The 72,089-nt window shown below is 40.4% G+C and overlaps 3 protein-coding genes across 6 annotated transcripts in view; 2 read left to right on the forward strand and 1 right to left on the reverse strand.

The window, feature by feature from the left end:
* Positions 1–23,199: 23,199 nt before the first annotated feature.
* sgsm3 (small G protein signaling modulator 3) lies at positions 23,200–42,093 on the forward strand. The gene is made up of 20 exons (XM_062036824.1): positions 23,200–23,412; positions 28,027–28,117; positions 28,193–28,278; positions 28,376–28,439; positions 30,317–30,528; positions 30,643–30,750; positions 31,933–32,076; positions 32,167–32,362; positions 32,441–32,586; positions 33,465–33,698; positions 33,763–33,945; positions 35,785–35,940; positions 36,026–36,080; positions 36,142–36,344; positions 36,412–36,482; positions 36,560–36,608; positions 39,444–39,529; positions 39,623–39,745; positions 41,142–41,202; positions 41,318–42,093. The coding sequence occupies exons 2-20, from the start codon at positions 28,111–28,113 to the stop codon at positions 41,399–41,401; spliced, it is 2,268 nt and encodes a 755-aa protein (XP_061892808.1). The 5' UTR covers positions 23,200–23,412; positions 28,027–28,110; the 3' UTR covers positions 41,402–42,093.
* Positions 42,094–42,205: 112 nt separating this feature from the next.
* On the reverse strand, positions 42,206–54,979 carry gtpbp1 (GTP binding protein 1). Of its 4 annotated transcripts, none has more exons than XM_062036826.1 (14): positions 54,429–54,979; positions 52,447–52,558; positions 52,182–52,362; positions 51,883–52,066; positions 49,237–49,401; positions 49,043–49,166; positions 46,647–46,761; positions 46,423–46,567; positions 46,166–46,348; positions 43,954–44,089; positions 43,695–43,873; positions 43,437–43,550; positions 43,216–43,266; positions 42,206–43,055 (listed from the first exon to the last, which is right to left on the reverse strand). In XM_062036826.1, exons 1-14 carry the CDS (start codon positions 54,624–54,626, stop codon positions 42,945–42,947), a joined length of 1,998 nt encoding a protein of 665 aa, XP_061892810.1. In that variant the 5' UTR covers positions 54,627–54,979; the 3' UTR covers positions 42,206–42,944. The 4 variants fall into 4 exon arrangements, with proteins under 4 accessions (XP_061892810.1, XP_061892809.1, XP_061892812.1 ...); XM_062036825.1 differs by having other exon boundaries at positions 43,437–43,598; positions 54,429–54,972; XM_062036828.1 differs by lacking the exon at positions 43,216–43,266 and having other exon boundaries at positions 54,429–54,972.
* An 11,007-nt stretch (positions 54,980–65,986) lies between these two features.
* lgals2a (lectin, galactoside-binding, soluble, 2a) overlaps positions 65,987–72,089 on the forward strand; it is a 7,926-nt gene continuing 1,823 nt past the window's right edge. Inside the window, exons 1-3 of the mRNA XM_062036829.1 lie at positions 65,987–66,126; positions 70,678–70,757; positions 70,847–71,018. Of these exons, the coding sequence (XP_061892813.1) occupies positions 66,121–66,126; positions 70,678–70,757; positions 70,847–71,018 (258 nt within the window). The 5' untranslated portion in view covers positions 65,987–66,120. The remainder of the gene's footprint in view (positions 66,127–70,677; positions 70,758–70,846; positions 71,019–72,089) is intronic.

Consider the following 72,089-nt stretch of genomic DNA (forward strand, 5'->3'; position numbering starts at 1 on the left):
ACCCACCCAAAAAACTAAATCGGACATGATTTTTGCCCCCTTTTCCTCCCTTCTATCATTAAAAATAAAATAATATCTTAGGAAAACACATTGGCATAACGGCAGCTGTGCAGCAAATTGAGGCTCAAAGTCTGTATCTATTTGTGGTTAAGCTTGAGGAGAAGGAGAAAGGTAAAATGATAACATGCATCGGAGAGCACCACAAAGAAAGGTGTAGGCCAGTTCATGGTACAAGGGCTGCATGCAGGTCAAGATAGCCCATTTCCAAGAATGCTATAGTGGCTGGACAGGCACTGGACATGTCCTGAACTCAGTGTCAGACGTGGCTGCCGAATACTTGGATGAAGTGAAGCAGCTGACAGATCTCATGCTGCCCCATCTGAAGACTGTCCTGGCCAGGCAGAGGATGGATGAGGAGACCTTCCCGATGGACCCTGTCAGTGAACAGGCTAGTAACATTGATGGCACCCCTGTGCACAACATTGGGATGGAGAGACAATGTGGCAAGGTGGACTACAAACTGAAGAAGTTGGGCACACTGAACGCAGTCAATAGGTCAATAATTTTACAGAAGAGCCAGGAGCTTCAGAGGTTTCAAGGCAGCAGCACAAGCAAAAAGGGAGGTTGAACTCAACTGGAGTAAATTCATGAAGGCAAAATTCGAGAGTAGGGCAGATGAGAAACAAGAGATGGCTCAAAGAAAGGAGAGTAAGAGACTAGACATGCTGGACACACTGAAATCTTTTGATGGCCCCTTCACGATAGTGGGGAAGTTGAAAAGTTCCTTGTGGATGAAAGTCTGCACAAGAATGCAAAGCTGCAGAGAATGAAGCTTGAGGTTCAGTTTGCCAGAGAAAGCACCAAGCTTCTGCCTAAAGTCAATCCTATCTTCACAATCCAGGTGACACTTCCCAGAAATGGCAAAAGTGCAATTCTCCAAGTCATAATGGATACTTAGAATTTTATGGTGGTGGTAAGTATTCATGAAAACAGGTAGCCTAACATTAGTGAATGGGTGAATTCTGGAAATAACCTAAAAATCTTACACAGTGCACCTTTAAGCAAGGGGTTTCTTTCGTGCTTTCAATTTTGCAAAATCATCCACCACATCATTGAAGTCCAACTCTCTTGTCAGCTCACTCTCAATTGCCATTAGAGATAACGCATTTAATCTTTTCTGAGTCATTCTTGTGCGCAGCTCATTTTTTACTCTTGACAAAAGAGAGAATGAGCGTTCTCCCTCACAGTTACTGACCGGTAGAGTGAGAAAAATCTGTAGCGCAATGTATGTATTAGGAAACGTAGGCTGTAGTCCAAAATGTATTATTGTTTTGAGCAGTCCTGAAGGGGTCCTCTCCTCATCAGTGTTGTTGAGCTGTATAAAAGATTTGAACTGTATAAGCTCCTGTCCAAGACTTTCATTGAGGTCAGATGGGTATGATTCAGTGAGAATCTTGGCCTTGTGAAGGACTGAAGCATTGGACTCTGTATCCAAAGAGAAAAGGACACTGAACAAATTGTTCAGATGTTTGTAGGCCTCCAGACGGTGATTAAGGCTTGAACTCAGTTGATCAATAGAGGCAATAAATGTCTCTATTTGAAACAGTTGCCTTCCCTCAAGCACAACATCTGGGGATGCTGATTCATCAGCAAACTTTTTACGTTTCCTCGTCCGTTCAGCCCTGTAAGATGGGGTGCCACCCAACATGTTTAAGGCTTTCTGCTCAAAATGATCAAATAGATCTCTTTGGGAGAGAACAAAGGTGCGCAGAGATTCCAGCAATCTAACTGCTGTACCAAGGTCCATGTCTGCTTTTTGAAGTTGCAGACTTGTGGCCTGAAATCTGGACAGAACAGTGTCCCAAAAGCCTGCCATGAAGGCCATCTCAAGTGAATCCAGCTTCCGCACTAGACTGTCAGCTTCAGTTCGTGTGTCTCGTTTCTCTGTGTCATCAGTGGAAATAACCTGTAGTGCTGCTTTTATTTTACTGTAGTTCTGCCACAGTGCTTTGGTAGATTCTGCACGGCAACTCCAACGCGTGTTGGATAAAGCTTTAAGTGTGAGATCTATGTTGGAATTGCCAAATACCCTGTCCCATCGGTGTGTGGATGCAGTTGTGAAGTTGTAAATAGACTGAATCAAGTCAAAATACTTAGAGACTTCATTTCCACATCTGTCAATGCTGTTGACTCCCACCAAATTCAAAGAGTGAGCTGCACATGGAATATAGTGTATTAATGGGTTGCTTTTCTTTAAGTGAGCCTGCAACCCATTATACCTCCCTGACATGTTGCTGGCATTATCATAAGCCTGCCCCCTGCAATTTGACAGCTCTAACCCTAGATTTTCCAACACAGACATGACACAGTTAGCCAAACTTTCACCTGTATGGCTAGTAATGGGCTCAAAACCCACAAAGCGTTCAACAACACTGCCCTCTTTGCTAACAAAACGGAATATGAATGTCAATTGGTCCACATGAGATAAATCTGGGGTTGAATCCACAATGATAGAGTAGTATTTGCTTGCTTGCAGTTCATCTGCTATAGCCTGTTTGGTTTTTGCACCCATCAATTCAATGAATTCCTCACAAATGGTGGAGGACAGATATGAGGTATTACCTCGACCCATCTGCCCAAACTTTCTGATGTGATCCTTTAGAAAGGGATCAAATTCAGCCAGGACCTCCAGAATACCAAGGTAGTTCCCATTGAGAGGAGACCCTAACGATTCATTTTTACCCCTAAATGCAAGGCCCCTTTCTGCAAGGAATTTAATGACTGCAACAACTCTTTGTAACACCTGCCTCCAATAGCTGCTCTCTGCCTGAAACTGTTTGAACAGGTCTGCATCAACTGTGGCACCTTTGGCGCGGTTCAAGACTGCTTGCATGCAGGTTATGTGCTCAGCACTTCGCTCATGTTCACCAAATCTTTCTGAGTGTTTCCAATCACAATAGCCTGTCACAAAAGAATGCGTTTTTGGGGAAAACAGTTTGCATGCAAAGCAGTAAACATTACCAGTAGAGGGAGAGTACATCAGCCACTCTCTTTGTACTCGTTGTCCATTGGGCAAGTGTGAAGTAAAATGTTCATTGTTTAGGCATCGGGTTTTGCCTCCTAGCCCACTGTTCCTCACAGAAGCTGGATAATGGCTGTGACGGTTGTGAAATGATTTTGCACCTCTTTGAATAAGAACTTCCTTCATTGACTCAGTGAGGGTCTCAGCCCATTTAGCGGGATCACTAGGTAGAGTTGTCACTGTAGATGGTGTTGAAGAAAGATTCAGCTCATTTTCTATGCTGTCCAGAGGTGCAGTGACCTCACATTCATCCGAGCAACTGGCTACTGCTGAATTGGTTGAATCATAAGCATCAGAAGCATTTGGTTCAGTGTCTACACTTGTAGTGGTCTCAGGATCTTGGGAGCTACATGCTAGCTCAGGTGCATTGCTAACCTTAGCTGAATTTGCAGTAGCATTTATAGAATTGCTTTCAGCAGATGTCTTTGTACTGAAGAAGCTGGAGATATTTGGAACACTCTCAAGTAAAACTGATTCCTTTTTTTTCTTTTCTTGCTGAATTTTTTTTCTAGCTCCTCCACTTAAACGTTTATGATCCATATTTCCCTTCTTTCTTTGCACATTGGCTCTTTGCCTATCACAACAGATAAACCAACTATGTGTGTGTGTGTGTGTGTGTGTGTGTGTGTGTGTGTGTGTGTGTGTGTGTGTGTGTGTGTGTGAGTTTGTTTGTGTGTTTATGATCGGTGCTGCTTCCTTCAAGTGTGTGAGGTGATTTAGAAAACTAGCAACCCAGCATCAACACTCCAAAGCAGAGAATAACAGCTTACTAGCATAGACAATTGAGAGCAGAGAATCAACTGATTCGTCTGATAGACAGCAGGAGAGCAGAGTGGTCAGTGATGATCGAATCAAGAAAATGTCTAAATGGCAAGGGAACAGACTGATTTGTACTGAGGAGAAAGAGAGAGAGAGCCAATTACAGTGAAATATATTCCAAAAGAGCCAAGTGACTAGCTGAAGGCAGGGACAAATGCCTTGGAGTGACCAACAAGAGTGCAAAGTACCAAATGGCAAAATGTGGGAAGACCAACAGGAAGATCTGCTTTTACCACTTATCTTCACAACCAAAAAGTCGCTAAATGATGTTTTTAGTCGCTAGCCAGGTATGGCCAAAAGACGCGAAATCTAGCGGCAAAGTCGGTCAATCACACAGTGAAACAAATAATTTTAAAAAGATAGTAATCGTACAATGTCTTGTACTTTTGTCTTCTTTCTTAATATTTCTCAAAGGACACCAAAATGTCGCTATCTGCAGGCAGCTTGCTAGCTATGATGGCAGCAACAATGTACCTTAGAGTGACTGACCAACAAGAGCTCAAAGTACCTAATGGCAAAATGTGGAGAGACAGACACAATAAATTGCATTAAGATGAAGAGAACTGTTGCTATTATTAATCTTAACATCAACCAGAAAGTCGCTAAATGTCACCAGCCAGGTATGGCCAAAAGTCGCTTAATTGGCCACACACAGTAACAGAGAAATTAACAAAAAAAAGATCATAAAGATAATAGTTGTACAACTGTGTGTACTTTTGTCTTCTTTCTAAATATTTTCCCAAAGGACACCAAAATGTTGCTATCTGCAGGCGGGAGCGTGCCTATGTTCCCCGGGTCCTATGTTCCCCGGGTCCTATGTTCCCCGGTTGTTCCTGGGTCTTTGTATGCGACCGGGGAACTTAGGACCCTTTTTCTAAAAAAGGGTCCTATGTTCCCTGCATTGTATCTGGCGAAATTGCGAAATTGTGCCCTGACCAAAACCATCCCTAAACCTAACCTGTCACAGGGCGTTGTGGAGCACTTTTTTTTGGCGAAATTGTGCCCTGACCAAAACTATCCCTAAACCTAACCTGTCACAGGGCGTTGTGGAGCACTTTTTTGGCGAAATTGTGCCCTGACCAAAACCATCCCTAAACCTAACCTGTCACAGGGCGTGCGGCAGCAGATAGAGCAACTCAAACGCGAACTTCCTTCCTTCGACAACTTAAACGCGTCTCTGTCATGCGTGTCTGCGTGCGTCTTACTTAGTCGCGCATTGGAAGCAGCGGGGAACATAGAACCCTTTTCTGGAAAAAGTGTTGTACGTTCCCCGCAGCGGGGAACATAGAACCCTTTTTTTTAAAAAGGGTCCTTAGTTCCCCGGTAGAGGGGAACATAGGACCCGGGTAACATAGGGACGGGGAACATAGGGATGACCCGCTGCGGGCAGCTTGCTAGCTATGATGGCAGCAACGATGTCTGCCAGACAGGAGAGAGTGGTCAGTGACGATCGAATCGAGAAAATGACAAAATGGGTCAAAGACCAAAAAGTTATTAACTGACAGCAGTGACAAATGTCAGACTGTAAACTTTCTCGAAAGAAAAGGACAAAATGGGAAGATGCTGATAATAACAGCAAAATGGAAAATATAAGAATTTCCAAGTAATGCTCAACTCAAGTGTGTGTGTGTGTGTGTGTGCGCGCGTTAAACTTCTTGTTGAATGATTTCAAATTATCTCTGAGTCTGAACTGAGGGAAAGGAAACCAAATTTTGAGCAGTCTCTCACGAGTTCAAAATACCAAATGAGGAGATTCTAAAAGAACAGACCGGTTTATGAAAGACTTGATGGGGGAGGGGCACAGCTAAGAATACTTGAGTGAGATTCTGTGATCCAAATTCGAGATAGAGCTTTTTGATAATGATAATTTGTCAGAGTAAGGTTGTGTAATCAAAATTTGAGAATGAGCTTTGTCAATCAATCAAGAATATTTGCATTAAGTTCTGTGATCAAAATTCAGAAACAACCTTTAATAATTGATAAAGAATATGTGAGTGAGGTTGTGTGATCCATCCAATTTGAGAATTAGCTTTGATAATAATGATTGAGAGCCTCTGGCCCTCTGTGGATCATGGCCGCGGGGCCAATTTTGCCTGGCCCCTTGGGGCCTCTGTGGGTCGTGGCCGCGGGGCCAAGTTGGCCTGGCCCCTTGGGGCCTCTGACCCTCTATGGATCGGGGCCAAGTTGGCCTGACCCCTCGGGGCCTCTGGCCCTCTATGGATCATGGCCGCGGGGCCAAGTTGGCCTGACCCCTTAGGACCTCAGGCCCTCTGTGGGTCGCGGCCGCGGGGCCAAGTTGACCTGGCCCCTTGGGGCCTCTTACCCTCTATGGATCGTGGCCGCGGGGCCAAGTTGACCTGGCCCCTTGGGGCCTCTGGCCTTCTGTGGCTCGCGGCCGCGGGGCCAAGTTGGCCTGGCCCTTTGGGGCCTCTGGCCTTCTGTGGGTCGTGGCCGCGGGGCCAAGTTGGCCTGGCCCCTTGGGGCCTCTGACCGTCTATGGATCGTGGCCGCGGGGCCAAGTTGACCTGGCCCCCTGGGGCCTCTGACCCTCTATGGATCGTGGCCGCGGGGCCAAGTTGGCCTGGCCCCTTGGGGCCTCTGACCGTCTATGGATCATGGCCGCGGGGCCATGTTGGCCTGGCCCCTTGGGGCCTCTGGCCCTCTGTGGGTCGCGGCCGCGGGGCCAAGTTGACCTGGCCCCTTGGGGCCTCTTACCCTCTATGGATCATGGCCGCGGGGCCAAGTTGGCCTGGCCCCTTGGGGCTTAAGATTATTATTTTTGCAAAAGTAGTTTTGCTTGGGTCGCGGCCGCGGGGCCAAGTTGGCCTGGCCCCTTGGGGCCTCTGGCCCCCTGGGCCTGGGCCCGGTAGGCCCGGTCATTAATCCACCTATGGCAATGCATAGTCATTACCTTTTGATTCATCCACAAGAGGGTGACAACTTCGCTTCAACTCATTCTGAGAACTTAATATCGGCAAAGACACGTTGTGGGCCAGTCTTCTTGTTCAACTTGTGACGTCTTGCGGGCCGCACTAGAGACTTTGGTGGGCCGCACTTAGCCCGCGCGCCGTAGTTGGGACACCCCTGGTCTATCCAATTAAACAACTTTTATAAGTGTTATATTGATGGCAACACATAATGTAAGTGGCTAATTACTATATTAGCCTACTATCAAAATGACTATGTGTCGCAGGCTGACACAAATCTTTGTTGACAGAAATGTTGAAATGTAATATGTATTCTACACATTTTTGCAACATTGGAAAACATTAGTAACATTTCTCAGAGGGTGAGATAACTCCTGGAAATGATTGTCTTAGAATGGCCAAAAGTATAGATGTGTGTGTCCATGTTAAAGGAAATGGCGGGCTGTCTTCTTCTAATGGATTTAATACAATCGTTGCAAACTGGGTAACATTTGCTGTGGTCTGGAACAACATGGCACACAAACAACTATCAGAAATGCAGCCAATATTACATACAGATAATGTGTCATGAGACATGGAAAAATAAATTAAATACACAGAGGACATAAGTAAAGGAAATTAAAAGAGTTCAATAATACCTACAAATGAGGCATAATAATGCCATATGTACATACAGCTAACCTAAATAGCATGTTAGCATCGATTTAACTTGCAGTCATGCAGTGACCAAATATGCTTGATTAGCACTCCAACAAGTCAATAACATTAACAAAGCTCACCTTTGTGCATTCACGCACAGTATAAAACGTTTGGTGGACAAAATGACACAAAGAAGGAGTGGCGTAAAACACATCTTTCTGTGGCAGCGTCGGAGAAAGTTGTGCATGTAAACAAACTGTTGAGTCACAGTCCACACAGCGGTGAGTTCAAGGGCCACTGAAATTAGTAGGACAAAACGGCGCTCGCCAAATGCGCTCATCAGTGAAGCATGAACACAAACATTAAACAGTGGACTCTCTAACAATTAGGAAGGTTTGTGTCATGTTTGTCCTTCTACAGAAACCATAATAAAACAAAAAACATGTTTTTCACCCCATTTTTTTCCATTTCCATTCATTTTTTAAAAAGCTTCATGGAGCCACCAGAGTGCCGCTAAAGAGCCGTATGTGGCTCTAGACCCGCGGGTTGCTGACCCCGATCTACTGATTAGTCAAAAACACATTAATATTATGAGAAATGATTGCCAGATTTATTTTCAGGAGCAGACCATACATAAAGAGAACTTGTTAGTGAAACTTCAGTCATCTGGACGCTATGTGTCCTTTGATGCTAATAAGACAAACTGAACTAAATGCACACTTGCGATGTGAGTGGGAATGGTTGTCAAAATTTGCCCTGCAATTGGCTGGCGGCCAGTTCAGGGTGTATCTGTCAGTCGTGTTGACAGATTGCTTTGTTTCTACATACAAACGCTCCAGTGTAGAGTAATGCATACATAGTATATCCTGCTGCTATGTGATTGAGTTAAAGAGTATCCCATGTTTTACTTACATACTGTAAATACAATACCCAAAACCAGTGAAGTTGGCACGTTGTGTAATTCGTAAATAAAAACAGAATACAAGGATTTGCAAATCCTTTTCAACTTATATTCAATTGAATAGACTGCAAAGACAAAATATTTAATTTTCCAACTGAGACACGTTTTTTTTTTTTTTTTTGCAAATAATCATTATCTTAGAATTTAATGGCAGCAACACATTGCAAAAAAGTTGGCACAGGGGCATTTTTACCACTGTGTTACATGGCCTTTCCTTTTAACAACACTCGGTAAACAGTTGGGAACTGAGGAAAACAATTTTTGAAGCTTTTCAGGTAGAATTATTTCTCATTCTTGCTTGATGTCAATAGTCCGGGGTCTCCGTTGTGGTATTTTATGCTTCATAATGCGCCACACATTTTCAATGGGAGACAGGTCTGGACTACAGGCAGGCCAGTCTAGTACCCACATTCTTTTACTATGAAGCCACACTGTTGTAACACGTGGCTTGGCATTGTCTTTCTGAAATAAGCAGGGGAGTCCATGGTAACGTTGCTTGGATGGCAACATATGTTGCTCCAAAACCTGTATGTACCTTTCAGCATTAATGGCGCCTTCACAGATGTGCAAGTTACCCATGCCTTGGGGACGAATACACCCCCATACCATCAAAGATGCTGGCTTTTCAACTTTGCGCCAATAACAATCCGGATGGTTCTTTTCCTCTTTGTTCCGGAGGACACGACAGCCACAGTTTCCAAAAACAATTTGAAATGTGGACTCGTCAGACCACAGAACACTTTTCCACTTCGCATCAGTCCATCTTAGATGAGCTCGGGCCCAGCGAAACCGGTGGCGTTTCTGGGTGTTGTTGATAAATGGCTTTCGCTTTGCATTGTAGAGTTTTAACTTACAGATGTAGCGATAAACTGTAGTTACTGACAGTGGTTTTCTGAATTGTTCCTGAGCCCATGTGGTGATATCCTTTACACACTGATGTCGCTTTTTGATGCAGTACCGCCTGAGGAATAGAAGGTCCGTAATATCAAAGCTTACGTGCAGTGATTTCTCCAGATTCTCTGAACCTTTTGATGATATTACAGACCGTAGATGGTGAAATCCCTAAATTCCTTGCAATAGCTCGTTGAGAAATGTTGTTCTTAAACTGTTGGACAATTTCCTCACGCATTTGTTCATAAAGTGGTGACCCTCGCCCCATCCTTGTTTGTAAATGACTGAGCATTTCATGGAAGCTGCTTTTATACCCAATCATGGCACCCACCTGTTCCCAATTAGCCTGTTCACCTGTGGGATGTTCCAAATAAGTGTTTGATGAGCATTCCTCAACTTTCTCAGTCTTTTTTGCGACTTGTGCCAGCTTTTTTGAAACATTTTGCAGGCATCAAATTCCACATGAGCTAATAGTTGCAAAAAATTACAAAGTTTTCCAGTTAGAACATTAAGTATCTTGTCTTTGCAGTCTATTCAATTGCATATAAGTTGAAAAGGATTTGCAAATCATTGTATTCTGTTTTTATTTGCAATTTACACAACGTGCCAACTTCACTGGTTTTGGGGTTTGTATATATTTAGTAATCTTATTCTAGGAAATTCAGTTCAGAGTTTATTATCAATAGGGATGGGCACCGAAACCCATTTCCATAATAGTACCGGTGCCAACGTAAACGGTAGTAACCACACCGAAAAAAAACTTAGCTATGGGTGTGTCATTTTCGGTGCTAAATGAATGCAGACTCAGCCACCTGCCTTATTGTAAAAAAGAAAAAACGTCTTATAAAAAATGTAAAGTCCTGACAGAAGCACACAGACGCTCTGTTTAAAACTTTGATGTGAACCTCCTGAACACGCCGATACAGCATCCCTCACAACACCAATGTTGCTGCAGAGCTTCGCCAGCAGCCATAACAACAACAGCCTGACAGGACACCCTCAGTATGTGGGTTCGTTATCATTTATTTTATATATCATATTTTGTGGACTATACGCCGCTACTTTTTATCCCAAGCTTTTAAAGGCCTACTGAAACCCACTACTACCAACCACAAAGTCTGATAGTTTATACATCAATGATGAAATCTTATCATTGCCACACATGCCAATACGGCCGGGTTAACTTATAAAGTGCAATTTTAAAATTCCCGCCACACTTCCGGTTGAAAAACTCCTTTGGATATGATTTATGCGCGTGACGTCAGAAAATCCACGGAAGTGGTTGGACCCCATCGGACCCGATAGAAAAGCCTCTTGTTTTCTTCGACAAAATTCCACAGTATTCTGGACATCTGTGTTGGTGAATCTTTTGCAATTTGTTTAATGAACAATGGAGGCTGCAAAGAAGAACGTTGTAGGTGGGATCGGTCGGTGTCTTAGCGGCTAAGTACAATACTTACAGCAACACAACAAGGACTACTTACTTAGAAGACGCCTAGCCGATGCTTGCCGCCAAACCCACGGATGAAGTCCTTCGTCGCGCCGTTGATCGCTGGAACGCAGGTGAGCACGGCTGTTGATGGGAAGATGAGGGCTGGCTGGCATAGGTGGAGCGCTAATGTTTTATCATAGTTCTGTGAGGTCCGGTTGCTAAGTTGCTAAATTAGCCTTAGCGTCGTTAGCAACAGCATTGTTAAGCCTTACCAGGCTGAGAATTTTTAACCGTGTAGTTACATGTACATGGTTTTATAGTATTGTTGGTCTTCTGTCTATCCTTCCAGTCAGGGGTTTATTTATTTTGTTTCTATCTTCATTTGAGAACGATGCTCTCATGTTAGCTCAGTAGCTAAGTGTGTCACCGATGTATTGTCTTGGAGATAAAAGTCACTTTAAATGTCCATTTCGCGTGCTCGACTCTCATTTTCAAGAGGATATAGTATCCGAGGTGGTTTAAAATACAAATCCGTGATACACAATAGAAAAAGGAGAAGAGTACATAGTTCTGTGAGGTCCGGTTGCTAAGTTGCTAAATTAGCCTTAGCGTCGTTAGCAACAGCATTGTTAAGCCTTACCAGGCTGAGATTTTTTAACCGTGTAGTTACATGTTCATGGTTTTATAGTATTGTTGGTCTTCTGTCTATCCTTCCAGTCAGGGGTTTATTTATTTTGTTTCTATCTTCATTTGAGAACGATGCTATCACGTTAGCTCAGTAGCTAAGTGTGTCACCGATGTATTGTCTTGGAGATAAAAGTCACTTTAAATGTCCATTTCGCGTGCTTGACTCTCATTTTCAAGAGGATATAGTATCCGAGGTGGTTTAAAATACAAATCCGTGATTCACAATAGAAAAAGGAGAGTGTGGAATCCAATGAGCCAGCTTGTACCTAAGTTACGGTCAGAGCGAAAAAAGATACGTCCATCACTGCCTCTCAAGTCCTTCACTGTAACGTTCCTCATCTACGAATCTTTCATCCTCGCTCAAATTAATGGGGTAATCGTCACTTTCTCGGTCCGAATCTCTCTCGCTCCATTGTAAACAATGGGGAATTGTGAGGAATACTAGCTCCTGTGACGTCACGCTACTTCCGGTACAGGCAAGGCTTTTTTTTATCAGCGAGCAAAAGTTGCGAACTTTATCGTCGATTTTCTCTACTAAATCCTTTCAGCAAAAATATGGCAATATCGCGAAATGATCAAGTATGACATATAGAATGGATCTGCTATTCCCGTTTAAATAAAAAAAAATCATTTCAGTAGGCCTTTAACCTTGCGGTTTATACAAAGGAGCGCCTAATCTATGGATTTTCTTCACTAACAGATAAATTATGGAATGGATTAAGCAAAAAAATCAAACAATGTACTAAAATTATCCACTTTAAGAAAGTGTTCAAACTCAATGTTTTTACAAAATACAAGTAAGAAGAATCCTGGAAAACATCTTAAACCTTATTAAAAACAAAGAAAATCATATTCATCTCATAAAGGATGAAAAAATACAATAATTTCTGTTTTGTTTGATCAGTCGTTTTACTGCCGTCTTACAGTGTGCGTTTGGAAACAAACGTAAATGAACATGAACAAAACCTTTCAATGTAAACATACACACATCTGTGGCTTGTAGTCCGGAATTCTAAAATTTAGTGGGTGTGGTTTGTAGTCCGGAAGATATGGTAATTGAAATACCTAAAATAGTATGTTCAACTTCAATGTCCCAAAATACTATACAATTAAAAAGGCATTGACATTTTGTGCATGTTTTTTGTTTTTCAAGTACCAGCTCAGGCACCATTTAAAGGGGAACTGGGCAGCACGGTGCATATGCCTCACAATACGAAGGTCCTGAGTGGTCCTGAGTTAAATCCCGGGCTCGGGATCTTTCTGTGTGGAGTTTGCATGTTCTCCCCGTGACTGCGTGGGTTCCCTCCGGGTACTCCGGCTTCCTCCCACCTCCAAAGACATGCACCTGGGGATAGGTTGATTGGTAACACTAAATTGGCCCTAGTGTGTGAATGTGAGTGTGAATGTTGTCTGTCTATCTGTGTTGGCCCTGTGATGAGGTGGCGACTTGTCCAGGGTGTACCCCCCCGCCATCCGCCCGAATGCAGCTGAGATAGGCTCCAACACCCCCCGCGACCCCTAAAGGGACAAGCGGTAGAAAATGGATGGATGGATGCTCTTTTTCTTTAAATGCATTGTGGGTCAAGAACACACACGTCTTTCTATTTTGTGTGTGTTCTAAATAGTGAAAACCTGTTAGCAAGTAGCAGCTAACAATACAGGTAATCGGGATTGACCTATTTCACCTATAAAGCTCTCCTTATAAGATGTCCAAAAACCCGATAACATGTAATATTTACAGTATTTTGGTCATTTTAAACATTAGTTCTTACAAAAAAATAGTTTGCTATAGCTTGGTTGATATGCAGATCACAGCATGTAAATAGAACATTGTTGTTGTTTTTTTTTGGAGGTTCATCCATCCATTTTCTCTCTTGGGGTTGCAAGAGTGCTGGAGCCTATCCCAGCTGCACTCGGATGGAAGGCGGGGTACACCCTGGACAAGTCGCCACCTCATCTCAGGGCCTTTTTAGGGCGTTTTGTAGGCAAAATAGATGACACCCCAATACCTGCATTGTTAGCCGCTTCTTGGTAACAGTTTTTGACTATTTAGAGGGCACAGAAAAGAAAAATATGTTTTTTTTGTCTCACATTTGGACTTTGAATAATGAGCAAAATCCCCCCCCCAAAAAGTGCAGTTCTGCTTTAAGGGGATTTGGTGTTAGTTATGGTTCAATTGCGAACAAAAAGCCATCCATTTTCCTTATGTAGAGCATCTGCTGGGAAACATTGCGGGGTTCATAAAGGAAACAATCCACTCACGGTGGCGTTTTCAATTTTATGTGCCAAAAAAAAAAGAGATGACATTTTGCATCAGATAATATGGATGAACTCTAATATTGTAATAGATGGAAAGCCTTTCTTTTGGAAAAATATGTTTGAAAGGGGAATCATTTTTGTCAATGACATTATCAATGAGAATGGTAAGATTATGGAGTATGATGAATTTAGAACTATGTATGGCGATGCTTATTCAAGCTTCTCATTTAATCAACTAACTGGAGTAATTGGGAAAACATGGAAACAAGTAATTAATTATGGAACTACTAAATTATTAGTTTGTAAAGCTCCAATAAGAAATTATATTTGGCAAAAAGGAACTAAAATAAATAGAAAAATATATAATTGTTATATAATAAAGAAATCTCTGAAGGCTGCCCCATATAACATATGGAAAATGGGAGGACATTTTTGACTGCCCGTTGCCGTGGGATACAATATTCAAATTATCCTACAAAACTACTATCGATCTGCAAAATCGTTATTTTCAAATTAAAATAATTTATAACTTCTTACCCACGGGAAAAATGTTAAAACTATGGAATATGACAGAGTCAGTTGATTGCCGTTTTTGTTGTCAGGAGTCTGAATCTGCCCTGCATTTGTTTTGGTATTGTCATATTGTGTCTTCGTTTTGGGTGGAAGTTGAAAAAATGTGTTTAAGGATTGGTTTGTTTATGAAGCTTGATGTGGTTTCTGTTACTTTAGGAGAGTTCATTGACAGTCATGATTTAATCAATTTAATTGTAGTACTCAGTAAAAGGGTTATTTTTAAGACCAAAAATAGATATTCACTTAGTATTGCTTACTTTAAAACATTTATTCAGCATTTTTTTACTTCAGAAAGTTATGGTTGAAACAGATTATGATGCCAAAAAACATAAACATTAGAGATGTCCGATATTATCGGCCGATAAATGCTTTAAAATGTAATATCTGAAATTATTGGAATCAGGTTTTTTTTTTATCGGTATCGTTTTTTGTTTTTTTATTAAATCAACATAAAAAAACACAAGATACACTTACAATTAGTGCACCAACCCAACAAACCTCCCTCCCCCATTTACACTCATTCACACAAAAGGGTTGTTTCTTTCTGTTTTTAATATTCTGGTTCCTACATTATATATCAATATATATCAATACAATCTGCAAGGGATACAGTCCGTAAGCACACATGATTGTGCGTGCTGCTGGTCCACTAATAGTACTAACCTTTAACAGTTAATTTTACTCATGTTCATTAATTACTAGTTTCTATGTAACTGTTTTTATTGTGTTTTACTTTCTTTTTTATTCAAGAAAATGTTTTTAATTTATTTATCTTATTTTATTATTATTTTTAAAAAGGACCTTATCTTCACCATACCTGGTTGTCCAAATTAGGCATAATGATGTGTTAATTCCACGACTGTATATATCGGTATCGGTTGATATCGGTATCGGTAATTAAGAGTTGGACAATATCAGACTATCGGATATCGGCAAAAAGCCATTATCTGACATCCCTAATAAAAATAGATGGGAAGTTCTCAAATGCTTATTTTGAAAATGTAATTTTGTTTATAGATTATAAGCAATCTGTTGTTGTGTTCCCTAATTTGAGTGTACATAAATGAAGGTGTGTGTTGCTGAGCCCGACCTGGACATAATCTGGACTGGACCTTGTTTTAAGAACCCTTTAAACAATCTAATTGCATTGACAACCTAGTCTGGTGAAGATAATGTCCTTTATTTAAAAAAACAACAACAATATCCATCTTGAATTATCAACCCTTTTCTCTCACTCGATTTCGCATTCATTAATTCCAGGAACTTGTACTTATCAAATAATTGAAAACGCTAAAATAGTCCTGACATTTTTTTTTTTCATCTGGCAATTAACTTCCCGCTAAATAAGCCTTGAAGAAAATGAAAACAAGAGGAAGACAAAGTGTGTAAATGACATGTGCGCTCCGTTAAGTATGGTAACCTTCTTCTCTATGATGAAACAAATTAATGGCAATTACCTTTCATTAACACACACTTGTTGGGCGACTTAAGAGTTGATAAACCCTTAATTCAGGTTAGGTATTAGTGAGGGAGATATCGCATGAGAGAGCAAGGTGCTAAAATGCAAATAACATGTCCCCCGCCCCCACACACATACCCAAGAGAAACCAATTGCCATCGCAAAGCTCCCGCCTTCCAGCAATGCCCTTTACCTTCCATTCCCTCTCATCACAGGAGAGCACCATCGAGACTGGAGGAACATCTGCGTGAAAGCCCCATGATCCAACCCAGGAGACCAGGCCCGGCTTGGCCTATCTTGACTTTCTGCCTTTGAATAATGCAAATGATCGTCGAAGGAAGCGCCTGCATCATTGAGGTCACATTAACCCGTGGGCCCGATGCAGTTGTGACATGACAGGACATACAGCATTCTACGGCTTAGACATGTTCATGAAAATGAAGCCTTAATGAGGACACAAGAGATTCATGCATTTTGAACAGCACACACACACACTTTTACATACAGCCTATATACAGTCGTGGTCAAAAGTTTACATACACTTGTAAAGAACATAATGTCATGGCTGTCTTGAGTTTCCAATAATTTCTACAACTCTTTTTTTTTTTTTTGATAGAGTGATTGGAGCACATGCTTGTTGGTCCTGGTTTGTCCTGGGCATGATGTTAAAGAGCATCCGGCAGTGGAGGCTCCTCTATGGGGTCTTGGGGCACTAGGAGGTTAAACCTTTTACTACTGTTACCCCAGGTGGCCCTTGTCAAAGGCCTAGTACCTGACTGCCCCCTAGCCAGGGATACGGTGAATACCTCAACGGCGGAGCAGGCGGAAGACGGTAGATTTAAAGGCCTACTGAAATGAGATTTTCTTATAGCAGATCCATTCTATGTGTCATACTTGATCATTTCGCGATATTGCCATATTTTTGCTGAAAGGATTTAGTAAAGAACATCGACGATAAAGTTCGCAACTTTTGGTCGCTGATAAAAAAGCCTTGCCTGTACCAGAAGTAGCGTGACGTCACAGGTTGTGGAGCTCCTCACATCTGCACATTGTTTACAATCATGGCCACCAGCAGCGAGAGCGATTTGGACCGAGAAAGCGACGATTACCCCATTAAAATTTGAGCGAGGATGAAAGATTCGTGGATGAGGAAAGTGAGAGTGAAGGATTAGAGGGCAGTGGAAGCGATTCAGATAGGGAAGGTGCTGTGAGAGGCGGGTGGGACCTGATATTCAGCTGGGAATGACTAAAACAGTAAATAAACACAAGACATATATATACTCTATTAGCCACAACACAACCAGGCTTATATTTAATATGCCACAAATTAATCCGCATAACAAACACCTCCCCCCTCCCGTCCATATAACCCGCCAATGCAAATCAAACACCCGCACAACACACTCAATCCCACAGCCCAAAGTACCTTTCACCTCCGCAAAGTTCATACAGCACATATATTTCCCCAAAGTTATGTACGTGACATGCACATAGCGGCACGCACGTACGGGCAAGCGATTAAATGTTTGGAAGCCGCAGCTGCGTACTCAAGGTAGCGCGTATCCAACTCAAAGTCCTCCTGGTAAGAGTTTCTGTTGTCCCAGTTCTTGTGTTGCTGCAGCCGGTTGCTAATACACCGCTTCCCACCTACAGCTTTCTTCTTTGCTGTCTTCATTGTTCATTAAACAAATTGCAAAAGATTCACCAACACAGATGTCCAGAATACTGTGGAATTTTTCGATGAAAACAGACGACTTAATAGCTGGCCACAATGGTGTCCCAAAATGTCCGCTACAATCCGTGACGTCACGCGCAAACGTCATCATACCGAGACGTTTTCAGCAGGATATTTCGCGGGAAATTTAAAATTGCACTTTACTAATCTAACCCGGCCGTATTGGCATGTGTTGCAATGTTAAGATTTCATCATTGATATATAAACTATCAGACTGCGTGGTCGGTAGTAGTGGGTTTCAGTAGGCCTTTAAGGACTACCACAACGGCTGCGATGGCGGAAGAAGGCTGCAGCCGAAAAGGGTCCGCAGTCGTCTTGGACTCCATGCCACTGGATTTTCATCTGACCACATAACTTTACTCCAGAAGGTCTTATCTTCGTCCATGTGATGTCAGATGAAACTGTACATAATGCTTCTAGGCCCACGTCCTCCTCGTGTAATGCAACAGCACTATCTTCTGTCTCCTCCTAAAACTGCACCTTTGCAACACATTCTGACTTCACGTTTCTCCTAAACCTGCTGCTCCGTATTTGCATTGATTCTTCTCATTAACAACAACCCTCGCACACAAACAGGATCTTGCACATCCTCCCATGTTTTTCTTTCACACCAGTCTATCCCCCCATCCTCCCTGACGTCATACCAAATGCAGTGTGTCAGCCTCTTTTTCTTTTTTACCCCTTCAGTGCACGTCATTGTCTTAAAAAAAAGGACAGTAGCAGCCAGACAGATGACTAATAATGAAAAGAGAGACACAAACTATGAGCCACACCCACACACTGTGACATGCGGGATGGATGGTCTATCGGCGCTCTCTGCAAGCCCATGGGCAAGGTCGGCCTTAAGCTGCAGCGGTTTTATTGATGTGACTCACCGTGGCATGGTGCAGTGAAATGAGTGTTAAAGAAAACGGTGAAGGGTTCAAATAGCCGAAGCGTCATAGTGGAAGAGTGGCTAGTGCTGAGGTGGAAGCAGAACGGGGGTAAGAGAGATATGTAGTCGTGGTCAAAAGTTTACATACACTTGTAAAGAACATAATGTCATGGCTGTCTTGAGTTTCCAATAATTTCTACAACTCTTATTTTTTTGGGATAGAGTGATTGGAGCACATACTTGTTTGTCACAAAAAACATTCATGAAGTTTGGTTCTTTTATGAATGTATTATGGATCTACTGAAAATGTGACCAAATTTGCTAGGTCAAAAGTATACATACAGCAATGTTAATATTTGGTTACATGTCCCTTGGCAAGTTACACTGCAATAAGGTGCTTTTGGTAGCCATCCACAAGCTTCTGGTTGAATTTTTGACCACTCCTCTTGACAAAATTGGTGCAGTTCAGCTAAACATGGACATCACATGGACAAAGATAAGACCTTCTGGAGGAAAGTTATGTGGTCAGATGAAACAAAAATTTAGCTGTTTGGCCACAATACCCAGCAATATGTTTGGAGGAGAAAAGGTGAGGCCTTTAATCCCAGGAACACCAAGCCTTATTATGCTCTGGGCCTGTTTTGCTGCCAATGGAACTGGTGCTTTACAGAGAGTAAATGGGACAATGAAAAAGGAGGATTACCTCCAAATTTTTCAGGACAACTTAAAATCATCAGCCCGGAGGTTGGGTCTTCGGCGCAGTTGGGTGTTCCAACAGGACAATGACCCCAAACACACGTCAGTCAACCACGCAGTCTGATAGTTTATATATCAATGATGAAATCTTAACATTGCAACACATGCCAATACGGCCGGGTTAACTTATAAAGTGCAATTTCAAATTTCCCGCTAAACTTCCGGTTCAAAACGTCTATGTATGATGACGTATGTGCGTGACGTCAATCGTTGAAACGGAAGTATTCGGACGCCATTGAATCCAATACAAAAAGCTTTGTTTTCATCTCAAAATTCCACAGTATTCTGGACATCTGTGTTGGTGAAACTTTTGCAATTTGTTTAATGAACAATGAAGACTGCAAAGAAGAAAGTTGTAGGTGGGATCGGTGTATTAGCGGCTGGCTGCAGCAACACAAACAGGAGGACTTTGAGGTGGATAGCAGACGCGCTATCCGACGATAGCCGCCGACCGCATCGGTGATTGGGTGAAGTCCTTTGTCCTTCCGTCGATCGCTGGAACGCAGGTGAGCACTGGTGTTGATGAGCAGATGAGGGCTGGCTGGCGTAAGTGGATAGCTAATGTTTTTAGCATAGCTCTGTGAGGTCCCGTTGCTAAGTTAGCTTCAATGGCGTCGTTAGCAACAGCATTGTTAACCTTCGCCAGGCTGGAAAGCATTAACCGTGTATTTACAGGTCAATGGTTTAATAGTATTGTTGATTTTCTGTCTATCCTTCCAGTCAGAGGCTTATTTCTTTTGTTTGTATATGCAGTTAAGCCCGATGCTATCACTTTAGCTCCGTAGCTAAAGTTTTCGCCGATGTATTGTCATGGAGATAAAAGTCACTGTGAATGTCCATTTCGTGTTCTCGACTCTCATTTTCAAGAGGATATAGTATCCGAGGTGGTTTAAAATACAAATCCGTGATCCACAATAGAAAAAGGAAAGAGTGTGGAATCCAATGAGCCAGCTTGTACCTAAGTTACGGTCAGAGCGAAAAAAGATGCGTCCTGCACTGCACTCTAGTCCTTCACTCTTACGTTCCTCATCCACGAATCTTTCATCCTGGCTCAAAATATTTGGGTAATCGTCGCTTTCTCGGCCTGAATCGCTCTCGCTGCATTGAAAACAATGGGGAAATGTGAGGAGCCTTTCAACCTTTGACGTCACGCTACTTCCGGTACAAGCAAGGCTTTTTTTAATCAGCGACTAAAAGTTGGGAACTTTATCGTCGATGTTCTCTACTAAATCCTTTCAGCAAAAATATGGCAATATCGCGATATGATCAAGTATGACACATAGAATGGATCTGCTATCCCGTTTAAATAAAAAAAATGTCATTTCAGTAGGCCTTTAAGGTTTTAGAATGGCCTTCCCAAAGTCCTGACGTGTGGACAATGCTGAAAAAACAAGTCCATGTCAGAAAACCAACAAATTTAGCTGAACTGCACCAATTTTGTCAAGAGGAGTGGTCAAAAATTCAACCCGAAGCTTGCCAGAAGCTTGTGGATGGCTACCAAAAGCGCCTTATTGCAGTAAAAAACTTGCCAAGGGACACGTAACCAAATATTTAACATTGCTCTTTTTGACCCCGCAGATTTGGTCACATTTTCAGTAGACCCATAATAAATTCATAAAAGAACCAAACTTCGTGACTGTTTTTGTGACAAACAAGTATGTGCTCCAATCACTCTATCACAAAAAAATAACAGTTTTAGAAATTATTGGAATCTCAAGACAGCCATGATATTTTGTTCTTTACAAGTGTATGTAAACTTTTGACCACGACTGTACATAGGTTCACCAGTAAAGTCATATATTAGTCATACACCAACATCACGCAAACAAAAGCTGTATCAACAAGTCTGTATCAAAAAGGCCACTTTTGACTGACTCAGCACTAATTTGTTGATATATGCACTAAATATAATGCAGCGGTGCAAACATTCACTTCTGGGATACGAATGTTTATACACCTTACATAGCAACATTAGAGGGGCAAAATATGATGCTTTGCAGTTCTACAGCACTGCAAACTTAAGTTAAAAGTTAAAGTTAAAGTACCAATGATTGTCACACACACACTAGGTGTGGTGAAATTTGTCCTCTGCATTTGACCCATCCCCTTGATCACCCCCTGGGAGGTGGGCAGCAGCGTAGCCGTGCCTGGGAATCATTTTTGGTGATTTAACCCCCAATTCCAACCCTTGATGCTGAGTGCCAAGCAGAGAGGTAATGGGTCCCATTTTTATAGTCTTTGGTATGACCCGGCTGGGGTTTGAACTCACAACCTACCGATCTCAGGGCGGACACTCTAACCACAAGGCCACTGAGTAGGTGGCCACAAGCACAATAATTAAATGCAGGGCTGGCTTTAGTATTGAGAAGTTTAGCATAAAGTGAGTTTTAATAATCATACAAACTGTTATTACACCTGTCATTATTCACTTAAATATGTCAAGTTTCCCTTTAGTTCATAATGAGGTAGGGATCAAATGTAGGATTATTATCAGTCAATAATATAATAATCATAATATAACCTTATTATTTTAGTAATTAAACAATTTTTTATTTTAAGGTTCCTTGAACGCATCACAATTATGTTCAATGAAAAGTGAAACTTAGACGGCGTGACACAGTTGGGAGAGTGGCCGTGCCAGCAACCTGAGGGTTCCTGGTTCAATCCCCAGCGTATACTATCCTAGTCATGTCCGTTGTGTCCTTGAACAAGACACTTCACCGTTGCTCCTGATGGGTCGTGGTCAGCACCTTGCATGGCAGCTCCCGCCATCAGTGTGTGAATGTGTGTGTGAATGAGTGAATGTGGAAATAGTGTCAAAGTGCTTTGAGTACCTTAAAGGTAGAAAAGTGATATACAAGTATAACCCATTTACCATTATCATTTAACTTTGCCTGAATCTGCCACATTTGGTGTATTATTTATTTACCTTTCTTCTACTCCCTTATCCAGGTTACCAAATGTTGGAGCTGTGTGTGAATGCATAAATGTGAGCTTTGATGATGTTATGATGTCTGTGTTGAGTGAACAGTGAAGTGTTCCATGCTGGGTTTGCTGCTAGAGAAATGAAGGGGGTGTAGTGTTACACATTCCTAATGTGATTCAAACAACCTTATAGTTCAACTTTGACAACAACATTTATTTTACCTATATCTATTCTAATTATCGTTGTATGTGGTTCTGTGTGCTGGAGGTGTGTGGTTTGGAGTTTTAACTTAACATGACACATCAAGTCTTGTCTGTCAATGGTTAAATAATAATTTCGCCACACCTAGTGTGTGTGTGTGTGACAATCATTGGTACTTTACCATCCATCCATCCATTTTCTACCGCTTACTCCCTTTTTGGGTCGAGGGGGGCGCTGGAGCCTATCTCTGCTACAATCGGGCGGAAGGCAGGGTACACCCTGGACAAGTCGCCACCTCATCACAGGGCCAACACAGATAGACAGACAACATTCACACTCACATTCACACACTAGGGCCAATTTAGTGTTGCCAATCAACCTATCCCCAGGTGCATGTTTTTGGCGGTGGGAGGAACCGGAGTACCCGGAGGAAACCCACGCAGTCACGGGGAGAACATGCAAACTCCACACAGAAAGATCCCGAGCCTGGGATTGAACCCAAGACTACTCAGGACCTTACTAATCAAATTGACTCATTTTCCCCATGAACTTTGGCGTCATCTAGTGGCAGAACTGTGGTTCAACAGTAGTCCCCAAAGAAAAAATACTTTGAAAAAAAATACGGCACATAAACAAAACATAAATAACCGCTGGACATTTAATCAGAAAACATAAACAACTGCTGTATATTTAATGTAAATGTTACCATCAACTGATTTTGTAACGCATATGACAAATTATAGTGTATCTTGTTCACACTCCAGCCAGCATAAAGTGTTTGCAGGATTATTATAAATACAATTAAATGCATTTGTATAGTCATTATATATTGTTGCATGTGTTCCTGATTATGTATTTTTCGGTAAATGTTAATACAATGAACGCGTAAGAAAATATGAATGAATGACTGGATTGCCGTGCAACGTCATCAATTGCTACGCGGAAGGATATTGTCGAGCACGGGCATGTAGTTCCGGCATCCGGGACTATTTCTCCCACTGGAGAAGGGAGGGAAAAGGTGCAAGGATACAGCGGCGCTAAACGTCGCTAGCAGGTGCAATATAAGCATAAGGAATTGTCCAACGTTGGGACGTGTCATGGCTCAGCATTTGGTGTTTTCGTCCGTTTGATCACCGTGGCCACGCCTGTTGCCAACCATAAGCTTTGTGTTTCTACTTGACGAATGTCACGGTAAGTTGAGCTAGCGGACTATAGCACGCACTAAGACATATGCTAATGCTAGCTTGCTAACAGCTGACAGACGAGTGAACACATTGCATAGGTTCCTGGCATGTATCACATTTTTTATAAATATAATGTTACCTCCATGTGTTACCGTGTTAGTATTTGTCTAATATGTTGACAGGAGTAAGTAAAAAAAAAAGAAAAAAAAAAGTAACGCTATATTTAGTTCGACTGTTCTGACGTCATCCGGGACGTATTCGTAACACGTCATCAAATGACGCTCTCGTCACGTGATATATTGAGCCCATATGATGTTAGTAATGTCAAGCGTTTCTGCAGTGTTCTTTGCAAAAAGAATGGCAATCTAACAGAGGTGAGTTTGTGTGCAAACATCCGTGCGACATCCTGTCTTGACGTCACGGAATAGCCATCCATTTCCCATGCCGCCGGGTGCGTACGTGCGCTTAAAAACCTTGAAAATGCTTGGATTTTAATGTTGTGTTTTCAAGGTTTAAAAAAATGCTTGAATTTTGGCTGAAGTGTTTGTAAATGCTTGGAAATGTTCATCATATTTCTCGGCAGTCTGACTCAATAGGCTAATTATAAAATGAGGGGAAAAATAAAAATAAGTTTCCTTTAAAAATGAAAGCTACACGCTTGATCTGTTAGCTTTGCACGAGCCCTTACATTAGGTTGTTGTCATGCTAGATACTGCTCTGTGTCGCCCCCAAGAGGACAGTGAATACCATGAATTGATTAACGTGGAGGCCCTGCGATGAGATGGTGACTTGTCAATGGTGTACACCGCCTTCCGCCCGAATGCAGCTGAGATAGGCTCCGGTGCCCCCGCGATCCCAAAAGGGACAAGCGGTAGAAAATGTATGGATGGATGATTAACGTGGAACCCGACTTAAACAAGTTGAAAAACTTATTTGGCTGTTACCATTTAGTGGTCAATTGTACGGAATATGTACTGTACTGTGCAATCTACTAATAAAGTCTCAATCAATTAATCAAAGTGGTGCATCGGTCCATCATGCCGGGAGGTTGTCGTTTTAATGAACATGATGTATGCATGAATTAGGATACAAACAAACAAGTAAACAATAATAATTAATGTTATTTCTTGTAAGGAATGATGATACAAACAAACAAGTAAAGAACGTTTGCAAACACCAATGACATTGAATAGTCTACAGAAACACTGCTTCATTTTCTATGCCCCATTCAGTTAATGATAACTGCTGGTTAAATGTTAGGCTTAGGTTTTAGCAGATTTTCCTACAGACAGCATTTCGTGACCTCAAACAACAAGGCTATGGATTGATTCACACTGGTTTTCGCCTTTTGAAGGGTACTGGAAAAACCGGAAAAATTGATCTTGAAAGTCCTTAAAAAGTGCTTGAATTTGGCCATGGAAAAGGTGTACGAAGCCTGATCAGAGAACATGCAAACCCCACACATGTTTTGACTGTGATTGGAACGCCGATCTGTTGTCGTATATTCTGCGAATATGCATTTCCCCGTGCACAAGGAAGTGCAAGGTGTTTTCATATAAGTGCATGTCTTTGTGAGGGAAAACATCAGGCCTGTTAATCATTATTCAGCTCAAGCTACCCATTCGTTGTTGTGTAGGTGGGAGCCCATGCAGCATGAGTCACCAGTGATGTGATTACTGTGAGGACAGAGAGGCAGCAAGGAACTCTGGTCCCCAATGGAAAAAAAAAAATCACATTGCCCCACCGCCCACTCTTGTCATGTTTTATTTCCATTATCTTAGGATTGTCCAAACTTTCGGTTCCAGTGTGTGCATTCTCAAGTGAAGGCACGATAAAAGTCAGTGCGTATGTAGCAGAATGCTTGTCTTTAGCAGACACTTTTTCCAGGAACAAGAAAGGTGAGGGCTGCTTAACAATGGCGCAAGACTTCCTTTTACATGCACAGCTAAATCACTGTTTGGCTTCTGTGTTTTCCTGTGTCATACTTAGACCCCGTTTACACTACGCCGGATATGGTTATCCAGGGTAAATCTCACCTAGCCTTATCCGTGTCCACACACAACTAGGGCTGCAACTAACGATTCATTTGATAATCGATTAATCTGTCGATTATTACTTCGATTAACAATCAGATAAAAGAGACAAACTACATTTCTATCCTTTCCAGTATTTTATTGAAAAAAAAAGCATACTGGCACCATACTTATTTTGATTATTGTTTCTCAGCTGTTTGTACATGTTGCAGTTTATAAATAAAGGTTTATTAATTTTTTTTTTTTTTAAATAAATAAAATTGCCTCTGCGCATGCACATAGCATAGATCCAACGAATCGATGACTAAATTAATCGCCAACTATTTTTATAATGATTTAATCGATTAGTTGTTGCAGCCCTACACACAACAATGCCACCGTTTAAGACCCCCGGCCCCCTCCGACGCAACGCAACCTAGTACGCATGCGGGGGGGGGGGGGGAAATCCACCTGAGCGTCCATCTGCTCCAAGCTCTCCAGTAGATGACTTTACTTCACTGTGAAAGAGATATATTGTAAATAGTTTGCTGTGCATTTTACATTTGTTTGCTGTGTTTTGTGTGCATGTTTTTAAATTAAAATGTATCTTCTTTGAAGAATATCCAGTGTTGTGGTATTTCAATTAACTAGAATCCAATGTGCTGTGGGGCCCTATTGTAGTGAATCACACCTGAGCCATCATGCATGAATCAAATCTTGAATTGACATGAGAAAGTGGACAATGTGATAAAGAACATTTTACAACAATTAATCTAGACCGAGAATACCCAAAGTATTGTTGTTGTGGGTTGACTCCGCCGTTGGGGTATTCTTTCGTGAGATATGGCGTCAGGGGATAAGCTGGGTCGCCCAAAAGAAAAACAGGGACCGGATCTTCATCTTCCAGCAGTTGTTTGGGACACGAGGGGATGGTTCCATCTTTCAGCTGCGCGCTAATGGCGGAGTTAGCGAAAATGCGGGCATCACGCACGCTGCCTGGCCATATCACAGTCACATCCATAAAGCAATATTTGTAGTCACACACACATCACATCCACGGGAGGAAGGGACAAAGTTTTTCGCTAATTAGAATCACAGCTGACCCGGACATTGGAAAATTCTCTTGCCGTCTGAGATGTGTTGTATCCGAAATAGCTGCAATCGCCCGTTTCCTTCACTTAAGGTATTAATTTATGATTTCCAAAAGTGGCTGTACATGTACAAGAAGGAGAAACACAGATATGTCTGGATGATCTGCCTCCATCTTTGTTATGAAGCTGGCTGTGGTGTGTTCTTTTTGATGTCTCTTCCTGTGTGGGGCGCAGTCTTTCTGACATCACTTCCTGTGTGGGTGCGGTCTTCCTGGTGTCACTTCCTCTCTGAACTCTGTTTGTAAACGATTAATGAGTCCATACAAAGCTTAAGTGCCGGATATTCAAGAAATATATGGCGCACTTAGCCGTGTAAAAATTTGTCCGAGGAGGGAGACTTTAAACGCTTGTTTAGTGTGGCTGAAACGGGGCTTAGGCTAAATAATTATTCGTTTAAGGGGTTAAATGACTTAGTGTAGACATAGCCTTAGAAGACTGCGCCTGCAATTACGTTGCTATTCTCCCAGAACTATAAACAAACATGTCACTCATCTTGATTAATCTGAAATGCTAAATAAAATCTATAACTGTTTCGTAGCAATTCCCAAATACAATGTAACCATCCACCTATAAGCACAGGATGCAACCAGCTGCCACTTCAGCAGCGCCGTTTTTGAATTTTGCAGGTAATAATGGCAGTTTGATGGATTTGTACTACTTACTGTGTGCAGCAGAGGTTTCTTGGCAGGTGATAAAAACGTATGTAGGGGCGTAACTCGGAAATCCCAGTAGTCACTTGAGTTACACACATACCCTGTAGCTGCTTGGACATATTCCAGTCCTCAAATTGATTTCTCATCACGCAAAAGTCCTAAATCCTCCTTTGGATGATGCTACTGAATGAATCATTTCCGCTGCATCCTCTTTCATGTTCTACTCGTTGTACTCCTGTGTTGCGGGGGGAAGTGTTTGTTTATTGTAAGGCATTTTTTATTTTATTCCCTAAAAGGATGACTTTCGTGCTAACCCTGTTGCCCTGCAATGCTTCAATCATTAGCAAAAAAAAACCTAAAAGTTCCCTGTTTTCACACATTGACAAGAATCGCTGACAATTACAATAAAAGTTGTAATGCTGAGAAATAAAATACAGTAAATGTCAATGTGATGTGGAAATACGTTTGATTTACAGATCCTTTCAGCATTGAACTTCCCTTCAGATTTTTTTTTTTGTATACAGTTTGCAAACACAGCCAGCTCAATGGGCCTATTATAATTTGTGTTTGCTCGTCTTGCTGAAGGGCTTTTAATGCGCAGAATGTGAAGAACTGCTTGCAAAGTTAAGTCAAGTAATGAGTCTCGTGTGAGAACAGGGGACATGTGATCACGGGTAGTGGCATCCTCCCTTTTTCTTCTTTCTTGTATCTTCAAGTAGTTCATTATTCAGTTTCTTTGTCATGCACACAGACCTATGTGATAGCAGATAGTAATTAAACCACTGTATTCTGTTTTTGGGTAAAGCGGAACCTGGAACTCATCCTCCTTCTGACTCCAGACTGACCGCAGTCTTTGGATACAGAAAATATCGCTGTACCAGCCAGTGCCATGTCAGGTACTGATTTGTATTCCATATATTTTGTAGGTATATATGGTTCTTTGTATTGTATTGACTGTTTGTATCTTGTAGGTACTTACACTCCGGCCCCAGGTGGGCCGTTCTCTGCTCTCACTCCAAGCATGTGGCCCCAAGACATTTTGGCCAAGTACCATCAAGTGAGCACTTCCTTTGTCGATGCTTAGTTGGATCTAATAAAAATCCTCTTACTTTATGAGGCAACATGATGTGTCATATTGTTTTGCACCCCCACAGAAAGACAACTCGGAACAAAATGAACTGAAGTATGATGAGTTTGGCTTTAAAGTCGACGTCGAAGGTAATGCTTCTCTCATATGGTCATGCTCAAACTTCTTTGCTGTTGAGCTTCCAGAAATTGTGACTGGAGATTTTCAAGGAAAAATGTCTTGGTTGATGTTCGTTATACCCAGTTAGCACATGGGATCTTACTGAGCGAGTTGCAATCTTTTGCAATCTAAAAACTTTTTACTCCCTTGAAATGTCAGTATGACACTTAGTTTGCTAAAAACAATTAATAATTTCTGCTTTTTAGGATTGTAAGACAAATGTCTGAATACAAAATTGCATTGTACATTCTAATTTCACTCAGCCTCCTGACTTCCATGTGCTTTTTACACCCACACAGGTTGTTCTGCTATTAATGAACAATCTCTATTGATGACACAATAACATTAACATTTTATGGTGGAACTTCAATTTACGAACTTAGTTGGTTCTTGAACAGGGTTTGCAAGTAGAGAAGTTTGTATTTTAAAGCAAATTTCTCCATATTAAACAATCTAAACATGACTTATTGGTTCCAGACTCAACAAAAGTCCATATTTTAACAAAGGATTGTACACTGTAAACCCAATGTAAAGCGCTTTACAGTACTGTATGTCAAACAAATACAACAAGGAGGTGATGGGTCAACTCTCTAATAACATAAATAACTCTTTAATAACAAAGCCAAATTATCAACAACTAGTTCAACTGAATCTTATTCAGCCGACATGCACCCACATTGTCACTAGCCCTGTGGTGCACTCACAATTTGAAATCACAAGACTTCTTAACTTTAACAGCCAGGCAGCTACAATGAATAAGAAATAAAATCATTAAAAAAAAACTTTTACTTTACTTCACTGCAAAAACTGAAATCTAAGTAAGATTAAATATCTAAAATAAGGGTGATATTTGCTTATTTTCTGTCTGATAAGATAATTCTTCTCACTAAGCAGATTTTATGTTAGTGTTTTACTTGTTTTAAGGGTTTTGGTCCTAAATTATCTCAGTTAGATATTAAAGCTTGTAACTGAGATTTTATGACCTATATTGAGTAAAACATGCTTTCAACTAGAATATCAACTGATGCAAAGCTGCGTCATTAACACTCACAAGTATAAAGCTACTTTTTTAAAGTAATAATTTCTTCAAGCATGAAAAAAAAATCATGATGCCGAGCGCATATCATTATGTCAAGATAATGGCACTAGCATTTACTTAATTTAAGAATATTTTTCAACATATTGAGCAAAAAGGTCTCATTTTTTTTTCTACCAACAAAAGTGCACTTGTTATTAGTGAGAATATACTTATTTTAAGGTATTTTTGGGTTCATTGAGGTTAGCTAATTTTACTTGTTTTGGAAAGTCTTGACAAGCCGAATTTTCTTGTTCTATTGGCAGATAATTTTGCTTAGTTCAAATAATATACCCCTAATTTTTTTAATTTTTTTATTGTTTTTGAACACTGACTTCTTGCAGTGTTCTCGACTTGTAATTGAAGGGAGGGGAGGCTGGAAGATGCAGTGTCTGAATGTTTCAAGCAACACATCGCTTGTCTGTTGCTTTCTTTAGATTCGTAGTGATCTAGCAAAACTTGAAAAATTGTATAAAAATGCCAAAAAGCACACAAGTAGCACAGAAGCTTACCACAGCACTGCCGAGCTGGCAACAATGAGCACTGGAGATCGAGCAGCAATGCTTTCGGGCACAAAATGGCTGTGCTGCAAGACACACAATGGCAAATGTTCGTACCCTGAGACAAGGTTCATATACCAAAACATATTTTCATTCGGTCTGTGGTTCCCAAATAAAAGTTTGTACAACGAGAGTTTAGTAAATTCAGGTTACACTGCATTGTTGTCATACTCTCTTAAGAATCACGTATTCTGATTTTTTTTTTCTCCGTTAGAGTCTGATGAGCCCAGTCCTTGGCTGGGCACCGAAGGCTCACCACAACGAGAAAACCCACAGCAGAGGTTACGGTGGCAAGCTCATTTGGAGTTTACGCATAATCACACCGTGGGCGACCTCACCTGGGAGCTCATTGCTCCAGTCCTTTCGCACTCTGAGCGTCTGCGCTCACTAGTGCTCGGCGGCATTCCTCACAGCATGAGACCACAGGTAAAATACTGTGGTGTTATGTTATTTTATTTATTTTTTCGAAGGAACAAACAACATAACATGCTCATGGTTGTACAACAAGACTTGATTTTTGAAATGTTTTCTCTTTGCCAGTTATGGATGCGTCTGTCTGGCGCATTACAGAAGAAGAGGACCTCTGAGATCTCGTATAAAGAAATTATCAAGAACAGCACCAATGACGACACCACCACAGCTAAACAGGTGAAAGCCCGAGAAACATTTACCAGCCCTGTTTTCGATGAGTACACATCTACACAATCTAATGCAGTGGTTCGCAAACTTTTTTCACCACCTCAGAAAAAACTTGGCTAAGTACCACCAAAATTACTGATATTAAAATATAGTAGCGTAGTAAACCAAAGTATTCATTGAAAACAAGGCAGAGTTTTTATTTAGAAATCATATTTAATATATTTGGCCACTGTAACATTACACACAGTTTGAACAGTAACACTGTGTTGGAACATTTTATTAAGTGATTCTTTCGCGTACCACTAAATGGAGCCCGTTTACCACTAGTGGTATGGGTACCACAGTTTGAGAATCATTGCTCTAATGTGTGTAATCTGAAGAAAAATAATTTTATCTCAGCCTGGGACAATAATCAATTACTCAATTGATCAAACCATAAATGAAAATTAACTTTATCATTTTGATGAATTGCCACGTTTGTTTTCTTCATCTCTGGCTTCCAAGCAGGGTGCAAAAGGGTTCGCTCTATTTATCGCTCTCAGCGCTTTAATGCGTTTGTTTTTTAACAGAATTAAACGAACAGACTGAACGCTCTTGTCAGTCATCCACAATATTTGTCTCTGTGGGTGAAGGCGGGAGCGCTAGCTTACGCACACATGGAGCAGCGACAGGGCCTAACTAGTGAGAAGTCTCGCAAAGTAACAAAAATTAGGAGAAAAAAAGATCCAAAGATTGCAAAGCCAATAGTCCCAGTGTGGGAATATTTGCCAGATTTCTTGGAAAGTGATGGCAACAAAAAGACAACCAAACAAACCACCTGAGTCAGGTTATAAAAAGTGGGGAGAAAATGCACTTTAGGATACGTAAGATTCATGGAAAAGCCATTTTCCTAACAGGTTGCGAGTATTTTACTTGTCTACTTATTAGAATAATGAATCAATCGCAATTGTAAAAAATACTATTGGGAAATAAAATAGTTTGGGCTTTGAAAGGGTTACATTAGTGCTTAGTTTTGTCTTGCTGACAACAATATTGTTTATCAGTAATAATTTGTGGGACAATATATCCTCCAGGAAAATGTTATAGAACCAAGCCTAATAATATCTTTCACCAACTGTGCTTATGTCGGGATAGGTGAATGCATTGTATTGAATTGTAACATCTTTCTAACTTTAATATCTTGTCCCTCAGATCGAGAAAGATCTGTTGCGGACAATGCCAACCAACGTGTGCTTCAATAGCCAGACAAGTGTTGGGGTAGCAAGGTTGCGGCGGGTACTTCGAGCACTGGCCTGGCTTTACCCCGACATCGGGTATTGTCAGGGAACTGGCATGGTGAGCAATTCCATCCACTGAATTTTTTAATCTTTTTGGTAATTGTTTCTTTAGCTATGTACCTTGATTGATGCCTACCACCTCTTGTAGGTGGTTTCCTGCCTACTGCTCTTCATGGAGGAGGAGGATGTGTTATGGATGATGTGTGCCTTGATAGAAGACCTTCTCCCTCCGTCTTACTTTTCTTCCACATTGCTGGGCGTCCAAACCGACCAGAGGGTACTTCGTCAGCTCATTGTTCAATACCTACCAGCACTGGACCGCCTTTTACTGGAGCATGACATAGGTACTAGAAACTAGAAAGGGGCTAACTTTGAGGTGTTTAAGGAGCAGTAAATAGTCTGTTTCTTCTTATACTTTTTAGAGTTGTCGCTGATTACATTGCACTGGTTCCTGACATCCTTTGCCAGTGTGGTAGACATTCGTCTGCTCCTCAGAATTTGGGACCTCCTCTTCTACCAGGGCTCCTTGGTGCTTTTCCAGGTCACACTGGGCATGCTCAAGATTAAGGTCTTTACCCTACTCCACATTTACTTCCTGTTTGACTTTGTTACTATGTGGGATTTGTAGAATGATAGAGATAAACCATTTGTTTTGTAGATCAATCAATTAATTGCTTAAGTGTTTCAAATTTCTAAAAAAAAAAAATAGTTAAAGGGACCAGAGAAATCTTTGAATGTTTTTGAATGTTCTATTTCTGGAAACCTAATTGCGACTGAATCAACAGCGCCTCTAGTGGATGCAGCCAAGTAGCGTACCCAGTTGTTGCTTCTAAGACATGAATAATCAATACTCAATACTAGAGAGGTTTTTTTTAATGCTCAAGTTTCTCAAACTTCAGTCCTAAACAAAAATATCAAACATATTGTGTTTTTATTTTGAGTCTTTTGATCAGATTATGTTGCAGGTTTAAATATATACTAATTAAAAACTGATTTACCGGTAATTTGATCAAAAGCCATTCAAAGGATTAAAATAAAGATACAAAAAAATATATTTGGTATTTTTGAGGGGGGCTACAGCTGATTGAGAGATTTAAGGCAAAATAGAAAATATGGATCTAAAATGTTTTTATGCCTTATTAAAAATGAAGTACTTATACGTTCATTTAGCTTAGGTGTATTGTCTAATAACCATACACTTGTGAATTGATTAGTGACATTTTAAAATTTTACATGAAAAAAACCCTCTTTAAAAAAAAAAAAGAATCATGTATAATGGAGTAACACAACAAAAATGATGACCAAAATATACTAAAACAACAAAAAAGTCAGCATTTGTCCCCTGAGTGTTATTCTCTTAATATGTCCATGTGTAGTGCATAAACAAAAGAGTTGTTTTCATGACAATTTAATGTTGAACTGACCAATTTAACTCCGCTAAATTAGGAGGAGGAGCTTATCTCATCAGAGAACTCCGCGTCCATTTTCAACACGCTGTCCAACCTACCCAGCCAGCTGAAAGATGGGCCTGCAGTTCTTGGCGAGGCTATGAGGCTGGCAGGAAATTTGTCCCAGGAAACTCTAGAAGCCCATAGACACAAGCACCTTGCATACATACTGAATGAACAGGCCCAACTCAACAGTGGAAACAATACGCCGCTCAATGCTAATTTGAACAAGGTCAGTCATATTAGACTAGGCTCCATCTGTATATGTTAGTGTATATGTTTTTTTGTGTGTGCAGCCGGTGAGAAGGCAATCCCTGCGGCGAAAGTCTACGCTAACCTCCCTGCTCTTTGGAGAGGATGAGGCTGAAGCGCTCAAATCCAAAAATATTAAGCAGACGGCACTGGTGGCGGCCCTTCGGGAGGCCATAACCAGCACTGCAGAGCATTTCCACTGTCTGGACCCACGTCACTCTAGCGCGGTGAGTGCAAACAACACTGCTCATGATCATGTAGTGTAATACCTCTCGTAGACCGGCTGTACAGTATCAAGTCACTTAGGCTCCTATTTCCCTCAACATTAGTCTGTAACTGCTCACTTTCATCCTAGATCAGTGATTCTTAACCTTGTTTGAGATACCGAACCCCACCAGTTTCATATGCGCATTCACCGAACCCTTCTTTAGTGAAAAATAAAATGTGTTTTTTTTCAAATTCAAGACAAAGTTATGTATTTTTACTGGTGCACAAAATGAACAGTGCATCAACATCACCTTGTTCAAAGAACAAAACCAACACAGTGAATGAACTCATAACAAATTACACACATGCAAATCAGTCTGACTTCTGCTGTTGCCGTATCCATAAAGCCGATATAGAGAAGTTTTTATTTACACGATGAGTCGGGTGTGTCTTGACCTCTGCGGCGGAGGCTCCGTCGAACCCCTGAGTTCGATCAAACCCAGGTTAAGAACCACTGTCCTAGATGCACACTCGGTGGAGCAACCCTTAGAAGGGCCCTATTTTACAAAACCAACTTTTATTACCTATTGGTACCTGCTGTTGTATAATGGTATTTGCATAAGTCTTGAAAATTTGAAATCAAACCATGAAGGCATTGCGGAGATATTTACACAGGGTATCCGCTTAAAAAGTCTTCAATCCAACAATTTGTATTTTAAAACCTTAAAATTCTCCTAAAATATCAAAAAGTCCCAAATACGATTTTGAAAGGTCTTAAAAATCTATTAACCTTACTTTAATTTAAAACATGCATAAACTTCAGTCATTTCTTTTAAATGTTTTGATTCTTAAGGACTCTATATTGTAACTACAAAACGAAACTAAAGCGGGCTACCTGTGCTGCCTGGTCAAAATGTATCGCGCACCATCTGCTAGTGCAGCGCGTGCTGCGATGTGTTGTCACTGCTTAGCACAGCAGCTGAGAAAACTTAACTAAAGCCCACAGCAAAGCCAAATTAATTGCATAAGATGGGTAAGTCCAAGTTCAACGATCTGTGGCTCTAGAACGATCAATTTAATGCATGCTTGAAGCCGGTAGATGTAAACGTATAAAGTGCCTAATAATTTCTCCAAGTTTATACAGCTACTGACTTTAAGCTATAAAGTGTGTCTGTTTAGTGTTTACACTTAGTTTATGGTTCAGTAAGGAAAGCAAGAAAGATTTGCAAATGCCATGTTGTCATGCTTAAGTAAAAACTAGTCCTTTTTCATTAGCAATAGGTTTTCAAAAAAATCACACAAAACAGGTAAAAATTTATTCATACACACCAGATACAAAATGAGCTAAGCACATTTGAATGTTATCCACATTATTTACATCCAAATTCTGTTTGAGGCTTGCAAGACATAATCGCCTTCTTTGTTTTTTGGTATTGGCTATGTCTGCGCTCAGTTTTTCACAACTTGGTGCAGATACAGTAGTAGTAATGTAGATGTTTTTAGATGCTGTTGTAGCGTGCAGACACACACATCACCACCATGAAGACACACGTTCACTTTTCCGCTGCCTGTAATAATACAGCCTTTAAAAATTAATAGTAATCGCACTAAAAGTCCATGCTCCGTAAGTTTCGCACTACGAAAAAAAAGAGGGGTCACGTCAAAGTCTGCTTTATTAGTAATAAGCCTGCCTGGTTTCCTGGTTTCCGGCGTGTTCGCCGGCTAAATGGGAGAATACAATTAAGAGAAACGTGCTTACCGAACATCGAGCATGTATAAAAAAAAACATACGCACAAATGGGAGAACAGGACCCTTAGCGAAGAAAAAGAAGCTCACATTCACACACGTGTCTATGTAGGAGTTCACCCCAGATTACTCCATGGAGAGCCACCAGCGCGACCATGAAAACTTCCTGGTTGTCTCTCGAAACCGGCGGAGAAGGGCAAAGGCATTGCTGGATTTTGAGCGGCATGACGATGATGAGCTGGGCTTCAGGAAGAATGACATCATCACTGTGAGACATGACACGCAAACCAAAATATTTGACAATAATAACAATATTGTGGGTCTAACACTGCCTGTGATTATGATCCTGTCAGATCGTCTCACAGAAGGATGAACACTGTTGGGTTGGAGAGCTCAACGGTCTTAGAGGTGTGTTTTGCTGATTCATCAGTATGAGCAATCATTTTACCTTGTTTTGCTCTTTGAACAGGCTGGTTTCCTGCAAAGTTTGTTGAGATCCTTGACGAGAGAAGTAAAGAGTACTCGCTAGCAGGCGATGACTCTGTAACAGAAGCTGTGACCGATCTCGCCAGAGGGACTCTATGTCCGGCCCTTAAGGCCATCTTCCTGCATGGCCTCAAGAAGCCCTCCATTTTGGGTGGGCCCTGTCATCCGTGGTTATTCATAGAAGAGGTACATTGGATTTATTCCCTTTCACATATTGCACAATTTGACTTTTACTTAAGTTTGTTCTCTTCAGGCAGCCACTAGAGAGGTAGAGAGGGACTTCAACTCTGTCTACTCCAGACTGGTTCTCTGTAAAACATACAGGTACATTTTATTTAACATGATGATTCAGTAGCAGTGCTGTTTACACTTGTAAAGTTAAAACATTTTTTTTATCCTAGGTTAGATGAAGATGGGAAGGTTCTAACGCCAGAGGAGCTTCTATACAGAGTGAGTAAGAATGGAGTATACATGTATAAACATTTGGTTACTTTACTAGTGATGGGCAATATGGCCTCAAATTTATATTGCAGTATATATTGCAGCCTCCTGCAACAACCAAAAATATCACAACATATTGGTTTGTATATCAATGATAATAGAACCGTTTTCAAAACGGGTCACAAAGGCTCTGAATCTGGCTGCTGACGTATGCAGTAACATATTACACAATTTCCAGTTGAATCATCTTCTCAAAACTATTATTAATCTACTTGCTAATTTACTGTTTATATCTGGTTATTTTCTGTTATAACATGGTTCTATCTACACTTCTGTTTAAATTGTACTAAGCACTTATTCTTCTGTTGTTTCGATACTTTGCATTAGTTTTGGATGATACTACAAATGGGTATTGATCCAATTCCAAGTACCGGTAGTTACAGGGGCAGTACTGGTCATACCAATACTGATGCTTAAAATGTTCAACATTGTTGAATGATTACATTTTTGATCACAATTATAATTAGACAAAAATACAGGATGGTGATGCAACAATAATAATTAAGTAATTAAATGATTTCCTACTTTTGGCTCTGATTTAAATCCTTATGTTTTTGCCTTTTAAGGCCCTCTTGTGTCCAGGGACTTATTTCCTGAGTTTGTAAACAATAACAAAATGGACAAAATATTTTTTTTGATAATAAAAAAAATATCGACCTCAACCATCGCAGAATCAACCATATACTGATACTATACTTGGTATCGTTACCGTCGATATTTTTATCGATCCGCTCACCTTTGTTTATATTCAAGAGCTCTGGCTTACATTTAGTGGTTTGCATACCCTCCTACGGTGTGCAGTTTAGCTGTTCCTACTTCTCCAGGGATGATATGTGTATGAAACAATTTAATAACCGCCATGGAATGTGAGAATTGCTAAATTAGAAGCGGTGTTGCACTGTGGAGGAACCTTATCCGCTAGCGACGATGCTACAGTACGCTGAGGACACGTTCATTCGCTTGTCGCTGTCAAATTTACTCTCTGCCGCTTTCGACGCCTTCAAAATGGAGTGGATCACAACAACCTTCGCTCGTTGTGTCGGGAAACCAAGACTGCTGTTGTTCGGCCTCCTAACAGATGTGCTCTGATTAATGCCAGATAGCTTTTAAATAAAATGTGCATTCTAAAGGATAACAACACCTCACAGGATATTAATTTTATGTTTGTGACTGAGACCTGGCTGAGTCTGCCGCTTTCTCTGAATTTTTGTCACCTTTATATTTTTGAGCCGTATTTTAATTCTCGTTTTTACTGGACATGAAGGACGAGTAGTGATTGTTCTTACTACTCAGTGGCCTAGTGGTTAGAGTGTCCGCCCTGAGATTGGTAGGTTGTGAGTTCAAACCCCGGCCGAGTCATACCAAAGACTATAAAAAAATGGGACCCATTACCTCCCTGCTTGGCACTCAGCATCAAGGGTTAGAATTGGGGGTTAAATCACCAAAATGATTCCTGGGCGCGGCACCGCTGCTGCCCACTGCTCCCCTTACCTCCCAGGGGGTGAACAAGGGGATGGGTCAAATGCAGAGGACAAATTTCACCACACCTAGTGTGTGTGTGACAATCATTGGTACTTTAACTTTTAACTTTAACTTAAAAAGGCTTCTAACTGCAAACAACTGCCAGCCTCTTCTTTTTCCAGCTTAAGCTGTTTCACTCCAGCCCGCTACTGTGTGCTGTAATTTACCGTCCATGTAAATATAACATTTGTATAAATGACTTGAGTTTTTGTCCACCCTGGTACCTGATTATGATAGACTTTTAACTGTTGGAGATCTCAATGCTCATGTCTGCTGTCCTCTGAAGCCATTCATTTTCATGTTCATTTATTTAACCAGGTAGAAACTCATTGAGATTAAAATCTCTTTTCAAAGAGTGACCGGTTTCATAAATACACAAAACAACAAACTACATACGGTACACAAACATAAAAAAATACAATAGGTAAAAAATAGAATGTTTCAATTAAAACAACTTAAAATCAAGCACAGTGACCAATACAACTTTTCGAACCCTTTTAAATCGCCTGAAATTCATTTTAGAATGTTATTGTTTGTTTTTAAATCTCTTAACGGATTAGCGCCACAATTATGTTATGCCTTTTAAAAATCTACACCCCCACAAGGTGTCTGAGGTCAGCTGATCAATTTCTTCTTGTCGTCCCAAAAACCTGGTTAAAATCCAGAGGGGATTGCACGTTTTCTGCTTTTGCTCTGAAACTTTGGAACTATACACCTGTGGTTATTCGGACGTCTCCCTCTTTAATTAGTTTTAAATCACATCTTAAAACATATTTTACTCCTTGGCTTTTAAACCAGTGTTAGAGTTGTGTGATCTTAGTCTATTTTGTTTTCTTTTATGTATTTTATGAATGTATTATTTTTAGTTCAAATTTTCTTTTATGTATTTTATGAATATATTATTTTTAGTTCAAAGTTTTTTACACTTGACTGACCTGTCTTTTATCCTGCTTTTAAATGTGTTTTAATTACTGTGCAGAACTTTGTGAAACTTCTATTGTTTTTTGAAATGTGCTATACAAGTTATGTGGGTTGGATTGGATTTGCACAACACAGCTGGAATGTGTAATCAACATGGAATATCACAATATGATTGTAGGAAAAATTCATATCATTCATATTGTATATCGTTAATATTGTGCAACCCTAACCGACACTGTGCAGAGAAAAGTCTTGGCACTCTGCAGATTATAGGTCTTTTGACAAAAAGGTAGAAGTTGGAGATCTTAGTGTTCATGAGCACCCTCTGTCTGCTCTTTCCAGACAGTGCAGTCAGTCAACATGAGCCATGACATGTCGCACGCTCAAATGGACGTCAAATTCAGGTCTCTTGTCTGCGTCGGCCTCAAGTGAGTTTGGCCCACAATCAACAAATGTTCTGTGACTCGAAAATAAACCTTCCCAACCATTCTCCTCAAACTGTGTATTTTCTTTGTGACCAGTGAGCAGGTGCTGCATTTATGGCTGGAGGTGTTGTGTTCCAGCATGGCGGCTGTCGAGAAATGGTATCACCCGTGGTCATTTCTACGCAGTCCGGGTTGGGTTCAGATCAAGTGTGAACTCAGGTAAGATGTTGGCAAAACAGTTGTTTTTTTGTTTGTTTTTGGGACAGCACATCTAAGTGTCTATATTGCCAAAAGTATTTGGCCACCCATCCAAATGATCAGAATCAGGTGTATTAATCACTTGGCCTGGCCACAGGTGTATAAAATCAAGCACTCAGGCATGGAGGCTGTTTCTACAACAATTTGTGAAAGAATGGGCCGCTCTCAGGAGCTCAGTGATTTCCTGTGTGGAACTGTCATAGGATGCCACCTGTGCAACAAATCTAATCGGGAAATGTCCTCGCTCCTAAATATTCCAAAGTCAACTGTCGGCTTTATTATAAGAAAATGGAAGAGTTTGGGAACAACAGCAACTCAGCCAGGAAGTGGTAGGCCACGTAGACTGACAGAGAGGGGTCAGCAGATGCTGAAGCGCATAGTGCAAAGAGCTCGCTGACTTTCTGCAGTCGGTTGCTACAGAGCTCCAAACTTCATTTGACCTTCCAATTAGCCCACGTACAGTATGCAGAGAGCTTCATGTAATGGGTTTCCATGGCCGAGCAGCTACATCTAAGCCATACATCACCAAGTCCAATGCAAAGCGACGGATGCAGTGGTGTAAAGCACGTCGCCAGTGGACTCTAGAGCAGTGGAGACGCGTTCTCTGGAGTGATGAATCACTCTTTTCCATCTGGCAATCTGACGGACGAGTCTGGGTTTGGAGGTTGCCAGGAGAACGGTACATTTCGGACTGTATTGTGCCGAGTGTGAAATTTGGTGGAGAAAGAATTATGGTGCGGAGTTGTTTTTGAAGAGTTGGGCTTGGCCCCTTAGTTCCAGTGAAAGGAACTTTGAATGCTCCAGGATACCAAAACATTTTGGACAATTCCATGCTCCCAACCTTGTGGGAACAGTTTGGAGTGCGCCCCTTCCTCTTCCAACATGACAGTGCACAAAGCAAGGTCCATAAAGACATGGATGACAGAGTCTGGTGTGGATGAACTTGATTGGCCTGCACAGAGTCCTGACCTAAACCTGATAGAACACCTTTGGGATGAATTAGAAAAGAGACAGAGAGCCAGGCCTTCTCGACCAACATCAGTGTGTGACTTCACCAATGCGCTTTTGGAAGAATGGTCAAAGATTCCTATAAACACACTCCGCAACCTTGTGGACAGCCTTCCTAGAAGAGTTGAAGCTGTAATAGCTGCAAAAGGTGGACCGACATCATATTGAACACTGTGGGTTAGGAATGGGATGGCACTTCAAGTTCATGTGAGTCAAGGCAGGTGGACAAATACTTTTGGCAATATAGTGTATGTATATGAAAATAGCAAACCTTGTAAAATGAGAATGTGTTCATTTTACTTAAAAGATATACATAAATGAGCAACTTTTGGTCAACACACTTCCTCAGGGTTCTTTCCAAGTTTGCCTTCAGTCTCTGTCAAGATTGTGAGCTCCCTGACCGGAAAGAGGTAAGCTCAGTGTGGTGACATTCATTTCTTCATATGATCATTATTCTGTCAGCATTTATAAATCATGCCATTGTGTCTCATTTTGTGTTTTTGCTGCTATCCATTCTTTTCCTAGGAGAAGGAGCAGAGACCACTTAAAGAGGGCGTGCAGGACATGCTGGTCAAACATCACCTGTTCAGCTGGGACATTGATGGCTAGATAAACACTTTAAAGACAAATACTGAATCCGATACTGGTGTATGCATGTGTGTCATTGAACCATCTTTCTGTCTGATTGTTACAGACCGGAAGTCAGATCTTGGACAGTTTGCAAGTATGGACAATGGTTACACATTTCAATGACTGTGAAACGCCATTACCTTTTAAGCACCACTACAGTAGTTTCTATGAAGTGTGTGAGTGCATCAAGATGCATCATTTTTTTTTTTGTCAGTGTGGGTTTTACTACAAAGGTAAAACAAGAATATATTAAGTACAGAATAATCTGTATCCTCTGGACTGCAGCACTTTTCTTCAGCTATTCTGTTTTTTAATTTTAATGAACCGGGTGGTTGTTGGTGCAGGAGAAACACTTTTGCATACTTCGACACTACTAACTCTGTCATCCATGTCTAAGTAAGCTGAGATAACTTATCAAAACCAAAACATTCCTTGAGCTGTAAACTTCTATGTATTTTTGAGAGAAATGTTACTTATCAGCTCTTATTACACTAAATGTTGAAATACTAACATCGCAAATGCCAATTATAGCCTTTACAACTTGTGTAATAAGAGTGGAAGTGTGTGTATGCATGCTACCTTAACAGCGGTAGTGAACAGTGTGCTCAAAAAAACCTGTTTGTTCTACAATCCAAATAAATGTTACCTGAATATATATATATACATTTCATTTTGTATTTACTTGAACTTGTCATAGGTAGTCACCTACAATTCTGATCGGATTATTGCCTAACTATTTTTACTTGATCGCAAACAAAACAATTCTGCAGCTCACCAGCCAGTTTGACGGTTTTTAATGGGATTAAATTTGCACAACATGTCAACAGTAGCAAGCTGCAAACACAAGCGGTACTATAGTAGCACAAGTAGCACTGCAAGTCTTAATGCCAGGGTGACGTCTACATACTGCGTTGTATTACATTGTGTGTCCTAACGGCAGCACGGCGCACACAACTGGGTAGAAGAGCACAAGTGAAGGAAAGTCACACGTCAAAAGATTTCTGGGGTATAACGTTTGCATATATGCCAAATAAATAATGGATTAAAAAATGTAACATCTTGTATAATTAAATCTAGAATTTAAACATGTGCACTTTGCTACATTCAATTATTTCTCATCAGGGTGCACCAACAGCTCATTTTATATATGAAGTATAAATACCATGCAAGTACAAGAATTACATTTTGAAAATTACTTCACAGGGAATGCATGGGCGAGTTTCACATTTAGCTGCTCGTGTTTATTGGACCTTTATTTTGGGTTTACCTCACTCTTACATCAAGATAGAATCCGGTGTATAAAATGATTTAGTAAGCTAGCTTCCTACTTTGCGGCCTGTAATTTAAGCCATTCTTAACAATGAAGACTTGATGACACAAAATCTAAACCTTTTTAGGGGCATTGCTCGTCATGTTCCCGTTTGATAAAACCCTGGTATAAAAAAGGCAAAGTGGAGTAAGACTGAGGAGTGTTTTGCACTAGAATGAAGTAATGGAGAGGGAGGTAAGCAACGTGGAAGTTTTAGCAGCCTCCCGATCCTGGTGTGGAGGCAGTGGCTGCAGTGCTGTTGTTTTGGCCTTTTCCTTTGTGTCTCTGGCCTCCTCTTCTCCTTCCACCTCCCCCAGTCTTTGGCTAAAAAAAGAAGACATTAAATTGTTTTCATTTATTCAACAACTTAAAACAAAAAAAACAAGTAGATTATTAGAATAGAACTAAAACTACAGGGAAAGAGCCACTGCTTCTCACACCCCCAATTCAGTCAGGGTCGCCGCTGTTTGGAGACCCACTTTACCTTGTTTTCCTTGTTGCCCTCCTTTAACTGAGGGTCTTCATCACCCTCTCCCTTGAGAAGCCAGCCACGCAAGCAAAGGAGAGGGGAGAGTAGTACAACATGATGCATGACAGATGGTGACAATAACAAGCGTTAATGAGGACACAGAAGAGTTGAAAAGTTAGAAAAGCAGCATACAGTAAGAGGATAGAAAAAGAAAATACTATATTTTGAAATCTCACCTGTTGTGTCGTGCTTGGCCCCGCTGACTGTGCTATCGTCATCCCCTCATCGCCAGTTGTCGAGGCGCTGTCGTCTTTTCGAGACGGCGGCTTTTTAGTGGATTGCATTTTGATCTGTGGAGGTTTGGAGTTTGATGGCAAATTATTGGCAGATTGCAGGAGCTGAAAAGAATGTAGCAGGAAGTCATTTCAACTCTCCCGCCCCAAAAGGTGAGGACTTTTCCAGCATTTTTTGGAAGCTCTGAAATAGGCACTCACTTTTGTGATGGTCCCTACAGCCTTGGTGCGTCCCTCCCTAAACACCAGCCTCTGGTCACAGTGAAGATACTCTGGAGTCTTGATGAAGCGGAAGTGGACAGAAGCCTTATCCCCTGTTCGTAAACAGTCTCTATTCATGGACAAGATGGTGGCCGTCTGCCTTATGCTGCCACAGTGGACTGCGCATGGAACAAACGGGTTATTAAAAGGTAAGACATGCCTGTGTTACGAACAAAGTGAGACGAAAGCAGTTACTCACCCATAGCTTGGTACCGGGGGGATATCGTAGTAGGGTGATGCAGCACTAGGATCTCTGCCTCAAACTCCCATGTGGCCTGTGGGTTCAGTCTTGGGGACACCATCACCATGCCTTTCCTTATGGACGACCGCTTGATCTGTATTAAACCTCAATATGAGATCATGGAATTGCTTTACATCAGCAACTACATAATTATGTCCATATTTTAATGATTTACACCAAGGGCCAAATCTTGACCCGACTCGCGAGTTCGGTTCAAAAAACTTTAAGTAGAGACTAACATTTTAAGCAGCAGATTCCGAAAAACACTAGAGCGCTGTCATATACTGTAGATGATCTTTGACTAGCTTTTTGGTTGTAGGACTTTAAAAACAGCAGAGCACTTTTGATGCATATGGAGATACATTTGTATATTTTATGCAACCAAAACTAATAAAATAAAAATAATGGATTGAAACCAAAATATTAAAAAAATAAATAAGGATTTAAAATTTGAAAAAGTATATTTTCGAACAAAACATTATTTTTGCTTGAATATCCAAGATCAACTATATCTTGTGGACAGTGCCTTCTCTGAAAAACATTTTAGAAGCCTTTTTTTTTTTAACAATCTCAGATGATAGGGTAACCATAGGATCCGCCCTCAACACATTTGGAGGGAAACATGAGATTTATCGCTCTCTATCTCAATCCCTATCTAGAGAGAGAGATTTTTAAGCACGTGCATGCACATGTGTGTATATATATATGTGTGTGTGTGTATATATATATATGTATGTAAATATTATATATAAATCCAGTGCGGCTAATGTATGGAAAATATTTTTTCTTCTAAAATGTACTGCACTTTTCAGAATGGCCTTTTATTGTGGGCAGCTTTTTGTGTACAAAGACTTCATTTTGAGTTATTTGGTTAGGTTAGGGCCATGCAGAATAAGGCATTAATAAGTACTTAATAATGACTAAGAGCCAATATGTTACTAATTTGCATGTTAATAAGCAACTAATTAATGGTGAATATGTTCCCCATACCAAAGTGTTACCATATATATATATATATCTATCTATATGTATATATATATTAAATGGGTTTATGAATGGGCTGGCTCTCAGGAATATGCTGAATAAGAATAATAGCAAAGGGAGAAGTCCCTGAAATAATTTAGTTGAATATCCCTGATATACACCCTGTCTTACTGCGAGACAAATATTCTATTTTTACAGTGTCTAAGGCAGTGATCCTCAACAGGCGGACCGCGGTCCATGTCCGGACCCAGCACGAATTATAGTAAAAAAATAAAATAAAATAAAAAATTTTTTTTTATATAATTATTATAAAAAAATATAATAATTGTATTCATCTTTGAGTCATTGCTGGTTCCTTGGGCAAGACACTTCACCCTTGCTCCTGATGGCTGCTGGTTAGCGCCTTGCATGGCAGCTCCCGCCATCAGTGTGTGAATGTGTGTGTGAATGGATGAATGTAGAAAAGCGCTATACAAGTATAACCCATTTATCATTTATTATTATTATCGCTAGCGCAAGTCAACGTTCTTTGTTGTTTTTAGTCAAATATCTCCACGTTTGATTTACACTTCTCCGTGTCTCACTCACTCCGTCTTTCTCTCTCTCTCTCTCTCTCTCTTTCTCTCTCTCTCTCAGAGAGAGAAAGACGGAGTGAAAGCGAGAGAACGCCACTCTGATTGGCTGCGGAATCAGCCAATCAGAGTATGGGTGTCATCTCTATCACGACGACGCGCTGATAGGCTGTTACCACCTGGGTCATACAGCGCTCATGCCACATGCATGGAACCTTTCGCTGCAGGCACACAATTGTCTAGTTATATTTGCACATCAATGAGATCTGTTGAGGTCATTTGTTTACCAGGGATAGGAGGGTTGTGTTTAAAAGTATTTATTTTTTGTTAAAACTGAAAGTTTTATTTAAGTTATTTTTGTTTCAAAGAAAATCTTTCATGTATTTTATTGGATATTTATTTTATTTTTGTTAATATTAAGAAAATGTTAAACTACTACCTACCTCCTGCTACTATATAAGCTTGATCGATAATAAACGGACCCAACCTGTTTCAAAATAACATTTGTGGACCTTCAAGATTTGTACTTGAGGACCCCTGGTCTAAGGGATAATGCAGTATAAAATGTGACAAACATGGCCACTAGATGGTGCTGTGGCTAGTTCTCGCCATACCTTCTTTAGTGCAAAGGAGGCCGTCTGACCACCTCGAACTTCCTTCACTGGCATTCTCTTGCGGTGGATGGATTTGACAGCGATGGAAATGAAGCTGCCCAGAGGGTCTGGCCCCAGTAGCATGGTATCATTTAGACGTATTAGTCCGCGTAAAGTGGTTCCTGACACGACAGTCCCGACCCCCTAGGAGCAGAAACACTACTTGGAGCAGCTTTTAAAGCAGTTGTCATTCTGCCATGGTAGAAAGAGACACGCACCGGTACAGAGTAAGTGTCATCAATCTGAAACTCGGCTGGTTGGTCATCTCTGTAGCATGTTCGTGATGAAAGCAGGTTGAGGAACATCTTGAGCAGAGCCATGTTCTCTCCAGTCACGTTGGAGATTTGAAAAATGGGACACATTCTGCAGGAAAATCCCCCACAGAGATTTTACAGAGAGGAATTTTACCCACTTGGAATCTGACTTGGCATAGAATTCCTACCTCTCTGAGCTGAAGTTGGAAGCCGTGACTATGACGTCATCCTTGTTCTGGACCAAGACGGGAATCTTCCTACAGCCAGGGGACTTAAGTAACCTCTGAAGCAGCTTCAATGTCTCTGTTGGGATCAGAGTCACATCACAAGCATTAAAGCTTGTCTTGTCTTGGACATTTCAACTTTCTGAAGCAGTGGTCTCCAACCATCCGCTTGCCAGAGCTGCTTTACACTTTGAATATTTTGAACGGCTCTTTTACGGGAAAAATAAGGGTTGATTTGCACAGTAGTATAATATTTTAATTGGGAATTGGTTCACTTGTACTGTAGCTGTTCAAAAAGTTATTTGTATAAGAACGTCACATTGCTCAACCACACAGATGAACTCAAGGTAACAATGGCCAACGTGAGCGATCTGATGTTTTCAGGATGTAAATACATCAATGTGAAGTGTACATTATGTTGCTATGACAATGAATTAATTAATTATGATTTTCACACTGCACAGTAATGAAAAGCTGTCATGTGAAATAAAAAGTTAAGCTCCAATTCAACCCTTTAAAACCAGAAGCATTGCAACATTCGATAAGGATCAAGTTATGTAGGATTATTTTATGCGTATGAGTGCTCATGTGACATGTGCTTAATGATATATAAGTGTGCTACATAATGATAAATATTTTAAGTAATTATCAATAAAAAAAGGGTTCTAATACTTTCCATATGCCCAGCTAAACTAAACCGGTGTTAAACATGTCATTGAGTTGGGATTATTTATAAAGATTCAGAGTTTTGCTGCTTTTAAGTCCATTGTACAACAATATGGAATAACAGTATAAAGTTAGGAAAGTGAGTTAGGCATCAAAATAAATGTCTTATCTTATTAAGTAGATTATATTCCATCCATCTATTTTCTATCGCTTGTCCTTTTATATTATACATGTATAATATGTACTATAAGTAGAATACGGTTCACAATACATACCAATAAGAGACAGAACACTTTATATTTTCATGAAGATTGGGAATTTTAACAAATGTAAACAAGTGTGTTTGTTTGATCTGCAGTATCTCAGGGAGTAAAAGTTAATAATAAACATTTCATAGCATGTATGTTATCACTTCATAATGTGAGATACACCAGGAAGTACAAGATATAGTTGAACATTTTTGAGAAATGCTCACTGTAAGTGCTTGTCGGTATGAGACAGTATTGGAGATTTCCCTTAAAATAAGGCATTATTTTGTTTAGGTTGTGTTTTTTTATTAGGGCTATCAAATATGAGATAACTCGTGATTAATCACAAAATATTTTTGCATTAATCATGTATATTTGCAGATTAATCACGCAATTTATTTTGATAATACATTATTTACCTTAAGCACAGATGGTTACCTGAAAGGGTTGTTATATGGTCAGGGATCAGGATGAGTAAAAAACTTGACTCCAAAATATACCCTGATTTGACTTTAGATACAACTTTAAACGAGTTTTGAGTAAATAAATGTAGTAATGGATTCAAGTAAAACACTTAAAAAATGTTCCTGTATGACATTCTGACAATAAAACTGCATTTGTCACCAAATATTGGTATTTTAAATTATGCAAGTGAGTAATAACCTGTGATTAATCATAATTAATCAAAATTCAAAAGTGTGATTAATCTAATAAAAAAAAAAAACACAATCATTTGACAGCACTATCTTTTATACTTTAGATACTGGTTAAACGTTCCCTTAAATTTGGTATCAAATTCATATGCAGACTCACATGTGGCCAAAAAGTTAAGCTCATATTGAACCCATTCAGACATAATAATCTCAATATCAGAGAGGATAAAAGGTATGTAGAAATATTACTTACCTTTTATCCTCTTCTGATATTAACATTTGTCTCAAGTCAATGTCTGAAGTCAACATCTCGCCACAAGTTACTGTAACTTCCTTAATGGTGAAGTTATTTAGGTATCAAATATATTTTAGATGTTCTCTGATTAGATGGACTGCAGGGTGTTACACATCTCAAAAGTTTGTAATGATACAAATACAAGGTAAACATCTGACATAGTTAAAGGTGGGGCAAGCATTCCAACACACATGTTTGCACTACCATTTTATTTACTGTGACTTAGTATTTGTGTATTGTTTTTATAGTTCTGTTGTATTTTCTTCTGTGCTTTGCCTTAATGTGGGGCTGCTAAACTGATTCTCACAGTAATTGTTGGTAACAATGTGACTGACAAAATATTAAATTCAATTCAATTCATATAACCATCTGAATCCTGCTGTATAGTGATTAATTTCTCTGTAGAGGATATCTGCTTTTAACAGCAGATGGAGCCTTGAGAACACAACTCAGCACATTTATAGAGAAAGTAAGCAAAAGGGGGCAAGCAACACTGACCTTGCAGGATGTTGGCTGGACACATGTCTATTTTTGTAACCACAACAAACACGGGTACGTTGAGGGCTAAGGCCAGGCCCAGGTGCTCTTTGGTCATTCCGACAATCCCTGCATTACTGCCGACCTGGAGAGTAAGAAAAGCATTTGTTAGGGAAAGCTTACACTAATATTAATATTTTCCCAATATTTCTTACCATGAGCATGCAGAAGTCTGGTAAATGTCCAGTCATGCCAAACACGGTGGTCTTAAGGTATTTCTCATGGCCAGCCAGATCTATGAAGGTGATAACTTTAGAGGATTTCTCGCAGATTTTTGTCCAATCCAGACTACCTCCATGGCTATCTGGTTTGTTCACCACCTATAACATATCAAGTTAAACCAATTCAAATATCTCATTGCAAGTCTTGGTTAAAAGCAATCCCCTATTTTAGAAGTCAGAACTAACTAAGGCTACCAAAAATGCAGAGTTCTTCTCTACCCACACAAACAACAAGACTACATATATTTTTGAAGGAATGATCTCAACACATTGAGGATAATAAACCTTAGACATGTATAAAACCTAAAGCCCATTATGAAGTCATTTTAAAATAAAAAAAAACAAAACCGTTAGGAGAAGGCGATAAGGGTGCACACTCTGATGCCGTTCAAAGTGGACAAGCCATAATTATAGTTTCCCATCTACTGTATAAATGTCTTCATCCTAGTTGGCATTTTTATTAAAAGTATATAGAACAAATACCAATCATAACAGAAAACAAGAAATTACTACTTTTATATTGGGGACGGTGTGGCGTAGTTGGTAGAGTGGCCGTGCCAGCAATCGGAGGGTTGCTGGTTACTGGGGTTCAATCCCCACCTTCTACCTTCCTAGTCACGTCCGTTGTGTCCTTGGGCAAGACACTTCACCCTTGCTCCTGATGGCTGCTGGTTAGCGCCTTGCATGGCAGCTCCCTCCATCAGTGTGTGAATGTGTGTGTGAATGGGTGAATGTGGAAATAGTGTCAAAGCGCTTTGAGTACCTTGAAGGTAGAAAAGCGCTATAAAAGTATAACCCATTTATAATTTATTTATTTATTTACCACAATGTACCCCACCAGGCATCCTACAATTGTCCATGATACCATATGTATTTGGTGTCACGATACAGCTTGTTCACTTCCGATACGATACGGATATTGGAGCCTTGAGTATTGGCCAATACCGATATTAATCCGATAAATCAGCGCAAGTCATATTTGTGATTTAGGGCTTTATAAATAAACATTGATTGATTGATTGATGAATGTGGTATATTAAAAAAGGTTTGATCAAGTGAAATTACTTGGAGAACAATGTTGGGTATAAAAAACACTACCCTTAAGACAGCTTTTGAAGTGGAGTGGTGATTTGATTTTTGGCGACACCTAGTGGTCACAATAATTTAATGACAATACGTTGAATGCCGCTGACAGGTTTGCTACTGGATGCTTTCCAATATGCTTTGGCCTGGAGACTTTGTATGGGTAAGTAATACACAACTATAATTATTTTATACTGTCCTACTAAATATTGTTCAATAAAAGTCACGTATTGCGTATCTCTAGTTTGTGTGCTGTTGTGTAGCTGTATTTCCTGGTAGCCTATAGCCTACATTGTTTACCTTTTTGTAAATGAATTCAAAAAATACAAGGAAAGATCAAACTTGCACGCTTATTGGAGGGAGGGCTGTATATCGTTAAGATTTTATCGATACAATACCCTTATTGATATTCTTTATCAATACCGGTATTTATTGGTACTCTTATCTGTACTTTGTGTTCAGTTCAAGGTGAAAGGCAGTTTTGTCATCTTCTTGTATAGAGCACACAGATCCATCACTCTGTTTTTATTCATTACAATTACACTCAGTTAGAAATAATATTTATATATGATGGTATTCAAGTGCAGCGAGCATACATTTTACATGATATATCATATCTACTATATCGTATAAATCAATACAAGCAATTAGCATTTGATTGAGACTTTTATTAGTAGGTTGCACAGCATGTTATGTGGGTGTGCATTTTGTAATAATAGGAAATGTTGTGTGTTTGTTGCACACACTTATTTGAGTGACGTGCCGGAAACCATACTGAGTGTTGACAGCTACTGATGTATGTGTGTATTATTTAAATAAAAAGACTCAGTGAGCAAGTATGATGCTCAATAGTCAAGAGACGGCACTAACTGAAACACATTGAAGCAAGATGTGTTTGTTGACACGCAAACATGGTGCAATGGCGTGACGTCAGACAGCAACCAGAGACCTGTCAGTCACAGTGGATTATATATTGCTTGAAAGTACCTTTTATGAATTATTATATTACCTCAATTGTTCACTTTTTTGAGTGGACTAATATTGGCTTGTGGATTAATGGATCGCTAGGAAGACCGTTGATAAAACGCGGTCGTGACTCATGAGTAACTGACAGAGCGTGCCTGACTTTGAGGAACTTTTGTGTGGTGTTGCTTCCTTATTTGTCATTATTCAAAGCTGATGGTAATGCGCACCAGCGGCAGCTGAAATGAATGTGACAGTGTGTCATAATTATGTCGGTCAGTTGGACAAAAAAATAATGATACCGGTATCGTTAGTCCAGAATTTTCGCGGTCCTCATAGCTGACCTAATTAGAAACCCCTAATATATATATATATATAAACAACGGTACAACAGTAAGGTCAGCTAAAATAAACTATATATCGGAAAAAAATGCCAATTAACATTTAGGAAGAAGATATCATTATTGGTCCGTGTTAAGATTGCAAATCCTATTACTAACGCACAATTTGAACATGACCCAAACATGTTCTCACCTGTCCCTCTTGGTCAAATCCGAGGATATCATTGCCCACGCTGCTGGTCCTTCCACTCTCCATTTCGTGCTTGTGCCTGAAGAGCTTCTGGCGAGCGAAGCCTCTGCCGTTGTCCAGCTCTCCGTGTGTTAAGACTCCAAGAAGAGTACTCTTACCAGCATCCACGTTCCCCACTACTGCCACTCTGCAAACACCAACGACATAGCCCAATGAAACTGAAGGTAATTTGAGGGCAAAAAAAAAAACTACACGGACAAACCACGGTAGAATAAACACAGTAGTCTCTTCTGACCACTCACCTGACCTCCAGGAAGTCCAGCTCCCCCACACGCCGACGGATCAGATAGTCCCGCACCAAACCCTCTGCTTCAGTGCGTTCTCTCAGCGGGATGAGGTCAGCGTTTAGTTGTGCGCACATGGATCGCACCGTGGCCTCGGCAGCCTCCATGTCCTTGTCATTCAGACCCCAGTCACTGCCATCTTTAATGAAGAGTGGGTAATGAGCATAAATTAATTTTTTTTAAAAATAATTTATTAAACTGATCAAAGTGGAGTGTCTATTACCTGAACCCATCCCAACCACATAAATGGTTTCTCCGGACCCCTCTTCCATCCTGTCCCGTAGTTGGCTGAGTAAGGAGTCATACTGCTCTCCATTTGGGCTGACAAGGGCCAGCTTTTAGAAACAAGAAGCAGAAGGGATATTAGGGTAATGCTGCAATTATAACACAATCCATTGCTGAATAGGCAGCCACTAATGTGGAGCAGTTTACTGTAATTTACAAAGTGGTAAAACACAAATTATTCAGGACAAAGAGCGGAATGTAAAAAAACTAACAAAAAAACACATTCCTTCACCTTTTAAAGCCATAATCCACTACTAAAGTAACATCCAAAGCCAATAGTGAATAGAGACTCTTCCCACCCCCACCAAGGACTGTTTTCACTGCTGGACTCTAGAAAGAGGTTCCGCAGCTGTTACAGAACTGAGGTTCTGTAACAGCTTCTTCCCTCAGGCCATAAGACGCTTGAACGCATCATAATAATTCCCTCAATTCCCCCCCAAAAGGGATTAACTCACTGGAATATAAAGACAATCTCACATACTTCCATACACGTGGACGCATATGCAAAAGGGCAATATATTTATCTGTATAGTAATCTATTTATCTGAACCTTATTGTTATTTTATCCTGCACTACAACGAGCTAATGCAACAATGTTGTTCTTAACTGTACTGCAAAGTTCAAATTTGAATGACAATAAAAAGAAGTCTAAGTCTAAGAATGTAAAAAAAACTAACACAAAAAACACATTTCAAGTACAGCTGTCACTTTTCCCACACAACTTCACCTGTAAAGCCATAATCCACTGCTAAAGTAACATCCAAAGCCAATAGTGTATTACAGTACTCAACTATTACTTTGAAATATTAACATGAATATTTGTTCTTACTGAAGTAATTAGTTTATTTCTGCATGAGTCAGAGGGGACGATTTATAGAAATAAAAATAATATGATGCAATTGTGTGCAAGGTGGATGGCTCTTCCACATGTGTTATGAGTCATGTGACCTTAGCGGCCAATTAAACATTATTGCAGCCACTCACTTAAGTTTACATCATCCAATAGTCTGGTTTGACAGGAATGCATCCGTATAGCACAAAACAAACATGTTGGCTACACAACGTTAACCAAGGAAACTAGGGGTGAAGTGAAGTGAATTATATTTATATAGCGCTTTTCTCTAGTGACTCAAAGCGCTTTACCTAGTGAAACCCAATATCTAAGTTACATTTAAACCAGTGTGGGTGGCACTGGGAGCAGGTGGGTAAAGTGTCTTGCCCAAGGACACAACGGCAGTGACTAGGATGGCGGAAGCGGGGATCGAACCTGGAACCCTCAAGTTGCTGGCACGGCCACTCTACCAACCGAGCTATACCGCCCGTTAACCTCAACTATAAACATGGGATCCATTGCCTCCCTGCTTGGCACTCAGCATCAAGGGTTGGAATTGGGGGTTAAATCACCAAAATGATTCCCGAGTGCGGCCACCGCTGCTGCTCACTGCTCCCCTCACCTCCCAGGGGGTGAACATGTGGATGGGTCAAATGCAGAGGGTAATTTCACCACACTTAGTGTGTGTGAGACTATCAGTGGTACTTTAACTCGTGTATTTGTGTGAATGCAAAAAAAAATAATATACACCAAAAATGTATCTATTATTTTTATAGTTATTTTTTCATTACCTGTCACTCCCAACCATAGAGCGAAAAACATGGGTTATGACAGATAAATATGTTTTTACACTTAAGCGTTATTTATGCAGCTAACATAGTTAGAGCTGAATTAGTTAGCATTAGCTTCAGCCGGCGATTCAGGTGAGGCAAAACAACCCGTCCTGTTCCGCGTCCGGCATCGTAACTAATACAGACGTAATAGCAAAGTGAAACATAAATAAAATAATAGGCATGCTGGTTAAATATTGTTTTCATTCATTGTTTTGGCCTAGCGGTAGCATAGTGCTGACTGCGGCCTAGCTTCACCTTGCTAGTGAAGTCGACCCTTCGGTCCTCGGGCTCGCCGTTCATCATGTCCCCGTCATCGTAGCACTCGTCCCCGAGGTCGTCCACGCATCCTCCCCGGTCGGGCGCGAATATACTCGCCGGGAGTAAAGCATCAGCCAAGGGTATGGAACCTGGGCCGGCACTTGAGTCGTGCCCCGCCGCTGCTATGGATGCCATTTCCGAGGACTTCCCCCAGAAAATGTGTTATCGGGCCGGGTAGATTGTTGTGCTAATGTCGGCTAGCCTAGCTACACGTCCAAGCGGCACGGTTTCACTTTCGCAAACATTGCCAAGACAACACGGACTATTTGTAAGCAGTCTGTATGGAAACCTTTTCAAAAACAGCCTGTCAATAATAATGAGGTAGGTGTGGATGAATATGTTACATGCCCGCCAATGGCTTCTCGGCTGCTCTTTGAATATGCGAGCAGAGAACCAATACCGCGGAGGGGGTCGTGCATGTGCTTTGCAGCCGCCGCCTCCTCTCATGGCTCTCGGCTGGTTCGCATGCAATGTATGTGCAACACTGCGCGTCATACGTGTGGACTGACTAGATATTCAAAGTTCACAATAGTTTGATAAACACAGAGGCCAACCAGGGATTTGGAAATCATCATCGTCAACCGCTTTATATGCGTAATTCCCTCTATTGCCACCAACGTCATATGATCGTTGATCATGTCAGTCTCTTTGCTAGTAGTCTTCGTCACCTTTTATGTGAACTGTTGATGCAGTGTTGGCGCTAGGAATCTTAGAAATGGGGTCCAACAGTAAATTTTTGGGGTCCCACTTTTTTGTAACTGTTTTGAAAAGAAATGCTAAATGTATGCATTATCCTGTTATATCTCACATTCTTTATTGTGTTTTGGAAAAAGGTTGTCATAAACGTTACTTAATTCATTAAAAAAATAACACAAAAGAAAACAAATGCAGTATTTGTGATTGATAAAACTTTAGGGGAATCACATTTTAAAAAACTGTACCGGAAAGTGCATTACTTTGAGGTCGACCAATAATAAATAATAATTTGACCCGGCAAATATACTGATGTTGGTATTGTTTACTTGAGACGTATCTCTTATGTTTGACTGCTATCTACTGGTCACACTTATAATTACACCCTGTACCGAATAAAATAGTGTAACGTCCCGGAAGAGTTGGTACTGCAGGGACTTCTGGCTTTGATTGATTGAAACTTTTAGTAGATTGCACAGTACAGTACATATTCCGTACAATTGACCACTAAATGGTAACACCCGAATAAGTTTTTCAACTTGTTTAAGTCGGGGTCCACGGTATTTGTTCTGTTGTGTTTATGCATTGTTGCAGTATATTCTCCCGAAATGTGTTTGTTATTGTTGTTTAGTGTTGTTTCATGATATGGCACATGACAGTGTTGTCACACTAAGGGTGGCCGTATAAACAACGCCATGTATGGCTGTTTTGATTGATTGAGACTTTTATTAGTAGATTGCACAGTGAAGTACAATTGACCACCCGAATAAGTTTTTCAACTTGTTTAAGTCGGGGTCCACTTAAATTGATTCATGATACAGATATATACTATCAGATATATACTATCATCATAATACAGTCATCACACAAGATAATCATCATCAGTGTATATACATTAATTATTTACAATCCGGGGTGTGGGATGTGGAGGGGAAGGGGGGGGTTAGCCTTATAAATGATAAATGGGTTATACTTGTATAGCGCTTTTCTACCTTCAAGGTACTCAAAGCGCTTTGATGGTATTTCCACATTCACCCATTCACACACACATTCACACACTGATGGAGCGAGCTGCCATGCAAGGCGCTACCAGCACCCATCAGGAGCAAGGGTGAAGTGTCTTGCCCAAGGACACAACGGACATGACTAGGATGGTAGAAGGTGGGGATTGAACCCCAGTAACCAGCAACCCTCCGATTGCTGGCACGGCCACTCTACCAACTTCGCCACGCCGTCCCTTGGTCATCAACAATTGTATCATCAGAGAAATGGACATTGAAACAGTGTAGGTCTGACTTGGTAGGATATGTACAATAAGTAGTGGACATAGAGCGAAAGAGAGAGATCAGAAAGCATAAGAAAAAGTATCTACATTTGATTTTTTACATTTGATTATTAACAATCCGGGGAGGGTGTTAGTTTAGGGTTAAAGTTGCCTGGAGGTGTTCTTTTAGTGCGGTTTTGAAGGAGGATAGAGATGCCCTTTCTTTTACACCTGTTGGAAGCGCATGCCATATTGATGTGGCATAGAAAGTTAAAGTTAAAGTACCAATGATTGTCACACACACACTAGGTGTGGTGAACTGTGTCCTCTGCATTAGACCCATCCCTTTGATCACCCCCTGGGAGGTGAGGGGAGCAGTGGGCAGCAGCGTAGCCGCGCCCGGGAATCATTTTTGGTGATTTAACCCCCAATTCCAACCCTTGAAAGAGAATGAGTTAAGACATTTTTTAGATCGGAATCTGGGTTTAACGTGATTAGTGGGGGTCCCCCTGGTGTTATGGTTATGGCGGTCATTTACGTTAAGGAAGTAGTTTGACATGTACTTCGGTATCAAGGAGGTGTAGCGGATTTTATAGACTAGGCTCAGTGCAAGTGGTTTTACTCTGTCCTCCACCCTAAGCCAGCCCACTTTGAAGAAGTGGGTAGGAGTGAGGTGTGATCTGGGGTGGAGGTCTAGAAGTAATCTGACTAGCTTGTTCTGGGATGTTTGGAGTCTAGATTTGAGGGTTTTAGAGGTGCTAGGGTACCAGGAGGTACATGCGTGTTGAGGTGTTGAGTAAGTATGCCCTTCATTTAATGGTATATGGGATTCTCTAAATAATCATGATCATTAATTGGGCTTATAATCATTCAGAGTACCATCTTGTCTCGACATCTTCAACGTAAGATAATTTTCACCCCGTACAATGCTTCAATAGCATTGAGGTGGCGAAGTTCAACCTTGTTGACCGGGAAATACGTTAAACAAAACACCATCGGAAAGCGAGAATCCGCGTCCTGGGGATGCGATGACTTCCGGAATTTCGCGTCCTTTCTGTTGTCAATGCGTAAAAAGATACAAAAAGTGCGTTAACGCCAACACTGTTGATGTATAGCCCACTTCTAACAATGGCAAAGGGTGGTCATCCGTTGGTTTACCATGCAAGAAATGTTTACTGCAGATCTGTGAGTCTTTTGTAGGCTTCCAGTCCACCCACTTGTTATTAGCGTTGTTAAATTTTCTATTAACGGCCATAATCCATTTTATTTTCATGTCTGGATCTTTTGCAAACAAGTCCTGTTTGAATGGTGGATCACAAACACCTTCCTGAATCGAAATAACACTCATGAATGTTACACATAGTTTGTTTCCATCTCGTGAGGGTATATGTACTATTAAAACATCGCACCACTGCGCAAATTGTCTTCGACATATTGAAAAATATGCATGACGCGGAATAAACAACAATTCAGAAATATATCTACTACTATTCACGCTAAAGAGTAAAAACAAACCAAGAACTGACAAAGTTTACTAAAAAAGTATGGAGTCGCTTGGCTTTGTTTATCCCTCCTTAACTTTGACCTCGACAAATTGGACATTCGCAGAAGCTAACTTCGAACTGGTCCATTAAACCGATATAGAGCTGGGGTCTGGCTGCGCAAAATGAAAACAAAAAAAGGGAACGAAACCGATTTAGCAAATACATAGTTTATCTAGAAGGTATTCACATCACTTCATTTTTTCCACATTTTGTTACATTACAGCTTTATTCCAAAATAGAATACATTAATTTTAATTCTCAAAATTCTACAGACAATACCTTATAATGACAATGTGAAAAATGCTGTACATTTATTCAATATAAAAAACTACAAAACAGAAAAAGTATCACCACTTTTGCTCGGTACTTTATTGATGCACCTTTGGCAGCAATTACAGCCTCAAGTCTTTTTGAATTGGACTTGGAGAAGGCATTCCACCGTGTCCCCCGGGAAGTCCTGTGGGGAGTGCTCAGAGAGTGTGGGGTATATCGGACTGTCTGATTGTGGCGGTCCGCTCCCTGTATGATCGGTGTCAGAGCTTGGTCCGCGTTGCCGGCAGTAAGTCTGACCCGTTTCCAGTGAGGGTTGGACTTCGCCAAGGCTGCCCTTTGTGACCGATTCTATTCATAACTTTTATGGACAGAATTTCTAGGCGCAGTCAGGGCGTTGAGGGGATCTGGTTTGGTGGCTGCAGGATTAGGTATCTGCTTTTTGCAGATGATGTGGTCCTGATGGCTTCATCTGGCCATGATCTTCAGCTCTCACTGGATCGGTTTGCAGTGTTAAGCGACTGGGATGAGAATCCACACCTCCAAGTCCGAGTCCATGGTTCTCGCCCGGGAAAGGCTGGAGTGCCATCTACGAGATGGGGAGGAGATCTTGCCCCATGTGGAGGAGTTCAAGTACCTCGGAGTCTTGTTCACGAGTGAGGGAAGAGTGGATCATGAAATCGACAGGCGGATCGGTGCGGTGTCTTCAGTAATGCGGACGCTGTATCGATCATTTGTGGTGAAGAAGGAGCTGAGCCGGAAGGCAAAACTCTCAATTTACTGGTCGATCTACGTTCCCATCCTCACCTATGGTCATGAGCTTTGGGTTATGACCGAAAGGACAAGATCACGGGTACAAGCGGCCGAAATAAGCTTCCTCTGCCGGGTGGCGGGGCTCTCCCTTAGAGATAGGGTGAGAAGCTCTGTCATCCGGGAGGGGCTCAAACTAAAGCCGCTGCTCCTCCACATCGAGAGGAGCCAGATGAGGTGGTTCGGGCATCTAGTCAGGATGCCACCCGAACGCCTCCCTAGAGAGGTGTTTAGGGCACGTCCGATTGGCAGGAGGCCACGGGGAAGACCCAGGACACGTTGGGAAGACTGTCTCCCGGCTGGCCTGGGAATGCCTTGGGATCCCCCGCGAGGAGCTGGACGAAGTGTCTGGGGAGAGGGAAGTCTGGGCTTCTCTGCTTAAGCGGTTGCCCCCGCGACCCGACCTTGGATAAGCGGAAGAAAATGGATGGATGGATGGAATAAAGTGTTTTTGGTCCTCAAAATTCTACAGACTATAATATATTTTTGTAAATTTAATTCAAGAAAATAAAAATTAAAACACATGTACGTAAGTATTCACAGCCTTTGCTCAATACTTTGTTGATGCACCTTTGGCAACAATTACAGCCTCAAGTCTTTTTGAATATGATGGCACAAACTTGGCACACCTATCTTTGGGCAGTTTTACCCATTCCTCTTTGCAGCACCTCACAAGTTCAACCAGGATATCTCGGTACATTGCTGCATTCATCTTAGTCTAATCAGGGAGGTGACCAAAAACCAGTGGTCACTGTGTCAGAGCTACAGCATTCCTCTGTGGAGAGAAGATAACCTTCCAGAAGGACAACCATCTCTGCAGCAATCCACCAATCATGCCTGTATGGTATAGTGTTCAGACGGAAGCCATTTCTTAGTAAAAGGTTTGCCAAAATACACCTGAAAGACTCTCAGACCATGAGAAAGAAAATTCTCTGGACTGATGAGACAGAGATTGAACTCTTTGGCATGAATACCAGGCATCATGTTTGGAGGAAACCAGGCACCGCTCATCACCAGGCCAATACCATCCCTACAGTGAAGCATGGTGGTGGCGGCATCATGCTGTGGGGATATTTTTCCAGCTGGGAGGTGAGGGGAGCAGTGGGCAGCAGCGGCGCCGCGCCCGGGAATAATTTTTTGGTGATTTAACCCCCAATTCCAACCCTTGATGCTGAGTGCCAACAGGGAAGAATGCTGGTATGAGCTTTTAAACATAACCCGTTAACTGCTGCCAATCAAATGGTGAATAAGATACTCTTTAGGGTTCATATGTTTGTAAATCTGACTGTGATGAAGTCAGTGCCTCATCAGCCATGAACCTCACTGCACGTCACTGCTGTACTGTGTAAACTGTACTGTTTCATATAATGGAATCTCTTCCTTTGCAATCTGCTAGTAAAAGTTTCAATCGATCAATCAAACAACCTGCAAATCAGATGGAAAATTAGAGGGAACATTGTTTGGGGGTATCAATAATACGCTGATAGGGGGAAGTTTTTATTTACACGATAAGTCGAATGTGTCTTTACCTCCGTGGCGGAGGCTCCGCCTGAGGCCGACTCACCAGACCCCTAGGAGGGTTCGATCGAACCCAGGTTAAGAACCACTGCCCTAAACTGAACGAGACAGTGGAGAGGTACCGTATTTTTCGGAGTATAAGTCGCTCCGGAGTATAAGTCGCACCGGCCAAAAATGCATAATAAAGAAGGAAAAAAACATATATAAGTCGCACTGGAGTATAAGTCGCATTTTTTGGGGAAATTTATTTGATAAAACCCAACACCAAGAATAGACATTTGAAAGGCAATTTAAAACAAATAAAGAATAGTGAACAACAGGCTGAATAAATGTACGTTATATGACGCATAAATAACCAACTGAAAACGTGCCTGGTATGTTAACGTAACATATTATGGTAAGAGTCATTCAAATAACTATAACGTATAGAACATGATATACGTTTACCAAACAATCTGTCACTCCTAATCGCTAAACTAGATGAAATCTTATACGTCTAGTCTCTTACGTGAATGAGCTAAATAATATTATTTGATATTTTACGGTAATGTGTTAATAATTTCACACATAAGTCGCTCCTGAGTATAAGTCGCACCCCCAAACTATGAAAATAACTGCGACTTATAGTCTGAAAATACGATACATATTTTTTGTGCGCAATCAAGGATTGGAAGAAAATATTGACAAATATGTCACGGATTTGATAGTTTTGGCAAATACATGCAATTTTGGAGATATATAGGACTCCCTAATAAGGGACAGGATTTTTTGTGGCTGACACAGCTCTACAATGAGATTGAGGCTGGTGAGGGAGGACAACTTAACCCTGGAAAAGTCCCTGCAAATATGCAGAGCAGCAGAGCTGTCAAAAGAAAACCGCAAAACTCTGCAAGAAAAGACGGTGGAAGAAATACATGCACTGCAGGAAGTGCCGCAACATAAAGATATGATCAGTTGCAATTTTTGTGGTAAAACACATGCAAGGAACAATAAATTGGGTCCAGCTTTTGGTAAGAAATGCAAGAAATGTGGCAAAGACCGTAATGTTGCTGCCAAATGTAGGTCACCTGCTGAACAAAATAGAAGACAGAGCCGTGCATGCTGTTACAGAGGAAACTGATGCATATGAGGACGTCGCCACAATAAAAGAAACATGTAGAGATCAGGAAATGGTGAACCATACGCAGGAAAAACAATCCTCAAAGTCAGCAACTTTACGCAGGTATGTTACTGAACCAAAAAATGGTTGACTTCCAAATAAACCGTGGTGCCGCCCATAATGTTATACCTAGTCAACTACTGAGCCCAAACACACTGTTGGAGCCAACAGAAAAGGTGTTGCTGATGTACAACAAGAGCAAACTGGCCACTGGGCAAGTGTAAGGTAAAAATCAGAAATCCTTGCATCAATAAATTGGAGTTTCAAGTTTCAAAGGGCAGTTATACCTGATAAACTGAGAACTGATCTTACACACCGCATCCATTCATCACATTTACGAGTTGAGGGATGTCTCAGAAGAGCACGTGAATGTGTATATTGGCAAGGTATGAACGACCAGGTAAAGTGTTTTGTTTCGAAGTGTGACATTTGTAGATCAGTAGACCCCAAGCAGCCAAGAAATACACTTAAACCCAATGATATGGTGTTTAGACCATGGGCCAAAGTCTGAATGGATTTCAATCAATCAATCAATCAATGTTTATTTATATAGCCCTAAATCACAAGTGTCTCACAGGGCTGTACAAGCCACAACGACATCCTCGGTACAGAGCCCACATACGGGATTTGTTCAAATGGAAAGACAGAGATTATTAGATTATTACTTCAATTTCTGGGAGGTAGATTACCTGACAGACACAACAATCAGCACTGTAAAATGAAGGCTCACTTTGCAAGACATGGCATACCTGATGTGGTTGTGTCAAACAATGGGCCACAATATTCGTCCGAAGAGTTCCAGAGATTCAGCCTAAGGTGGAAGTTTGTGCACAGAACTTCATCACCGGGATACCCACAGAGCAACGGGATGGCCGAATCCGCCTCAAAGACCGCCAAGCGATTTATGCTAAAAGCTGAAGTTGCCGGGCAAGATCCATACTTGGCTATGCTGGATCGTCGAAACACACCCAGTCAAGGGCTGGAGACAAGCCCTGCACAAAGATACCCTCTTGACACCAAGAGCAGGGATTGAAAGGCAACAGACTGAGGCAGGAAAGATACTACAACCGCTCAATCAGGGACTTGGATTGTCTCAAGAGTGGAGACAGTGTGAGAGTTCAGTCCTTTGAGCCGTGTAAAGTCTAGAAAGTCGCAAAGGTAGTGACGGAGGTGCACCCCAGGTCTTACGAGGTGAAGTTGGAGTCAGGTGCTGTCCTGCAGAGGAACCATCGACACCTCAGGCGCAGCCATGGAGCACCTGCCACACCTCTGCTATCAGGAACTTTCAGTGACATGACTATGATGGATATTCAGCAACGTAGAGATGACCAGTCGGTCACTGTGACAAGAGCAGGTCGTAGAGTTATTCGTCCACATTTTCTGAAAGACTATACACCAGGGGTCCCCAAAATCCGGCCCGCGGGAAGTCCCAAGTTAAAAAACAAACAAACAAAAAAACATGTATTATTTTTTTAAAATCTGCCCTGGAAAAAAAAAAAAAATATATATATATATATATATATATATATATATATATATATATATATATATATATATATATATGTATATATATATATATATATATATATATATATATACATATATATATATATACATATATATATATATATATATATATATATATATATATATACATACATACATACAGTATATTTATATACAGTCTCAATCAAAAGTTTACATGCACTTGTAAAGAACATAATGTCATGGCTGTCTTGAGTTTACAATAACTTCTACAACTCTTATTTTTTTGTGATAAAGTGATTGGAGCACATACTTGTTGGTCACAAAAAACATTCATGAAGTTTTATTTTTTTTATGAATTTATTATGGGTCTACTGAAAATGTGACCAAATCTGCTGGGTCAAGAGTATACATACAGCAATGTTAATATTTGGTTACATGTCCCTTAAGGGACAAGTGGTAGGAAATGGATGGATGGATGTCCCTTGGCAAGTTTCACTGCAATAAGGCCCTTTTGGTAGCCATCCACAAGCTCCTGGCAAGCTTCTGGTTGAATTTTTGACCACTCCTCTTGACAAAATTGGTGCAGTTCAGCTAAATGTGTTGGTTTTCTGACATGGACTAGTTTCTTCAGCATTGTCCACAGGACTTTGGGAAGGCCATTCTAAAACCTTAATTCTAGCCTGATTTAGCCATTCCTTTACCACTTTTGATGTGTGTTTGGGGTCATTGTCCTATTGGACAATGACCGGTTATAGCCTTTGGAAAAGAAAAACAAACATTTGAATAAGAAATACTAACAGCTCAAAATACTCTTAGGTTGAGGTACCACTGTACCTCCACTTACATCACGGTTCAGCTTGAAATGTACCTATAGTAGGTACGGTACTTGGCTTGTCAAAACCTTTGTTACTTTCAAGGATATGCTGGAAATATAATTTACTTAATATAATGTTAAAGACCATTTTCTGTTCATTCAATGTCTGGTTGGATGGTTGAAGATGTGTTGTACTGGTGGCACCACATGATTAGTGCCAAACTCCACCCCACCCAAAAGGACATCTCCAACCCCATTTAATTGTTGTGCTGAATATTTAGGGATCTTTAACAACTAGTCCTATTAAGAATCCTAATGTATTGAACTGAATTCAAATAATATTGTGGCTAGATATAAATCTGAAAATGTTATTTTGTGTTACAAAGGTCCCTTTATTTGTCATCAGACCTCCTGACTGCACTTCCTGATGACGAGGCACTTTCTTGCCAGGTCACATGGTGGGGAAGAATGTACCAGGGGCGATAGTTTCTTTCATCAGTGAACCGAATCTTACCAAAACCAATAACATGATCGACTGATATCATGATCATTATTTGACAGCAGTTCACTCATTAACAGTATTTTCCCGTGTGTCATTGCATTTATTCATCATTCACCTCCCAGGGGGTGATCAAGGGTGATGGGTCAAATGCAGAGAATAATTTCGCCACACGTAGTGTGTGTGTGGCAATCATTCGTACTTTACTTACTTACTTACTTCATGTACAGTGGTACTTAAGAGTGTTTAGGGACAAGGACTGTCTTTCAGCTAATTGTCATGCTGCATGTGACAAGCAGAAATTTGAGTTACAAGCAATCTCCATATATTAATTGGCGTAGCAAATGTCACAGTAAGATCTGCCAAAAACATATGGGCTTACATGCTAGCATTATCTTATAGCTAGAGATTGTCTTTGGAACAAATAAAGTAAGTGTAAAAGACAGTGCTGATAAGAAATAGATGGTACTAAGTAAATTAAAAAAATAAATAATAAAAAAACGTTGGCAACTTAGCTAAAAAATGTGAGCGTCTGCACTATACTGAAGCAAAAATGAATGTCACAGCAGCTAAGAATGTTAAAATAATATCTACACTGGGGACATGTATATATGACAATATAGAAAAGCTGCTGATGGTGTGTTTGACGGAGAAGCAGCTTGAAGGAGATCCCGTAAAAGTCCACTCTTCAAGGTAAACACTGTACATTATTATTACTACAGTACTTCACAAAACTACTTCAGTTGTTTGTACTACCGTGTATCGTATTGTTTTTATGCAACATTTCTTATGTATTTAATTTTTTTTTTTTTAAATGTTTTCTTTTTAAAATGTTACAATTGTGCTGTTTTGGGGGCCAAACACTGATTCAGTTGATTTCAATGTGTTTCAATTTGAGACGTTGATTTGAGATACCAGTGTTTTGAGTTAGGAGCTACGTCACAGTCAATCAATCAAAGTTTTTTTACTTAGCCCTTAATCACAAGTGTCTCAAAGGGCTGCACAAGCCACAACGACCACTGAACCAAGTTGGTAAGTTGAGGTGCTATTGTAGTAACATCTGTCCATTTTGGTGTTGAAGCACATCTGTTATGTGTCCTGATTAAACTACATTTGTCTCAACATTTTGGAGTGACTGGGGTCAGACTGGAGTCACAACCCAGTCCGAGCTGAATTGTACGCTGTAATCTGATCCAGTTAGAGGCTAAACACAGTTGGTGGGCTTTCAACTCAGCTAAATATTTAGTCATCTCCCTGGTAGCAAATTCCATTCTATTTTTGGTCACACCTCCAGATGCAATAGAGTGACAATGTGACAGCATAATGTCAAGCATTCATTTCCCTTTACTTTCACTCGGCCCGTAAAACAGTTGCTTGTGGGTTCCAGCTTTACCGTGAGCTCATTGGTTGTTGTTCCCTAAAGGTCTGAGTGCTGTGGCTGCCTGGGATGTCACTCAAATGGAAAGGACACTCCCACTCCCCATAAAACTGTTGAGGCCAACCCGGCCCAGCCCTGATCTCACTTCTTCTTCTCAGCTACTCATCACCAGTGACTACATCCACTTTCACAATGGCAGTAAGTAAAAGTCTATTCCTCTTATTGTCTGCTTTCTGCTTTGTGGCTGGTGAGCATGCACTTTCAACACTTGATGGCTGATTAACATGTGCCACTCAATGGCATATAGTTGTTCCTGTATACAACTATTGTGTAACTTTAGTTCAATGAAAGCACAATCTATTCATATTTGTATGTGCTACTGTTCTGCAGATCTTTGACTGCCTTTTATGGCCAAAATATTCACTGCACAGCTGTCATGCACATTTGCCAACTAATGACTTAAGTCCCGCCTTTTTCTGCACAAAGACTTGCTGCTCTCCTTGGCGGATAATTTCATTTTGTTTGTTTGACCACTCAAAACTTCTTCATTGTAAATATCACTAAGCATATTCCTTAATTCTGGCTTTTGTGTGCTATCGTCGGACTCCTATTCAAACTGAGTTTGTTCTATAAATGGCTGCAGGCCATGCCATGTGCCTACTGAGACACAGGAGGGTTAAAAACAGACTTACTGTGTCAAATGATATGTGAAAATAGTTTTGCCACACACATCTGTAGCCATGATTGTCAAATCTGATTAAATAAGTCGTTCACCAATCACCAGTCACAACTTTAGGTGCATCCAAGGGCGTGGCACCAGACTTTGGGCCCCGCAACTCACCCTAAACCCAACGTCGTCTTGCCTTTTTATTAACAAATCTTGAAACATCCCCTAAAAAAATTTAGTTTTGTTTAAAAAAGGCGACAAAAAAATGGTGTTTAGATAAAAGGTGTCAAAATATACAATATAAAGTGACCAGAGAGTTTTCCTTTACTTCAGATTGTGAAGTAGAGATGTATGATTTATGTAGGCCAATCATTAGGGGGTAATATGAAACATAATAATACACCATTATTATTATTATTATTATTATTATTATGATTAGATTATCAATGCATCTCCCATTTTCTTTGAAAGCTAGTGACGCCTTGGTTTCTAACTTTAATCAAGGTTCCTTGAATGCATCGCAGTTATGGGTAAAGAGAGGCAAAAATGAAACGTGTACATAACTTTGTCATTTGCTGCCACAAATAATTTGCTGTCTTCTTTCATCTTTGTCCAACTAAACTTTTGGACATTTAATTTTATTTTATGTTGTACTTAATTTCGTTGCATTTTCCATTTATTACCAACTTAGTTATACAAAGTTCAAACAAACTAAAAACCAGAATGTTCTCAAAACTTGTAAAAAGATTGATTGGAAAATGTTGCGACACATTTTTTACTTTTGCTTTTGTGAAGAAGAAATTCTGCTTTTACTCCGTTACATTGAGTTAAATTCTGATGGCTACATTTCTTCATACGGTAGGAAAGGGATTAATATGGCCCCATATCTGGTGTAGTTTCCTGAAAATGATGGAAAGCGCCACTCTATATAGCCTTGGACGCTGTGGTCAAAATTGGAATTGCCAAAAAAACGAATTTTAAGATATTCAACACTCTACTGCTGTCTGGCGGCTAAGGTGGATAGTGCAATATGAATCCCCTTCCTACTGTATCATCATATTTATTTTTAATCTATTGATTACTACTTGCAAAGACGCATTCATTTGGCTCGTTAGACAGACATCTTCCAGTGGGTCTAGTGACATTTGACTCCATTTCCCCAATCAAACCGAACCTGCCATTTACATGAGCACAATCCAACTCCACACTGTAAAAAAGTGACATGACATCAGACCAGGAAGCACAACTCTTCAATGTGTACTTACAAACTAGGAAAAATAACATTTATATCATGCGCTGTCATCTGTGTCAGTAGAAATGTCCACATTTCAGTCTACATAATTCCACTTCCAACTAGAGAAAACAGGTTGCTGTAAGTTGAAGATGTTTTTTTTAATGTTTTAGCTAACTTTTTGCTAACGTTGGCCCAGTTATAACGTCATAAGTGGCTGTAAAGTCTGCATCTTTCATCGTTTGTAGTACATACACACACACGCACATCTCTAGTGTAGGTACTATTAAAAAAATGAGCAACTAAACAAGGTTACCGAAGTTACTTAAGAGTTACCCAAAACTTTAGTACTTTTTTCACTGAATACTTACTTTAACTTAAGTAAATATTTGCATGGCTACTTTTTGCTTGAGTCATATTACTCTAAAGTACATGAAACATCAAACTCAAGGCCCGGGGCCCAGATTTGGCCCACCACATCATTTTATGTGGCCGCGAAAGCCTAGAAATAATATGCGTCAAAAAAACTACTTGACAAAAAAAATGCATGTACTACATACAATTGTTTATATGTTGAACTTGAATATGATCAAATAATGTAAATATCATATTATCATACATTCCAAACTTAAAAATAAAAATAATATTCAAATATCTGCTTGCATTATAATTTTAAAGCAAGTTGTGCATCAAATTGCACACTGTAAAAATGACGATAGATTTTACGGTAAGCTCAGTTGCCAGAATTTTACCTTAAAAATATGTGGTATGTTTCTCCATTTAAAGTAAATGCTGTAAAAACTTTTATGATAAAATTCAGCGCACATAAACGTGTTGTTTCCTGTAAACACATTTGATTGGCCAGCAGGCCAAAGATGCGAGGCTGGACAATTCGGATTTGACGACAGAAGAAAAAAACTAAAAATACCCTGCCTCTTGCGATTAGGGTTTTTCTGTAATTAAAACCTCACTGTTGATGCAATGTCGATTAATCGTGCTACCTTAAATGAAACATGTCGCTCATGCCCCGCGCTGGCAGCACTCGTGCAGTCTCAGACCACCAAGCTGGACTGTAGGTAAGACACAAATACCGCACTTGTGTTGCCAGCAATAGACAATAATGACTGTGTGAGGAGTCATGTTTAGTGGATACTGCAAGACAAGATGTACACTGACTAATCTGAAGTACATTTAAGTTTAATTTCAATAGTTATGTCTCAATTTTTGTTTCATCTGACCACAGAACTTTTCTCTATAAGGTCTTATCTTTGTCCATGTGATGTCAGATGAAACACAAATTGAGATGTTTGGCCACAATACCCAGCAATATGTTTGGAGGAGAAAAGGTAATGCCTTTAATCCCAGGAACACCACACCTACCGTCAAGCATGGTGGTGGTAATATTATGCTCTCGGCCTGTTTTGCTGCCAATGGAACTGGTGCTTAATAAAGAGTAAATGGGACAATTAAACAGGAGGATTACTTCCAAATTCTTCAGGACAACCTAAAATCCTCAGCCTGGAGGTTGGGTCTTGGGCGCAGTTGGGTGTTCCAACAGGACAATGACCCCAAACACACATCAAAAGTGGTAAAGGAATGGCTAAATCAGGCTAGAATTAAGGTTTTAGAATGGCCTTCCCAAAATCCTGACTTAAACTTGTGGACAATGCTGAAGAAACAAGTCCATGTCAGAAAACCAACAAATTTAGCTGAACTGCACCAATTTTGTCAAGAGGAGTGGTCAAAAATTCAACCAGAAGTTTGCCAGAAGCTTGTGGATGGCTACCAAAAGCGCCTTATTGCAGTGAAACTTGCCAAGGCACATGTAACCAAATATTAACATTGCTGTATGTATACTTTTGCCCCAGCAGATTTGGTCTCATTTTCAGTAGACTCATAATAAATTCCTAAAAGAACCAAACTTCATGAATGTTTTTTTGTGACCAACAAGTATGTGCTCCAATCACTCTATCACAAAAAAGTAAGAGTTGTAGAAATTATTGGAAACTCAAGACAGCCATGACATTATGTTATTTACAAGTGTATGTCAACTTTTGACCACGACTGTACATGAGTATCATTCCAGGTATGGTAAAAAGAAAAAAGCGCTATATAAGTAGAGACCATTATATTTTGCCACTAAGTGTTCTGTGTAAAAGGCAACTCGGCTGACAAAGCCGTGTGTTGCACACGCTCACTTTGCAGTTGGACTCGACATTGGAAAGAATGTTGCAGCCATACTATTCCCTCAAGCCATTCCATTCTTGGATTGGCTGATCTTTCACATATTCCATTTGTTAGCAGCACTGAAACTTGACTCACTTGCATTGCTTTTTATGTTGGTTCCAAAGGGTTGATTCCAAAACCCTTTCTCGATAATGATAAATGTCGACAATTGGAAGGATTAGCTTGCATGTTCCAAAATTATACCCTGAAATGGCTGCTTTATTCCTCTGCGTTGCCCCGGTAACAGACCCCATGATGCACCATTTGACAGGAGTGACAAACCAATCGGGGACATGTGACTCGCGACCCAATAACACAATGTTGATGTTTTAATCACGGCACAGCTCGACTGTTAGTGCCACGTGCACACAAGCATTTGCAGCTTTCTATTTTCTTCTCTGAGGAAATAGTTCCACCGTATATCATAATTAGATCCTCAACATCTCCAACCTCTGCCAAAATGTGGTGTAGAGAGGAAAATGGGGCAGAACCAACAGCTGGGATCTTTGTGTTCCATCAGTGGAAGTTAAACTTAAATGAAAAGTTGTACTGTATGTTCTTATGGAGTGCCGATGTTTGAGCTAATACTTATAATGTGCTATTTTTGCGTTTTTTTTCTGCACAGGGCATGATTGTTCAGAACATGTCCTTCAAAGTTGGGCAGACCATGACCATAGTCGGAAAGCCGCAGCCTAATGCTACACAGTAAGTTATTTCAATGGCATAACCCTTTTATATTAGCAAATGATGCCAAAAAGAGCAACTGCTCACTCGCTTCAATCTGTGTGCTGCAGTTTTGCATTGAATATCGGCCCCAACGAGAAGGACATCACCATGCATATCAACCCACGGTTCAACGCCAGCGGAGATCAGAACGCCGTGGTGTGCAACTCTTACCAGGAGGGCAAATGGTGTGACGAGCACCGGGAGGGAGGCTTCCCATTCCGCCAGGGCGAGGAGTTTAAGGTGAGACCCTTTCATTTTAAGTTAAGCTTGTGTGACAATCATTGGTACTTTAACTTTAACTTAAATTAAAAACCCGTTGGAAGGCAGTGTACCCAGCAACCAATCAGCAAAGATGTTCATGGCATAATGATGATGTCATAATGTATTTTATGGCGGTACATTATATTTTAAAAATATTATAATTTAATTAATTTAAAGGTTTCTAAATTATATGTGAAATAGTATATTATTTTATTGTTAAAACTTTTTTTTTTAATGTCATTACCTAGTACACTGGAGTGTAATATATGCATTTAAAAAAAAGTAACAAGTACAAGAAAGTACAGTACAATATATTTAATAATAATAATTATTACTAATATAATAATAATAATAATATTTTCACAAATACATCATAATAATGACGATAATAATGATTATTTCTCTATAATGATGATAATTACTATCATTAATAATAAACCTATTCAGTGGCGTAGTGGTTAGAGTGGTAGGTCGTGAGTTCAAACCCCGGCCGAGTCATACCAAAGACTATAAAAATGGGACCCATCACCTTCCTGCTTGGCACTCAGCATCAAGGGTTGGAATTGGGGGTTAAATCACCAAAAATGATTCCCGGGCGCGGCCACCGCTGCTGCTCACTCCTCCCCTCACCTCCCAGGGGGTGATCAAGGGTGATGGGTCAAATGCAGAGAATAATTTTGCCACACCTAGAGTGTGTGTGACAATCATTGGTACTTTAACTGTAACTTTAATTATATGATTATTATTGTATAATACTTATTACATAGCAATAATGATAGTAAAACATTGTTGTATTAATTTTAATAATGATACAATATTTATCAATATTATTATTGCTATTATTTTATTATAATCATTACGGACAAATATTAATCCTTATTATATAGTATGTTTTTTTTTGTCTGAAATAATAATGATTATAATAATTTAATTATCACCCCATTTTTTCGACACCATTGATAATATTAATATTGATAATAATTAATACTGATTATTATTATTACGCACGGCGTGGGACGTTTATTATTATAGCACAACTCATACACAAGG

The sequence above is a fragment of the Entelurus aequoreus genome, linkage group LG25 (assembly GCF_033978785.1).
Source record: "Entelurus aequoreus isolate RoL-2023_Sb linkage group LG25, RoL_Eaeq_v1.1, whole genome shotgun sequence".
Lineage (NCBI taxonomy): Eukaryota > Metazoa > Chordata > Actinopteri > Syngnathiformes > Syngnathidae > Entelurus > Entelurus aequoreus.

What these genes read in the sequence shown, in the direction of transcription:
- sgsm3 (XM_062036824.1), top strand. An exon ending in TTTTGGCCAAGTACCATCAA is followed by an intron (nt 28,279 to 28,375) that starts GTGAGCACTTCC and finishes GCACCCCCACAG; the next exon opens with AAAGACAACTCGGAACAAAA. An exon ending in CTCACAGCATGAGACCACAG is followed by an intron (nt 30,529 to 30,642) that starts GTAAAATACTGT and finishes TCTCTTTGCCAG; the next exon opens with TTATGGATGCGTCTGTCTGG.
- gtpbp1 (XM_062036825.1), bottom strand. Translation starts at nt 54,626, where the DNA reads ATGGCATCCATAGCAGCGGCGGGGCACGACTCAAGTGCCGGCCCAGGT. An exon ending in TCCAGCCAACATCCTGCAAG is followed by an intron (nt 46,762 to 49,042) that starts GTCAGTGTTGCT and finishes TGATCCCAACAG; the next exon opens with AGACATTGAAGCTGCTTCAG. An exon ending in CCCCCGGTACCAAGCTATGG is followed by an intron (nt 43,874 to 43,953) that starts GTGAGTAACTGC and finishes TTCCATGCGCAG; the next exon opens with TCCACTGTGGCAGCATAAGG.